This window comes from Mesoplodon bidens (assembly GCF_964165515.1).
Source record: "Mesoplodon bidens genome assembly, contig: HAP1_SCAFFOLD_288, whole genome shotgun sequence".
Lineage (NCBI taxonomy): Eukaryota > Metazoa > Chordata > Mammalia > Artiodactyla > Ziphiidae > Mesoplodon > Mesoplodon bidens.
In genome coordinates this window covers 162864-234952 of record NW_027671873.1, presented here as the reverse complement: position 1 = coordinate 234952, position 72089 = coordinate 162864, and positions in this window count along the sequence as shown.

Here is a 72089-nt window from a genome sequence, read left to right as displayed (position 1 = left end):
ATGCCTTTTTCCATTCCCGTTTTTTTAACCAAAAAAGAAAGAGAGAAAAAGAAGCAGAAAACTAATGTGCATAAAATATGCCTTTTGAAGCGGTCGTTTTGAAATATGGACGTCCTTTGAATTTTTTGGTCGATATGTGACCCCAGGATTTGTTTTCAGGGCAGGTGTCATTTACAGGTCTGCAATGATTTTGAATATCAACTGACCATTAGCGCTGGGATTAAAGCTGCTGTTGTGTGAAACGGCCACAAGGTGGCAGCAGTTCTCCCTTACCAATTCTGGTTACTAGGGCAACAGAGCCTCAATGGAAGTCGTGTTCCAGATTGGAATTTAGAATGGAATGTGCCAGGAGAAAGCCCCTCAAGTTTGTCTCCCTACTTCTTGTTTGTGTTTTTAATTTAATTTTTATTTTTTATGACAGCAAGTTTGATTACAATGTTTGGCTTGTTGGAGGTGTGGAAGATGTGGTTCTTTTACACATATACAGATGTCTGTTTTTCCTGGGATCCTTTTCCCATGTACGTTATGACAGAATGTTGAGTAGTCTTTTGGTATTCCGTAGGTGTTTGGTGATTATATATGTCACCTGTGTTTGTATAAGTCTGTTAACCCCGATATCGTAATGAAACCAATCCTCACACCTTTCCATTGGTGAACCATAAGTTTGTTTAATGAATCTGTGATTGCCCTTCTCCGTGGAAATATCTGCCCTGGTATCCATTTTTAGGTAACACCTATAAGTGATATGATATGATATGTGTCTTTCACTTTCTGACTTACTACATGTCACGTGATTACCTCTAGACTCATCTACGGTGCTGCAAATGGCATTGTGTCCTTTTTTTCCTTGCCTTCTATTCTGACTTAGCGAGGTCCATTTTCAACAATGTGATTCCCTGCGGGTTGTGGATTAGCTGACGTGGGCAGCCTTATCCTGCCGGCCGGCCCTCCCCAGGTGTGCCTGGTTGAGGTCAATATAAACAGCGCTCCAGGCAGCAATAGCCCCTGAACCTGTGCCTGACTCCATATTCTCTGCCCCGTCAGCAGTCTCGGGGCTGTGCTGGTGGGTGGGAGTGAGGGGCCACAGCTTTGTTGGTGGCCCGGTGTGAGTGGGGTTCTGCTGACCTTTCTGCAGGAGTTGCCAAGCTGCCTCCTGTAAAGAAGAGGATGTGTCACCCATACCTTCCGCTGGAATTTCTCTCCGGACAGAGGTGAGGAAGGAAAAAAGCAGTGGGGGCCGGGACAGGTGGGGTATCTCAGGCAGGACAATGGAAAGCTTCCGGAAGAGGGCCCGGGGCCAGGACCACCCTGGCTGGCCTGCAGGCACCAAGTTGGCCTGCGTGCTGTCGCTGGTGTGGCTCCACGGCCCTTCCTCTAGTCTTTCAAGCCCTTGTACATATTCAGGTGTTTTACCTGGGAAGGGTGGGAACAGTTCAGCAGCAGCTGGCCTGGGGCTCAGCTCACCTTTATTCAGAGATGCCTCGGCACGGTCCCCCAGCTTTGCAATGAGGACGCTCCTTGTGTGGGGGGTGGGTGGCTGGCTGTATGGGAGATGATTCCCCACCTCTGACCAATTTCAGAATTGTTTACCGCTGGAGCAAGTGCCCTGATAGCGTTTTCCTCTGTATAACTGGTGGGTTCAGGTTTTTCTTCTTTTATGGTTCAAGTTAGCTTGTATTCCTCTTTTATGTATTTATAGATATAAGCATGGAAATAATTCATTCCTATAAATACATCTGTGTGAAGGGAAGAACATTTTTCTCTTTTATTTTTAAATTTTATTTTTTATAATTTTGAAACTTAATTTTATTTACTTTTTTATACAGCAGGTTATTATTAGTTATGTATTTTATGCATATACATGTATACAGGTCAATCTCAATCTCCCAACTCATCCCACCACCACCACCCCATGGCTTCCCACACTTGGTGTCCATACGTTTGTTCTCTACCTGTGTGTCTCTATTTCTTCCCTGCAAACCAGTTCATCTGTACCATCTTTTAGCTTCCACATATATGCATTAATATACAATATTTGTTTTCCTCTTTCTGACTTACTTCATTCTGTATGACAGTCTCTAGATCCATCGATGTCTCTACAAATGACCCAGTTTCATTCCTTTTTATGGCCGAGTAATATTCCATTTTATATATGTACCCCAATTTTATCCATTCATCTGTCTGTGGGCATTTAGGTTGCTTCCATTACCTGGCTATTGTAAATAGTGCTGCAATGAACATTGTGGTGAATGTGCCTTTTTGATTTATGGTTTTCTCTGGGTATATGCCCAGAAGTGGGATTGCTGGATCAGATGGTAATTCTATTTCTAGTTTTTTTAAGGAAACTCCATAGTGTTCTCCATAGTGACTGTATCAATTTACATTCCCACCAATAGTGGAAGAGGGCTCCTTTTGTCCACACCCTCCCCAGAATTTGTTGTTTGTAGATTTTCTGATGATGCCGATTCTAACAGGTGTGAGGGGATACCTCATTGTAGTTTTGATTTGCATTTCTCTAATAATTAGTGCTGTTGAGCAGCTTCTCATGTGCGTCTTGGCCATCTCTGTGTCTTCTTTAAAGAAACGTCTCTTTAGATCTTCTGCCCATTTTTGTATTGGGTTGTTTGTTTTTTTAATATTAAGCTGCATGAGCTGTTTATATATATTGGAGATTAAACCTCTGTCCATTGATTCGTTTGCAACGATTTTCGCCCCTTCTGAGGGATGCCTTTTTCATTCCCGTTTTTTTAACCAAAAAAGAAAGAGAGAAAAAGAAGCAGAAAACTAATGTGCATAAAATATGCCTTTTGAATCGGTCGTTTTGAAATATGGACGTCCTTTGAATTTTTTGGTCGATATGTGACCCCAGGATTTGTTTTCAGGGCAGGTGTCATTTACAGGTCTGCAATGATTTTGAATATCAACTGACCATTAGCGCTGGGATTAAAGCTGCTGTTGTGTGAAACGGCCACAAGGTGGCAGCAGTTCTCCCTTACCAATTCTGGTTACTAGGGCAACAGAGCCTCAATGGAAGTCATGTTCCAGATTGGAATTTAGAATGGAATGTGCCAGGAGAAAGCCCCTCAAGTTTGTCTCCCTACTTCTTGTTTGTGTTTTTAATTTAATTTTTATTTTTTATGACAGCAAGTTTGATTACAATGTTTGGCTTGTTGGAGGTGTGGAAGATGTGGTTCTTTTACACATATACAGATGTCTGTTTTTCCTGGGATCCTTTTCCCATGTACGTTATGACAGAATGTTGAGTAGTCTTTTGGTATTCCGTAGGTGTTTGGTGATTATATATGTCACCTGTGTTTGTATAAGTCTGTTAACCCCGATATCGTAATGAAACCAATCCTCACACCTTTCCATTGGTGAACCATAAGTTTGTTTAATGAATCTGTGATTGCCCTTCTCCGTGGAAATATCTGCCCTGGTATCCATTTTTAGGTAACACCTATAAGTGATATGATATGATATGTGTCTTTCACTTTCTGACTTACTACATGTCACGTGATTACCTCTAGACTCATCTACGGTGCTGCAAATGGCATTGTGTCCTTTTTTTCCTTGCCTTCTATTCTGACTTAGCGAGGTCCATTTTCAACAATGTGATTCCCTGCGGGTTGTGGATTAGCTGACGTGGGCAGCCTTATCCTGCCGGCCGGCCCTCCCCAGGTGTGCCTGGTTGAGGTCAATATAAACAGCGCTCCAGGCAGCAATAGCCCCTGAACCTGTGCCTGACTCCATATTCTCTGCCCCGTCAGCAGTCTCGGGACTGTGCTGGTGGGTGGGAGTGAGGGGCCACAGCTTTGTTGGTGGCCCGGTGTGAGTGGGGTTCTGCTGACCTTTCTGCAGGAGTTGCCAGGCTGCCTCCTGTAAAGAAGAGGATGTGTCACCCATACCTTCCGCTGGAATTTCTCTCCGGACAGAGGTGAGGAAGGAAAAAAGCAGTGGGGGCCGGGACAGGTGGGGTATCTCAGGCAGGACAATGGAAAGCTTCCGGAAGAGGGCCCGGGGCCAGGACCACCCTGGCTGGCCTGCAGGCACCAAGTTGGCCTGCGTGCTGTCGCTGGTGTGGCTCCACGGCCCTTCCTCTAGTCTTTCAAGCCCTTGTACATATTCAGGTGTTTTACCTGGGAAGGGTGGGAACAGTTCAGCAGCAGCTGGCCTGGGGCTCAGCTCACCTTTATTCAGAGATGCCTCGGCACGGTCCCCCAGCTTTGCAATGAGGACGCTCCTTGTGTGGGGGGTGGGTGGCTGGCTGTATGGGAGATGATTCCCCACCTCTGACCAATTTCAGAATTGTTTACCGCTGGAGCAAGTGCCCTGATAGCGTTTTCCTCTGTATAACTGGTGGGTTCAGGTTTTTCTTCTTTTATGGTTCAAGTTAGCTTTTATTCCTCTTTTATGTATTTATAGATATAAGCATGGAAATAATTCATTCCTATAAATACATCTGTGTGAAGGGAAGAACTTTTTTCTCTTTTATTTTTAAATTTTATTTTTTATAATTTTGAAACTTAATTTTATTTACTTTTTTATACAGCAGGTTATTATTAGTTATGTATTTTATGCATATACATGTATACAGGTCAATCTCAATCTCCCAACTCATCCCACCACCACCACCCCATGGCTTCCCACACTTGGTGTCCATACGTTTGTTCTCTACCTGTGTGTCTCTATTTCTTCCCTGCAAACCAGTTCATCTGTACCATCTTTTAGCTTCCACATATATGCATTAATATACAATATTTGTTTTCCTCTTTCTGACTTACTTCATTCTGTATGACAGTCTCTAGATCCATCGATGTCTCTACAAATGACCCAGTTTCATTCCTTTTTATGGCCGAGTAATATTCCATTTTATATATGTACCCCAATTTTATCCATTCATCTGTCTGTGGGCATTTAGGTTGCTTCCATTACCTGGCTATTGTAAATAGTGCTGCAATGAACATTGTGGTGAATGTGCCTTTTTGATTTATGGTTTTCTCTGGGTATATGCCCAGAAGTGGGATTGCTGGATCAGATGGTAATTCTATTTCTAGTTTTTTTAAGGAAACTCCATAGTGTTCTCCATAGTGACTGTATCAATTTACATTCCCACCAATAGTGGAAGAGGGCTCCTTTTGTCCACACCCTCCCCAGAATTTGTTGTTTGTAGATTTTCTGATGATGCCGATTCTAACAGGTTTGAGGGGATACCTCATTGTAGTTTTGATTTGCATTTCTCTAATAATTAGTGCTGTTGAGCAGCTTTTCATGTGCGTCTTGGCCATCTCTGTGTCTTCTTTAAAGAAACGTCTCTTTAGATCTTCTGCCCATTTTTGTATTGGGTTGTTTGTTTTTTTAATATTAAGCTGCATGAGCTGTTTATATATATTGGAGATTAAACCTCTGTCCATTGATTCGTTTGCAACGATTTTCGCCCCTTCTGAGGGATGCCTTTTTCCATTCCCGTTTTTTTAACCAAAAAAGAAAGAGAGAAAAAGAAGCAGAAAACTAATGTGCATAAAATATGCCTTTTGAAGCGGTCGTTTTGAAATATGGACGTCCTTTGAATTTTTTGGTCGATATGTGACCCCAGGATTTGTTTTCAGGGCAGGTGTCATTTACAGGTCTGCAATGATTTTGAATATCAACTGACCATTAGCGCTGGGATTAAAGCTGCTGTTGTGTGAAACGGCCACAAGGTGGCAGCAGTTCTCCCTTACCAATTCTGGTTACTAGGGCAACAGAGCCTCAATGGAAGTCGTGTTCCAGATTGGAAATTAGAATGGAATGTGCCAGGAGAAAGCCCCTCAAGTTTGTCTCCCTACTTCTTGTTTGTGTTTTTAATTTAATTTTTATTTTTTATGACAGCAAGTTTGATTACAATGTTTGGCTTGTTGGAGGTGTGGAAGATGTGGTTCTTTTACACATATACAGATGTCTGTTTTTCCTGGGATCCTTTTCCCATGTACGTTATGACAGAATGTTGAGTAGTCTTTTGGTATTCCGTAGGTGTTTGGTGATTATATATGTCACCTGTGTTTGTATAAGTCTGTTAACCCCGATATCGTAATGAAACCAATCCTCACACCTTTCCATTGGTGAACCATAAGTTTGTTTAATGAATCTGTGATTGCCCTTCTCCGTGGAAATATCTGCCCTGGTATCCATTTTTAGGTAACACCTATAAGTGATATGATATGATATGTGTCTTTCACTTTCTGACTTACTACATGTCACGTGATTACCTCTAGACTCATCTACGGTGCTGCAAATGGCATTGTGTCCTTTTTTTCCTTGCCTTCTATTCTGACTTAGCGAGGTCCATTTTCAACAATGTGATTCCCTGCGGGTTGTGGATTAGCTGACGTGGGCAGCCTTATCCTGCCGGCCGGCCCTCCCCAGGTGTGCCTGGTTGAGGTCAATATAAACAGCGCTCCAGGCAGCAATAGCCCCTGAACCTGTGCCTGACTCCATATTCTCTGCCCCGTCAGCAGTCTCGGGACTGTGCTGGTGGGTGGGAGTGAGGGGCCACAGCTTTGTTGGTGGCCCGGTGTGAGTGGGGTTCTGCTGACCTTTCTGCAGGAGTTGCCAGGCTGCCTCCTGTAAAGAAGAGGATGTGTCACCCATACCTTCCGCTGGAATTTCTCTCCGGACAGAGGTGAGGAAGGAAAAAAGCAGTGGGGGCCGGGACAGGTGGGGTATCTCAGGCAGGACAATGGAAAGCTTCCGGAAGAGGGCCCGGGGCCAGGACCACCCTGGCTGGCCTGCAGGCACCAAGTTGGCCTGCGTGCTGTCGCTGGTGTGGCTCCACGGCCCTTCCTCTAGTCTTTCAAGCCCTTGTACATATTCAGGTGTTTTACCTGGGAAGGGTGGGAACAGTTCAGCAGCAGCTGGCCTGGGGCTCAGCTCACCTTTATTCAGAGATGCCTCGGCACGGTCCCCCAGCTTTGCAATGAGGACGCTCCTTGTGTGGGGGGTGGGTCGCTGGCTGTATGGGAGATGATTCCCCACCTCTGACCAATTTCAGAATTGTTTACCGCTGGAGCAAGTGCCCTGATAGCGTTTTCCTCTGTATAACTGGTGGGTTCAGGTTTTTCTTCTTTTATGGTTCAAGTTAGCATTTATTCCTCTTTTATGTATTTATAGATAAAAGCATGGAAATAATTCATTCCTATAAATACATCTGTGTGAAGGGAAGAACTTTTTTCTCTTTTATTTTTAAATTTTATTTTTTATAATTTTGAAACTTAATTTTATTTACTTTTTTATACAGCAGGTTATTATTAGTTATGTATTTTATGCATATACATGTATACAGGTCAATCTCAATCTCCCAACTCATCCCACCACCACCACCCCATGGCTTCCCACACTTGGTGTCCATACGTTTGTTCTCTACCTGTGTGTCTCTATTTCTTCCCTGCAAACCAGTTCATCTGTACCATCTTTTAGCTTCCACATATATGCATTAATATACAATATTTGTTTTCCTCTTTCTGACTTACTTCATTCTGTATGACAGTCTCTAGATCCATCGATGTCTCTACAAATGACCCAGTTTCATTCCTTTTTATGGCCGAGTAATATTCCATTTTATATATGTACCCCAATTTTATCCATTCATCTGTCTGTGGGCATTTAGGTTGCTTCCATTACCTGGCTATTGTAAATAGTGCTGCAATGAACATTGTGGTGAATGTGCCTTTTTGATTTATGGTTTTCTCTGGGTATATGCCCAGAAGTGGGATTGCTGGATCAGATGGTAATTCTATTTCTAGTTTTTTTAAGGAAACTCCATAGTGTTCTCCATAGTGACTGTATCAATTTACATTCCCACCAATAGTGGAAGAGGGCTCCTTTTGTCCACACCCTCCCCAGAATTTGTTGTTTGTAGATTTTCTGATGATGCCGATTCTAACAGGTGTGAGGGGATACCTCATTGTAGTTTTGATTTGCATTTCTCTAATAATTAGTGCTGTTGAGCAGCTTTTCATGTGCGTCTTGGCCATCTCTGTGTCTTCTTTAAAGAAACGTCTCTTTAGATCTTCTGCCCATTTTTGTATTGGGTTGTTTGTTTTTTTAATATTAAGCTGCATGAGCTGTTTATATATATTGGAGATTAAACCTCTGTCCATTGATTCGTTTGCAACGATTTTCGCCCCTTCTGAGGGATGCCTTTTTCCATTCCCGTTTTTTTAACCAAAAAAGAAAGAGAGAAAAAGAAGCAGAAAACTAATGTGCATAAAATATGCCTTTTGAAGCGGTCGTTTTGAAATATGGACGTCCTTTGAATTTTTTGGTCGATATGTGACCCCAGGATTTGTTTTCAGGGCAGGTGTCATTTACAGGTCTGCAATGATTTTGAATATCAACTGACCATTAGCGCTGGGATTAAAGCTGCTGTTGTGTGAAACGGCCACAAGGTGGCAGCAGTTCTCCCTTACCAATTCTGGTTACTAGGGCAACAGAGCCTCAATGGAAGTCGTGTTCCAGATTGGAATTTAGAATGGAATGTGCCAGGAGAAAGCCCCTCAAGTTTGTCTCCCTACTTCTTGTTTGTGTTTTTAATTTAATTTTTATTTTTTATGACAGCAAGTTTGATTACAATGTTTGGCTTGTTGGAGGTGTGGAAGATGTGGTTCTTTTACACATATACAGATGTCTGTTTTTCCTGGGATCCTTTTCCCATGTACGTTATGACAGAATGTTGAGTAGTCTTTTGGTATTCCGTAGGTGTTTGGTGATTATATATGTCACCTGTGTTTGTATAAGTCTGTTAACCCCGATATCGTAATGAAACCAATCCTCACACCTTTCCATTGGTGAACCATAAGTTTGTTTAATGAATCTGTGATTGCCCTTCTCCGTGGAAATATCTGCCCTGGTATCCATTTTTAGGTAACACCTATAAGTGATATGATATGATATGTGTCTTTCACTTTCTGACTTACTACATGTCACGTGATTACCTCTAGACTCATCTACGGTGCTGCAAATGGCATTGTGTCCTTTTTTTCCTTGCCTTCTATTCTGACTTAGCGAGGTCCATTTTCAACAATGTGATTCCCTGCGGGTTGTGGATTAGCTGACGTGGGCAGCCTTATCCTGCCGGCCGGCCCTCCCCAGGTGTGCCTGGTTGAGGTCAATATAAACAGCGCTCCAGGCAGCAATAGCCCCTGAACCTGTGCCTGACTCCATATTCTCTGCCCCGTCAGCAGTCTCGGGGCTGTGCTGGTGGGTGGGAGTGAGGGGCCACAGCTTTGTTGGTGGCCCGGTGTGAGTGGGGTTCTGCTGACCTTTCTGCAGGAGTTGCCAAGCTGCCTCCTGTAAAGAAGAGGATGTGTCACCCATACCTTCCGCTGGAATTTCTCTCCGGACAGAGGTGAGGAAGGAAAAAATCAGTGGGGACCGGGACAGGTGGGGTATCTCAGGCAGGACAATGGAAAGCTTCCGGAAGAGGGCCCGGGGCCAGGACCACCCTGGCTGGCCTGCAGGCACCAAGTTGGCCTGCGTGCTGTCGCTGGTGTGGCTCCACGGCCCTTCCTCTAGTCTTTCAAGCCCTTGTACATATTCAGGTGTTTTACCTGGGAAGGGTGGGAACAGTTCAGCAGCAGCTGGCCTGGGGCTCAGCTCACCTTTATTCAGAGATGCCTCGGCACGGTCCCCCAGCTTTGCAATGAGGACGCTCCTTGTGTGGGGGGTGGGTGGCTGGCTGTATGGGAGATGATTCCCCACCTCTGACCAATTTCAGAATTGTTTACCGCTGGAGCAAGTGCCCTGATAGCGTTTTCCTCTGTATAACTGGTGGGTTCAGGTTTTTCTTCTTTTATGGTTCAAGTTAGCTTTTATTCCTCTTTTATGTATTTATAGATATAAGCATGGAAATAATTCATTCCTATAAATACATCTGTGTGAAGGGAAGAACTTTTTTCTCTTTTATTTTTAAATTTTATTTTTTATAATTTTGAAACTTAATTTTATTTACTTTTTTATACAGCAGGTTATTATTAGTTATGTATTTTATGCATATACATGTATACAGGTCAATCTCAATCTCCCAACTCATCCCACCACCACCACCCCATGGCTTCCCACACTTGGTGTCCATACGTTTGTTCTCTACCTGTGTGTCTCTATTTCTTCCCTGCAAACCAGTTCATCTGTACCATCTTTTAGCTTCCACATATATGCATTAATATACAATATTTGTTTTCCTCTTTCTGACTTACTTCATTCTGTATGACAGTCTCTAGATCCATCGATGTCTCTACAAATGACCCAGTTTCATTCCTTTTTATGGCCGAGTAATATTCCATTTTATATATGTACCCCAATTTTATCCATTCATCTGTCTGTGGGCATTTAGGTTGCTTCCATTACCTGGCTATTGTAAATAGTGCTGCAATGAACATTGTGGTGAATGTGCCTTTTTGATTTATGGTTTTCTCTGGGTATATGCCCAGAAGTGGGATTGCTGGATCAGATGGTAATTCTATTTCTAGTTTTTTTAAGGAAACTCCATAGTGTTCTCCATAGTGACTGTATCAATTTACATTCCCACCAATAGTGGAAGAGGGCTCCTTTTGTCCACACCCTCCCCAGAATTTGTTGTTTGTAGATTTTCTGATGATGCCGATTCTAACAGGTGTGAGGGGATACCTCATTGTAGTTTTGATTTGCATTTCTCTAATAATTAGTGCTGTTGAGCAGCTTTTCATGTGCGTCTTGGCCATCTCTGTGTCTTCTTTAAAGAAACGTCTCTTTAGATCTTCTGCCCATTTTTGTATTGGGTTGTTTGTTTTTTTAATATTAAGCTGCATGAGCTGTTTATATATATTGGAGATTAAACCTCTGTCCATTGATTCGTTTGCAACGATTTTCGCCCCTTCTGAGGGATGCCTTTTTCCATTCCCGTTTTTTTAACCAAAAAAGAAAGAGAGAAAAAGAAGCAGAAAACTAATGTGCATAAAATATGCCTTTTGAAGCGGTCGTTTTGAAATATGGACGTCCTTTGAATTTTTTGGTCGATATGTGACCCCAGGATTTGTTTTCAGGGCAGGTGTCATTTACAGGTCTGCAATGATTTTGAATATCAACTGACCATTAGCGCTGGGATTAAAGCTGCTGTTGTGTGAAACGGCCACAAGGTGGCAGCAGTTCTCCCTTACCAATTCTGGTTACTAGGGCAACAGAGCCTCAATGGAAGTCGTGTTCCAGATTGGAATTTAGAATGGAATGTGCCAGGAGAAAGCCCCTCAAGTTTGTCTCCCTACTTCTTGTTTGTGTTTTTAATTTAATTTTTATTTTTTATGACAGCAAGTTTGATTACAATGTTTGGCTTGTTGGAGGTGTGGAAGATGTGGTTCTTTTACACATATACAGATGTCTGTTTTTCCTGGGATCCTTTTCCCATGTACGTTATGACAGAATGTTGAGTAGTCTTTTGGTATTCCGTAGGTGTTTGGTGATTATATATGTCACCTGTGTTTGTATAAGTCTGTTAACCCCGATATCGTAATGAAACCAATCCTCACACCTTTCCATTGGTGAACCATAAGTTTGTTTAATGAATCTGTGATTGCCCTTCTCCGTGGAAATATCTGCCCTGGTATCCATTTTTAGGTAACACCTATAAGTGATATGATATGATATGTGTCTTTCACTTTCTGACTTACTACATGTCACGTGATTACCTCTAGACTCATCTACGGTGCTGCAAATGGCATTGTGTCCTTTTTTTCCTTGCCTTCTATTCTGACTTAGCGAGGTCCATTTTCAACAATGTGATTCCCTGCGGGTTGTGGATTAGCTGACGTGGGCAGCCTTATCCTGCCGGCCGGCCCTCCCCAGGTGTGCCTGGTTGAGGTCAATATAAACAGCGCTCCAGGCAGCAATAGCCCCTGAACCTGTGCCTGACTCCATATTCTCTGCCCCGTCAGCAGTCTCGGGGCTGTGCTGGTGGGTGGGAGTGAGGGGCCACAGCTTTGTTGGTGGCCCGGTGTGAGTGGGGTTCTGATGACCTTTCTGCAGGAGTTGCCAGGCTGCCTCTTGTAAAGAAGAGGATGTGTCACCCATACCTTCCGCTGGAATTTCTCTCCGGACAGAGGTGAGGAAGGAAAAAAGCAGTGGGGGCCGGGACAGGTGGGGTATCTCAGGCAGGACAATGGAAAGCTTCCGGAAGAGGGCCCGGGGCCAGGACCACCCTGGCTGGCCTGCAGGCACCAAGTTGGCCTGCGTGCTGTCGCTGGTGTGGCTCCACGGCCCTTCCTCTAGTCTTTCAAGCCCTTGTACATATTCAGGTGTTTTACCTGGGAAGGGTGGGAACAGTTCAGCAGCAGCTGGCCTGGGGCTCAGCTCACCTTTATTCAGAGATGCCTCGGCACGGTCCCCCAGCTTTGCAATGAGGACGCTCCTTGTGTGGGGGGTGGGTGGCTGGCTGTATGGGAGATGATTCCCCACCTCTGACCAATTTCAGAATTGTTTACCGCTGGAGCAAGTGCCCTGATAGCGTTTTCCTCTGTATAACTGGTGGGTTCAGGTTTTTCTTCTTTTATGGTTCAAGTTAGCTTTTATTCCTCTTTTATGTATTTATAGATATAAGCATGGAAATAATTCATTCCTATAAATACATCTGTGTGAAGGGAAGAACTTTTTTCTCTTTTATTTTTAAATTTTATTTTTTATAATTTTGAAACTTAATTTTATTTACTTTTTTATACAGCAGGTTATTATTAGTTATGTATTTTATGCATATACATGTATACAGGTCAATCTCAATCTCCCAACTCATCCCACCACCACCACCCCATGGCTTCCCACACTTGGTGTCCATACGTTTGTTCTCTACCTGTGTGTCTCTATTTCTTCCCTGCAAACCAGTTCATCTGTACCATCTTTTAGCTTCCACATATATGCATTAATATACAATATTTGTTTTCCTCTTTCTGACTTACTTCATTCTGTATGACAGTCTCTAGATCCATCGATGTCTCTACAAATGACCCAGTTTCATTCCTTTTTATGGCCGAGTAATATTCCATTTTATATATGTACCCCAATTTTATCCATTCATCTGTCTGTGGGCATTTAGGTTGCTTCCATTACCTGGCTATTGTAAATAGTGCTGCAATGAACATTGTGGTGAATGTGCCTTTTTGATTTATGGTTTTCTCTGGGTATATGCCCAGAAGTGGGATTGCTGGATCAGATGGTAATTCTATTTCTAGTTTTTTTAAGGAAACTCCATAGTGTTCTCCATAGTGACTGTATCAATTTACATTCCCACCAATAGTGGAAGAGGGCTCCTTTTGTCCACACCCTCCCCAGAATTTGTTGTTTGTAGATTTTCTGATGATGCCGATTCTAACAGGTGTGAGGTGATACCTCATTGTAGTTTTGATTTGCATTTCTCTAATAATTAGTGCTGTTGAGCAGCTTTTCATGTGCGTCTTGGCCATCTCTGTGTCTTCTTTAAAGAAACGTCTCTTTAGATCTTCTGCCCATTTTTGTATTGGGTTGTTTGTTTTTTTAATATTAAGCTGCATGAGCTGTTTATATATATTGGAGATTAAACCTCTGTCCATTGATTCGTTTGCAACGATTTTCGCCCCTTCTGAGGGATGCCTTTTTCCATTCCCGTTTTTTTAACCAAAAAAGAAAGAGAGAAAAAGAAGCAGAAAACTAATGTGCATAAAATATGCCTTTTGAAACGGTCGTTTTGAAATATGGACGTCCTTTGAATTTTTTGGTCGATATGTGACCCCAGGATTTGTTTTCAGGGCAGGTGTCATTTACAGGTCTGCAATGATTTTGAATATCAACTGACCATTAGCGCTGGGATTAAAGCTGCTGTTGTGTGAAACGGCCACAAGGTGGCAGCAGTTCTCCCTTACCAATTCTGGTTACTAGGGCAACAGAGCCTCAATGGAAGTCGTGTTCCAGATTGGAATTTAGAATGGAATGTGCCAGGAGAAAGCCCCTCAAGTTTGTCTCCCTACTTCTTGTTTGTGTTTTTAATTTAATTTTTATTTTTTATGACAGCAAGTTTGATTACAATGTTTGGCTTGTTGGAGGTGTGGAAGATGTGGTTCTTTTACACATATACAGATGTCTGTTTTTCCTGGGATCCTTTTCCCATGTACGTTATGACAGAATGTTGAGTAGTCTTTTGGTATTCCGTAGGTGTTTGGTGATTATATATGTCACCTGTGTTTGTATAAGTCTGTTAACCCCGATATCGTAATGAAACCAATCCTCACACCTTTCCATTGGTGAACCATAAGTTTGTTTAATGAATCTGTGATTGCCCTTCTCCGTGGAAATATCTGCCCTGGTATCCATTTTTAGGTAACACCTATAAGTGATATGATATGATATGTGTCTTTCACTTTCTGACTTACTACATGTCACGTGATTACCTCTAGACTCATCTACGGTGCTGCAAATGGCATTGTGTCCTTTTTTTCCTTGCCTTCTATTCTGACTTAGCGAGGTCCATTTTCAACAATGTGATTCCCTGCGGGTTGTGGATTAGCTGACGTGGGCAGCCTTATCCTGCCGGCCGGCCCTCCCCAGGTGTGCCTGGTTGAGGTCAATATAAACAGCGCTCCAGGCAGCAATAGCCCCTGAACCTGTGCCTGACTCCATATTCTCTGCCCCGTCAGCAGTCTCGGGGCTGTGCTGGTGGGTGGGAGTGAGGGGCCACAGCTTTGTTGGTGGCCCGGTGTGAGTGGGGTTCTGATGACCTTTCTGCAGGAGTTGCCAGGCTGCCTCCTGTAAAGAAGAGGATGTGTCACCCATACCTTCCGCTGGAATTTCTCTCCGGACAGAGGTGAGGAAGGAAAAAAGCAGTGGGGGCCGGGACAGGTGGGGTATCTCAGGCAGGACAATGGAAAGCTTCCGGAAGAGGGCCCGGGGCCAGGACCACCCTGGCTGGCCTGCAGGCACCAAGTTGGCCTGCGTGCTGTCGCTGGTGTGGCTCCACGGCCCTTCCTCTAGTCTTTCAAGCCCTTGTACATATTCAGGTGTTTTACCTGGGAAGGGTGGGAACAGTTCAGCAGCAGCTGGCCTGGGGCTCAGCTCACCTTTATTCAGAGATGCCTCGGCACGGTCCCCCAGCTTTGCAATGAGGACGCTCCTTGTGTGGGGGGTGGGTGGCTGGCTGTATGGGAGATGATTCCCCACCTCTGACCAATTTCAGAATTGTTTACCGCTGGAGCAAGTGCCCTGATAGCGTTTTCCTCTGTATAACTGGTGGGTTCAGGTTTTTCTTCTTTTATGGTTCAAGTTAGCTTTTATTCCTCTTTTATGTATTTATAGATATAAGCATGGAAATAATTCATTCCTATAAATACATCTGTGTGAAGGGAAGAACTTTTTTCTCTTTTATTTTTAAATTTTATTTTTTATAATTTTGAAACTTAATTTTATTTACTTTTTTATACAGCAGGTTATTATTAGTTATGTATTTTATGCATATACATGTATACAGGTCAATCTCAATCTCCCAACTCATCCCACCACCACCACCCCATGGCTTCCCACACTTGGTGTCCATACGTTTGTTCTCTACCTGTGTGTCTCTATTTCTTCCCTGCAAACCAGTTCATCTGTACCATCTTTTAGCTTCCACATATATGCATTAATATACAATATTTGTTTTCCTCTTTCTGACTTACTTCATTCTGTATGACAGTCTCTAGATCCATCGATGTCTCTACAAATGACCCAGTTTCATTCCTTTTTATGGCCGAGTAATATTCCATTTTATATATGTACCCCAATTTTATCCATTCATCTGTCTGTGGGCATTTAGGTTGCTTCCATTACCTGGCTATTGTAAATAGTGCTGCAATGAACATTGTGGTGAATGTGCCTTTTTGATTTATGGTTTTCTCTGGGTATATGCCCAGAAGTGGGATTGCTGGATCAGATGGTAATTCTATTTCTAGTTTTTTTAAGGAAACTCCATAGTGTTCTCCATAGTGACTGTATCAATTTACATTCCCACCAATAGTGGAAGAGGGCTCCTTTTGTCCACACCCTCCCCAGAATTTGTTGTTTGTAGATTTTCTGATGATGCCGATTCTAACAGGTGTGAGGGGATACCTCATTGTAGTTTTGATTTGCATTTCTCTAATAATTAGTGCTGTTGAGCAGCTTTTCATGTGCGTCTTGGCCATCTCTGTGTCTTCTTTAAAGAAACGTCTCTTTAGATCTTCTGCCCATTTTTGTATTGGGTTGTTTGTTTTTTTAATATTAAGCTGCATGAGCTGTTTATATATATTGGAGATTAAACCTCTGTCCATTGATTCGTTTGCAACGATTTTCGCCCCTTCTGAGGGATGCCTTTTTCCATTCCCGTTTTTTTAACCAAAAAAGAAAGAGAGAAAAAGAAGCAGAAAACTAATGTGCATAAAATATGCCTTTTGAAACGGTCGTTTTGAAATATGGACGTCCTTTGAATTTTTTGGTCGATATGTGACCCCAGGATTTGTTTTCAGGGCAGGTGTCATTTACAGGTCTGCAATGATTTTGAATATCAACTGACCATTAGCGCTGGGGTTAAAGCTGCTGTTGTGTGAAACGGCCACAAGGTGGCAGCAGTTCTCCCTTACCAATTCTGGTTACTAGGGCAACAGAGCCTCAATGGAAGTCGTGTTCCAGATTGGAATTTAGAATGGAATGTGCCAGGAGAAAGCCCCTCAAGTTTGTCTCCCTACTTCTTGTTTGTGTTTTTAATTTAATTTTTATTTTTTATGACAGCAAGTTTGATTACAATGTTTGGCTTGTTGGAGGTGTGGAAGATGTGGTTCTTTTACACATATACAGATGTCTGTTTTTCCTGGGATCCTTTTCCCATGTACGTTATGACAGAATGTTGAGTAGTCTTTTGGTATTCCGTAGGTGTTTGGTGATTATATATGTCACCTGTGTTTGTATAAGTCTGTTAACCCCGATATCGTAATGAAACCAATCCTCACACCTTTCCATTGGTGAACCATAAGTTTGTTTAATGAATCTGTGATTGCCCTTCTCCGTGGAAATATCTGCCCTGGTATCCATTTTTAGGTAACACCTATAAGTGATATGATATGATATGTGTCTTTCACTTTCTGACTTACTACATGTCACGTGATTACCTCTAGACTCATCTACGGTGCTGCAAATGGCATTGTGTCCTTTTTTTCCTTGCCTTCTATTCTGACTTAGCGAGGTCCATTTTCAACAATGTGATTCCCTGCGGGTTGTGGATTAGCTGACGTGGGCAGCCTTATCCTGCCGGCCGGCCCTCCCCAGGTGTGCCTGGTTGAGGTCAATATAAACAGCGCTCCAGGCAGCAATAGCCCCTGAACCTGTGCCTGACTCCATATTCTCTGCCCCGTCAGCAGTCTCGGGGCTGTGCTGGTGGGTGGGAGTGAGGGGCCACAGCTTTGTTGGTGGCCCGGTGTGAGTGGGGTTCTGCTGACCTTTCTGCAGGAGTTGCCAAGCTGCCTCCTGTAAAGAAGAGGATGTGTCACCCATACCTTCCGCTGGAATTTCTCTCCGGACAGAGGTGAGGAAGGAAAAAAGCAGTGGGGGCCGGGACAGGTGGGGTATCTCAGGCAGGACAATGGAAAGCTTCCGGAAGAGGGCCCGGGGCCAGGACCACCCTGGCTGGCCTGCAGGCACCAAGTTGGCCTGCGTGCTGTCGCTGGTGTGGCTCCACGGCCCTTCCTCTAGTCTTTCAAGCCCTTGTACATATTCAGGTGTTTTACCTGGGAAGGGTGGGAACAGTTCAGCAGCAGCTGGCCTGGGGCTCAGCTCACCTTTATTCAGAGATGCCTCGGCACGGTCCCCCAGCTTTGCAATGAGGACGCTCCTTGTGTGGGGGGTGGGTCGCTGGCTGTATGGGAGATGATTCCCCACCTCTGACCAATTTCAGAATTGTTTACCGCTGGAGCAAGTGCCCTGATAGCGTTTTCCTCTGTATAACTGGTGGGTTCAGGTTTTTCTTCTTTTATGGTTCAAGTTAGCTTTTATTCCTCTTTTATGTATTTATAGATATAAGCATGGAAATAATTCATTCCTATAAATACATCTGTGTGAAGGGAAGAACTTTTTTCTCTTTTATTTTTAAATTTTATTTTTTATAATTTTGAAACTTAATTTTATTTACTTTTTTATACAGCAGGTTATTATTAGTTATGTATTTTATGCATATACATGTATACAGGTCAATCTCAATCTCCCAACTCATCCCACCACCACCACCCCATGGCTTCCCACACTTGGTGTCCATACGTTTGTTCTCTACCTGTGTGTCTCTATTTCTTCCCTGCAAACCAGTTCATCTGTACCATCTTTTAGCTTCCACATATATGCATTAATATACAATATTTGTTTTCCTCTTTCTGACTTACTTCATTCTGTATGACAGTCTCTAGATCCATCGATGTCTCTACAAATGACCCAGTTTCATTCCTTTTTATGGCCGAGTAATATTCCATTTTATATATGTACCCCAATTTTATCCATTCATCTGTCTGTGGGCATTTAGGTTGCTTCCATTACCTGGCTATTGTAAATAGTGCTGCAATGAACATTGTGGTGAATGTGCCTTTTTGATTTATGGTTTTCTCTGGGTATATGCCCAGAAGTGGGATTGCTGGATCAGATGGTAATTCTATTTCTAGTTTTTTTAAGGAAACTCCATAGTGTTCTCCATAGTGACTGTATCAATTTACATTCCCACCAATAGTGGAAGAGGGCTCCTTTTGTCCACACCCTCCCCAGAATTTGTTGTTTGTAGATTTTCTGATGATGCCGATTCTAACAGGTGTGAGGGGATACCTCATTGTAGTTTTGATTTGCATTTCTCTAATAATTAGTGCTGTTGAGCAGCTTTTCATGTGCGTCTTGGCCATCTCTGTGTCTTCTTTAAAGAAACGTCTCTTTAGATCTTCTGCCCATTTTTGTATTGGGTTGTTTGTTTTTTTAATATTAAGCTGCATGAGCTGTTTATATATATTGGAGATTAAACCTCTGTCCATTGATTCGTTTGCAACGATTTTCGCCCCTTCTGAGGGATGCCTTTTTCATTCCCGTTTTTTTAACCAAAAAAGAAAGAGAGAAAAAGAAGCAGAAAACAAATGTGCATAAAATATGCCTTTTGAATCGGTCGTTTTGAAATATGGACGTCCTTTGAATTTTTTGGTCGATATGTGACCCCAGGATTTGTTTTCAGGGCAGGTGTCATTTACAGGTCTGCAATGATTTTGAATATCAACTGACCATTAGCGCTGGGATTAAAGCTGCTGTTGTGTGAAACGGCCACAAGGTGGCAGCAGTTCTCCCTTACCAATTCTGGTTACTAGGGCAACAGAGCCTCAATGGAAGTCATGTTCCAGATTGGAATTTAGAATGGAATGTGCCAGGAGAAAGCCCCTCAAGTTTGTCTCCCTACTTCTTGTTTGTGTTTTTAATTTAATTTTTATTTTTTATGACAGCAAGTTTGATTACAATGTTTGGCTTGTTGGAGGTGTGGAAGATGTGGTTCTTTTACACATATACAGATGTCTGTTTTTCCTGGGATCCTTTTCCCATGTACGTTATGACAGAATGTTGAGTAGTCTTTTGGTATTCCGTAGGTGTTTGGTGATTATATATGTCACCTGTGTTTGTATAAGTCTGTTAACCCCGATATCGTAATGAAACCAATCCTCACACCTTTCCATTGGTGAACCATAAGTTTGTTTAATGAATCTGTGATTGCCCTTCTCCGTGGAAATATCTGCCCTGGTATCCATTTTTAGGTAACACCTATAAGTGATATGATATGATATGTGTCTTTCACTTTCTGACTTACTACATGTCACGTGATTACCTCTAGACTCATCTACGGTGCTGCAAATGGCATTGTGTCCTTTTTTTCCTTGCCTTCTATTCTGACTTAGCGAGGTCCATTTTCAACAATGTGATTCCCTGCGGGTTGTGGATTAGCTGACGTGGGCAGCTTTATCCTGCCGGCCGGCCCTCCCCAGGTGTGCCTGGTTGAGGTCAATATAAACAGCGCTCCAGGCAGCAATAGCCCCTGAACCTGTGCCTGACTCCATATTCTCTGCCCCGTCAGCAGTCTCGGGACTGTGCTGGTGGGTGGGAGTGAGGGGCCACAGCTTTGTTGGTGGCCCGGTGTGAGTGGGGTTCTGCTGACCTTTCTGCAGGAGTTGCCAGGCTGCCTCCTGTAAAGAAGAGGATGTGTCACCCATACCTTCCGCTGGAATTTCTCTCCGGACAGAGGTGAGGAAGGAAAAAAGCAGTGGGGGCCGGGACAGGTGGGGTATCTCAGGCAGGACAATGGAAAGCTTCCGGAAGAGGGCCCGGGGCCAGGACCACCCTGGCTGGCCTGCAGGCACCAAGTTGGCCTGCGTGCTGTCGCTGGTGTGGCTCCACGGCCCTTCCTCTAGTCTTTCAAGCCCTTGTACATATTCAGGTGTTTTACCTGGGAAGGGTGGGAACAGTTCAGCAGCAGCTGGCCTGGGGCTCAGCTCACCTTTATTCAGAGATGCCTCGGCACGGTCCCCCAGCTTTGCAATGAGGACGCTCCTTGTGTGGGGGGTGGGTCGCTGGCTGTATGGGAGATGATTCCCCACCTCTGACCAATTTCAGAATTGTTTACCGCTGGAGCAAGTGCCCTGATAGCGTTTTCCTCTGTATAACTGGTGGGTTCAGGTTTTTCTTCTTTTATGGTTCAAGTTAGCTTTTATTCCTCTTTTATGTATTTATAGATATAAGCATGGAAATAATTCATTCCTATAAATACATCTGTGTGAAGGGAAGAACTTTTTTCTCTTTTATTTTTAAATTTTATTTTTTATAATTTTGAAACTTAATTTTATTTACTTTTTTATACAGCAGGTTATTATTAGTTATGTATTTTATGCATATACATGTATACAGGTCAATCTCAATCTCCCAACTCATCCCACCACCACCACCCCATGGCTTCCCACACTTGGTGTCCATACGTTTGTTCTCTACCTGTGTGTCTCTATTTCTTCCCTGCAAACCAGTTCATCTGTACCATCTTTTAGCTTCCACATATATGCATTAATATACAATATTTGTTTTCCTCTTTCTGACTTACTTCATTCTGTATGACAGTCTCTAGATCCATCGATGTCTCTACAAATGACCCAGTTTCATTCCTTTTTATGGCCGAGTAATATTCCATTTTATATATGTACCCCAATTTTATCCATTCATCTGTCTGTGGGCATTTAGGTTGCTTCCATTACCTGGCTATTGTAAATAGTGCTGCAATGAACATTGTGGTGAATGTGCCTTTTTGATTTATGGTTTTCTCTGGGTATATGCCCAGAAGTGGGATTGCTGGATCAGATGGTAATTCTATTTCTAGTTTTTTTAAGGAAACTCCATAGTGTTCTCCATAGTGACTGTATCAATTTACATTCCCACCAATAGTGGAAGAGGGCTCCTTTTGTCCACACCCTCCCCAGAATTTGTTGTTTGTAGATTTTCTGATGATGCCGATTCTAACAGGTTTGAGGGGATACCTCATTGTAGTTTTGATTTGCATTTCTCTAATAATTAGTGCTGTTGAGCAGCTTTTCATGTGCGTCTTGGCCATCTCTGTGTCTTCTTTAAAGAAACGTCTCTTTAGATCTTCTGCCCATTTTTGTATTGGGTTGTTTGTTTTTTTAATATTAAGCTGCATGAGCTGTTTATATATATTGGAGATTAAACCTCTGTCCATTGATTCGTTTGCAACGATTTTCGCCCCTTCTGAGGGATGCCTTTTTCCATTCCCGTTTTTTTAACCAAAAAAGAAAGAGAGAAAAAGAAGCAGAAAACTAATGTGCATAAAATATGCCTTTTGAAGCGGTCGTTTTGAAATATGGACGTCCTTTGAATTTTTTGGTCGATATGTGACCCCAGGATTTGTTTTCAGGGCAGGTGTCATTTACAGGTCTGCAATGATTTTGAATATCAACTGACCATTAGCGCTGGGATTAAAGCTGCTGTTGTGTGAAACGGCCACAAGGTGGCAGCAGTTCTCCCTTACCAATTCTGGTTACTAGGGCAACAGAGCCTCAATGGAAGTCGTGTTCCAGATTGGAATTTAGAATGGAATGTGCCAGGAGAAAGCCCCTCAAGTTTGTCTCCCTACTTCTTGTTTGTGTTTTTAATTTAATTTTTATTTTTTATGACAGCAAGTTTGATTACAATGTTTGGCTTGTTGGAGGTGTGGAAGATGTGGTTCTTTTACACATATACAGATGTCTGTTTTTCCTGGGATCCTTTTCCCATGTACGTTATGACAGAATGTTGAGTAGTCTTTTGGTATTCCGTAGGTGTTTGGTGATTATATATGTCACCTGTGTTTGTATAAGTCTGTTAACCCCGATATCGTAATGAAACCAATCCTCACACCTTTCCATTGGTGAACCATAAGTTTGTTTAATGAATCTGTGATTGCCCTTCTCCGTGGAAATATCTGCCCTGGTATCCATTTTTAGGTAACACCTATAAGTGATATGATATGATATGTGTCTTTCACTTTCTGACTTACTACATGTCACGTGATTACCTCTAGACTCATCTACGGTGCTGCAAATGGCATTGTGTCCTTTTTTTCCTTGCCTTCTATTCTGACTTAGCGAGGTCCATTTTCAACAATGTGATTCCCTGCGGGTTGTGGATTAGCTGACGTGGGCAGCCTTATCCTGCCGGCCGGCCCTCCCCAGGTGTGCCTGGTTGAGGTCAATATAAACAGCGCTCCAGGCAGCAATAGCCCCTGAACCTGTGCCTGACTCCATATTCTCTGCCCCGTCAGCAGTCTCGGGACTGTGCTGGTGGGTGGGAGTGAGGGGCCACAGCTTTGTTGGTGGCCCGGTGTGAGTGGGGTTCTGCTGACCTTTCTGCAGGAGTTGCCAGGCTGCCTCCTGTAAAGAAGAGGATGTGTCACCCATACCTTCCGCTGGAATTTCTCTCCGGACAGAGGTGAGGAAGGAAAAAAGCAGTGGGGGCCGGGACAGGTGGGGTATCTCAGGCAGGACAATGGAAAGCTTCCGGAAGAGGGCCCGGGGCCAGGACCACCCTGGCTGGCCTGCAGGCACCAAGTTGGCCTGCGTGCTGTCGCTGGTGTGGCTCCACGGCCCTTCCTCTAGTCTTTCAAGCCCTTGTACATATTCAGGTGTTTTACCTGGGAAGGGTGGGAACAGTTCAGCAGCAGCTGGCCTGGGGCTCAGCTCACCTTTATTCAGAGATGCCTCGGCACGGTCCCCCAGCTTTGCAATGAGGACGCTCCTTGTGTGGGGGGTGGGTCGCTGGCTGTATGGGAGATGATTCCCCACCTCTGACCAATTTCAGAATTGTTTACCGCTGGAGCAAGTGCCCTGATAGCGTTTTCCTCTGTATAACTGGTGGGTTCAGGTTTTTCTTCTTTTATGGTTCAAGTTAGCATTTATTCCTCTTTTATGTATTTATAGATAAAAGCATGGAAATAATTCATTCCTATAAATACATCTGTGTGAAGGGAAGAACTTTTTTCTCTTTTATTTTTAAATTTTATTTTTTATAATTTTGAAACTTAATTTTATTTATTTTTTTATACAGCAGGTTATTATTAGTTATGTATTTTATGCATATACATGTATACAGGTCAATCTCAATCTCCCAACTCATCCCACCACCACCACCCCATGGCTTCCCACACTTGGTGTCCATACGTTTGTTCTCTACCTGTGTGTCTCTATTTCTTCCCTGCAAACCAGTTCATCTGTACCATCTTTTAGCTTCCACATATATGCATTAATATACAATATTTGTTTTCCTCTTTCTGACTTACTTCATTCTGTATGACAGTCTCTAGATCCATCGATGTCTCTACAAATGACCCAGTTTCATTCCTTTTTATGGCCGAGTAATATTCCATTTTATATATGTACCCCAATTTTATCCATTCATCTGTCTGTGGGCATTTAGGTTGCTTCCATTACCTGGCTATTGTAAATAGTGCTGCAATGAACATTGTGGTGAATGTGCCTTTTTGATTTATGGTTTTCTCTGGGTATATGCCCAGAAGTGGGATTGCTGGATCAGATGGTAATTCTATTTCTAGTTTTTTTAAGGAAACTCCATAGTGTTCTCCATAGTGACTGTATCAATTTACATTCCCACCAATAGTGGAAGAGGGCTCCTTTTGTCCACACCCTCCCCAGAATTTGTTGTTTGTAGATTTTCTGATGATGCCGATTCTAACAGGTGTGAGGGGATACCTCATTGTAGTTTTGATTTGCATTTCTCTAATAATTAGTGCTGTTGAGCAGCTTTTCATGTGCGTCTTGGCCATCTCTGTGTCTTCTTTAAAGAAACGTCTCTTTAGATCTTCTGCCCATTTTTGTATTGGGTTGTTTGTTTTTTTAATATTAAGCTGCATGAGCTGTTTATATATATTGGAGATTAAACCTCTGTCCATTGATTCGTTTGCAACGATTTTCGCCCCTTCTGAGGGATGCCTTTTTCCATTCCCGTTTTTTTAACCAAAAAAGAAAGAGAGAAAAAGAAGCAGAAAACTAATGTGCATAAAATATGCCTTTTGAAGCGGTCGTTTTGAAATATGGACGTCCTTTGAATTTTTTGGTCGATATGTGACCCCAGGATTTGTTTTCAGGGCAGGTGTCATTTACAGGTCTGCAATGATTTTGAATATCAACTGACCATTAGCGCTGGGATTAAAGCTGCTGTTGTGTGAAACGGCCACAAGGTGGCAGCAGTTCTCCCTTACCAATTCTGGTTACTAGGGCAACAGAGCCTCAATGGAAGTCGTGTTCCAGATTGGAATTTAGAATGGAATGTGCCAGGAGAAAGCCCCTCAAGTTTGTCTCCCTACTTCTTGTTTGTGTTTTTAATTTAATTTTTATTTTTTATGACAGCAAGTTTGATTACAATGTTTGGCTTGTTGGAGGTGTGGAAGATGTGGTTCTTTTACACATATACAGATGTCTGTTTTTCCTGGGATCCTTTTCCCATGTACGTTATGACAGAATGTTGAGTAGTCTTTTGGTATTCCGTAGGTGTTTGGTGATTATATATGTCACCTGTGTTTGTATAAGTCTGTTAACCCCGATATCGTAATGAAACCAATCCTCACACCTTTCCATTGGTGAACCATAAGTTTGTTTAATGAATCTGTGATTGCCCTTCTCCGTGGAAATATCTGCCCTGGTATCCATTTTTAGGTAACACCTATAAGTGATATGATATGATATGTGTCTTTCACTTTCTGACTTACTACATGTCACGTGATTACCTCTAGACTCATCTACGGTGCTGCAAATGGCATTGTGTCCTTTTTTTCCTTGCCTTCTATTCTGACTTAGCGAGGTCCATTTTCAACAATGTGATTCCCTGCGGGTTGTGGATTAGCTGACGTGGGCAGCCTTATCCTGCCGGCCGGCCCTCCCCAGGTGTGCCTGGTTGAGGTCAATATAAACAGCGCTCCAGGCAGCAATAGCCCCTGAACCTGTGCCTGACTCCATATTCTCTGCCCCGTCAGCAGTCTCGGGGCTGTGCTGGTGGGTGGGAGTGAGGGGCCACAGCTTTGTTGGTGGCCCGGTGTGAGTGGGGTTCTGCTGACCTTTCTGCAGGAGTTGCCAGGCTGCCTCCTGTAAAGAAGAGGATGTGTCACCCATACCTTCCGCTGGAATTTCTCTCCGGACAGAGGTGAGGAAGGAAAAAAGCAGTGGGGGCCGGGACAGGTGGGGTATCTCAGGCAGGACAATGGAAAGCTTCCAGAAGAGGGCCCGGGGCCAGGACCACCCTGGCTGGCCTGCAGGCACCAAGTTGGCCTGCGTGCTGTCGCTGGTGTGGCTCCACGGCCCTTCCTCTAGTCTTTCAAGCCCTTGTACATATTCAGGTGTTTTACCTGGGAAGGGTGGGAACAGTTCAGCAGCAGCTGGCCTGGGGCTCAGCTCACCTTTATTCAGAGATGCCTCGGCACGGTCCCCCAGCTTTGCAATGAGGACGCTCCTTGTGTGGGGGGTGGGTCGCTGGCTGTATGGGAGATGATTCCCCACCTCTGACCAATTTCAGAATTGTTTACCGCTGGAGCAAGTGCCCTGATAGCGTTTTCCTCTGTATAACTGGTGGGTTCAGGTTTTTCTTCTTTTATGGTTCAAGTTAGCATTTATTCCTCTTTTATGTATTTATAGATAAAAGCATGGAAATAATTCATTCCTATAAATACATCTGTGTGAAGGGAAGAACTTTTTTCTCTTTTATTTTTAAATTTTATTTTTTATAATTTTGAAACTTAATTTTATTTACTTTTTTATACAGCAGGTTATTATTAGTTATGTATTTTATGCATATACATGTATACAGGTCAATCTCAATCTCCCAACTCATCCCACCACCACCACCCCATGGCTTCCCACACTTGGTGTCCATACGTTTGTTCTCTACCTGTGTGTCTCTATTTCTTCCCTGCAAACCAGTTCATCTGTACCATCTTTTAGGTTCCACATATATGCATTAATATACAATATTTGTTTTCCTCTTTCTGACTTACTTCATTCTGTATGACAGTCTCTAGATCCATCGATGTCTCTACAAATGACCCAGTTTCATTCCTTTTTATGGCCGAGTAATATTCCATTTTATATATGTACCCCAATTTTATCCATTCATCTGTCTGTGGGCATTTAGGTTGCTTCCATTACCTGGCTATTGTAAATAGTGCTGCAATGAACATTGTGGTGAATGTGCCTTTTTGATTTATGGTTTTCTCTGGGTATATGCCCAGAAGTGGGATTGCTGGATCAGATGGTAATTCTATTTCTAGTTTTTTTAAGGAAACTCCATAGTGTTCTCCATAGTGACTGTATCAATTTACATTCCCACCAATAGTGGAAGAGGGCTCCTTTTGTCCACACCCTCCCCAGAATTTGTTGTTTGTAGATTTTCTGATGATGCCGATTCTAACAGGTGTGAGGGGATACCTCATTGTAGTTTTGATTTGCATTTCTCTAATAATTAGTGCTGTTGAGCAGCTTTTCATGTGCGTCTTGGCCATCTCTGTGTCTTCTTTAAAGAAACGTCTCTTTAGATCTTCTGCCCATTTTTGTATTGGGTTGTTTGTTTTTTTAATATTAAGCTGCATGAGCTGTTTATATATATTGGAGATTAAACCTCTGTCCATTGATTCGTTTGCAACGATTTTCGCCCCTTCTGAGGGATGCCTTTTTCCATTCCCGTTTTTTTAACCAAAAAAGAAAGAGAGAAAAAGAAGCAGAAAACTAATGTGCATAAAATATGCCTTTTGAAGCGGTCGTTTTGAAATATGGACGTCCTTTGAATTTTTTGGTCGATATGTGACCCCAGGATTTGTTTTCAGGGCAGGTGTCATTTACAGGTCTGCAATGATTTTGAATATCAACTGACCATTAGCGCTGGGATTAAAGCTGCTGTTGTGTGAAACGGCCACAAGGTGGCAGCAGTTCTCCCTTACCAATTCTGGTTACTAGGGCAACAGAGCCTCAATGGAAGTCGTGTTCCAGATTGGAATTTAGAATGGAATGTGCCAGGAGAAAGCCCCTCAAGTTTGTCTCCCTACTTCTTGTTTGTGTTTTTAATTTAATTTTTATTTTTTATGACAGCAAGTTTGATTACAATGTTTGGCTTGTTGGAGGTGTGGAAGATGTGGTTCTTTTACACATATACAGATGTCTGTTTTTCCTGGGATCCTTTTCCCATGTACGTTATGACAGAATGTTGAGTAGTCTTTTGGTATTCCGTAGGTGTTTGGTGATTATATATGTCACCTGTGTTTGTATAAGTCTGTTAACCCCGATATCGTAATGAAACCAATCCTCACACCTTTCCATTGGTGAACCATAAGTTTGTTTAATGAATCTGTGATTGCCCTTCTCCGTGGAAATATCTGCCCTGGTATCCATTTTTAGGTAACACCTATAAGTGATATGATATGATATGTGTCTTTCACTTTCTGACTTACTACATGTCACGTGATTACCTCTAGACTCATCTACGGTGCTGCAAATGGCATTGTGTCCTTTTTTTCCTTGCCTTCTATTCTGACTTAGCGAGGTCCATTTTCAACAATGTGATTCCCTGCGGGTTGTGGATTAGCTGACGTGGGCAGCCTTATCCTGCCGGCCGGCCCTCCCCAGGTGTGCCTGGTTGAGGTCAATATAAACAGCGCTCCAGGCAGCAATAGCCCCTGAACCTGTGCCTGACTCCATATTCTCTGCCCCGTCAGCAGTCTCGGGGCTGTGCTGGTGGGTGGGAGTGAGGGGCCACAGCTTTGTTGGTGGCCCGGTGTGAGTGGGGTTCTGATGACCTTTCTGCAGGAGTTGCCAGGCTGCCTCTTGTAAATAAGAGGATGTGTCACCCATACCTTCCGCTGGAATTTCTCTCCGGACAGAGGTGAGGAAGGAAAAAAGCAGTGGGGGCCGGGACAGGTGGGGTATCTCAGGCAGGACAATGGAAAGCTTCCGGAAGAGGGCCCGGGGCCAGGACCACCCTGGCTGGCCTGCAGGCACCAAGTTGGCCTGCGTGCTGTCGCTGGTGTGGCTCCACGGCCCTTCCTCTAGTCTTTCAAGCCCTTGTACATATTCAGGTGTTTTACCTGGGAAGGGTGGGAACAGTTCAGCAGCAGCTGGCCTGGGGCTCAGCTCACCTTTATTCAGAGATGCCTCGGCACGGTCCCCCAGCTTTGCAATGAGGACGCTCCTTGTGTGGGGGGTGGGTGGCTGGCTGTATGGGAGATGATTCCCCACCTCTGACCAATTTCAGAATTGTTTACCGCTGGAGCAAGTGCCCTGATAGCGTTTTCCTCTGTATAACTGGTGGGTTCAGGTTTTTCTTCTTTTATGGTTCAAGTTAGCTTTTATTCCTCTTTTATGTATTTATAGATATAAGCATGGAAATAATTCATTCCTATAAATACATCTGTGTGAAGGGAAGAACTTTTTTCTCTTTTATTTTTAAATTTTATTTTTTATAATTTTGAAACTTAATTTTATTTACTTTTTTATACAGCAGGTTATTATTAGTTATGTATTTTATGCATATACATGTATACAGGTCAATCTCAATCTCCCAACTCATCCCACCACCACCACCCCATGGCTTCCCACACTTGGTGTCCATACGTTTGTTCTCTACCTGTGTGTCTCTATTTCTTCCCTGCAAACCAGTTCATCTGTACCATCTTTTAGCTTCCACATATATGCATTAATATACAATATTTGTTTTCCTCTTTCTGACTTACTTCATTCTGTATGACAGTCTCTAGATCCATCGATGTCTCTACAAATGACCCAGTTTCATTCCTTTTTATGGCCGAGTAATATTCCATTTTATATATGTACCCCAATTTTATCCATTCATCTGTCTGTGGGCATTTAGGTTGCTTCCATTACCTGGCTATTGTAAATAGTGCTGCAATGAACATTGTGGTGAATGTGCCTTTTTGATTTATGGTTTTCTCTGGGTATATGCCCAGAAGTGGGATTGCTGGATCAGATGGTAATTCTATTTCTAGTTTTTTTAAGGAAACTCCATAGTGTTCTCCATAGTGACTGTATCAATTTACATTCCCACCAATAGTGGAAGAGGGCTCCTTTTGTCCACACCCTCCCCAGAATTTGTTGTTTGTAGATTTTCTGATGATGCCGATTCTAACAGGTGTGAGGGGATACCTCATTGTAGTTTTGATTTGCATTTCTCTAATAATTAGTGCTGTTGAGCAGCTTTTCATGTGCGTCTTGGCCATCTCTGTGTCTTCTTTAAAGAAACGTCTCTTTAGATCTTCTGCCCATTTTTGTATTGGGTTGTTTGTTTTTTTAATATTAAGCTGCATGAGCTGTTTATATATATTGGAGATTAAACCTCTGTCCATTGATTCGTTTGCAACGATTTTCGCCCCTTCTGAGGGATGCCTTTTTCCATTCCCGTTTTTTTAACCAAAAAAGAAAGAGAGAAAAAGAAGCAGAAAACTAATGTGCATAAAATATGCCTTTTGAAACGGTCGTTTTGAAATATGGACGTCCTTTGAATTTTTTGGTCGATATGTGACCCCAGGATTTGTTTTCAGGGCAGGTGTCATTTACAGGTCTGCAATGATTTTGAATATCAACTGACCATTAGCGCTGGGATTAAAGCTGCTGTTGTGTGAAACGGCCACAAGGTGGCAGCAGTTCTCCCTTACCAATTCTGGTTACTAGGGCAACAGAGCCTCAATGGAAGTCGTGTTCCAGATTGGAATTTAGAATGGAATGTGCCAGGAGAAAGCCCCTCAAGTTTGTCTCCCTACTTCTTGTTTGTGTTTTTAATTTAATTTTTATTTTTTATGACAGCAAGTTTGATTACAATGTTTGGCTTGTTGGAGGTGTGGAAGATGTGGTTCTTTTACACATATACAGATGTCTGTTTTTCCTGGGATCCTTTTCCCATGTACGTTATGACAGAATGTTGAGTAGTCTTTTGGTATTCCGTAGGTGTTTGGTGATTATATATGTCACCTGTGTTTGTATAAGTCTGTTAACCCCGATATCGTAATGAAACCAATCCTCACACCTTTCCATTGGTGAACCATAAGTTTGTTTAATGAATCTGTGATTGCCCTTCTCCGTGGAAATATCTGCCCTGGTATCCATTTTTAGGTAACACCTATAAGTGATATGATATGATATGTGTCTTTCACTTTCTGACTTACTACATGTCACGTGATTACCTCTAGACTCATCTACGGTGCTGCAAATGGCATTGTGTCCTTTTTTTCCTTGCCTTCTATTCTGACTTAGCGAGGTCCATTTTCAACAATGTGATTCCCTGCGGGTTGTGGATTAGCTGACGTGGGCAGCCTTATCCTGCCGGCCGGCCCTCCCCAGGTGTGCCTGGTTGAGGTCAATATAAACAGCGCTCCAGGCAGCAATAGCCCCTGAACCTGTGCCTGACTCCATATTCTCTGCCCCGTCAGCAGTCTCGGGGCTGTGCTGGTGGGTGGGAGTGAGGGGCCACAGCTTTGTTGGTGGCCCGGTGTGAGTGGGGTTCTGATGACCTTTCTGCAGGAGTTGCCAGGCTGCCTCTTGTAAAGAAGAGGATGTGTCACCCATACCTTCCGCTGGAATTTCTCTCCGGACAGAGGTGAGGAAGGAAAAAAGCAGTGGGGGCCGGGACAGGTGGGGTATCTCAGGCAGGACAATGGAAAGCTTCCGGAAGAGGGCCCGGGGCCAGGACCACCCTGGCTGGCCTGCAGGCACCAAGTTGGCCTGCGTGCTGTCGCTGGTGTGGCTCCACGGCCCTTCCTCTAGTCTTTCAAGCCCTTGTACATATTCAGGTGTTTTACCTGGGAAGGGTGGGAACAGTTCAGCAGCAGCTGGCCTGGGGCTCAGCTCACCTTTATTCAGAGATGCCTCGGCACGGTCCCCCAGCTTTGCAATGAGGACGCTCCTTGTGTGGGGGGTGGGTGGCTGGCTGTATGGGAGATGATTCCCCACCTCTGACCAATTTCAGAATTGTTTACCGCTGGAGCAAGTGCCCTGATAGCGTTTTCCTCTGTATAACTGGTGGGTTCAGGTTTTTCTTCTTTTATGGTTCAAGTTAGCTTTTATTCCTCTTTTATGTATTTATAGATATAAGCATGGAAATAATTCATTCCTATAAATACATCTGTGTGAAGGGAAGAACTTTTTTCTCTTTTATTTTTAAATTTTATTTTTTATAATTTTGAAACTTAATTTTATTTACTTTTTTATACAGCAGGTTATTATTAGTTATGTATTTTATGCATATACATGTATACAGGTCAATCTCAATCTCCCAACTCATCCCACCACCACCACCCCATGGCTTCCCACACTTGGTGTCCATACGTTTGTTCTCTACCTGTGTGTCTCTATTTCTTCCCTGCAAACCAGTTCATCTGTACCATCTTTTAGCTTCCACATATATGCATTAATATACAATATTTGTTTTCCTCTTTCTGACTTACTTCATTCTGTATGACAGTCTCTAGATCCATCGATGTCTCTACAAATGACCCAGTTTCATTCCTTTTTATGGCCGAGTAATATTCCATTTTATATATGTACCCCAATTTTATCCATTCATCTGTCTGTGGGCATTTAGGTTGCTTCCATTACCTGGCTATTGTAAATAGTGCTGCAATGAACATTGTGGTGAATGTGCCTTTTTGATTTATGGTTTTCTCTGGGTATATGCCCAGAAGTGGGATTGCTGGATCAGATGGTAATTCTATTTCTAGTTTTTTTAAGGAAACTCCATAGTGTTCTCCATAGTGACTGTATCAATTTACATTCCCACCAATAGTGGAAGAGGGCTCCTTTTGTCCACACCCTCCCCAGAATTTGTTGTTTGTAGATTTTCTGATGATGCCGATTCTAACAGGTGTGAGGTGATACCTCATTGTAGTTTTGATTTGCATTTCTCTAATAATTAGTGCTGTTGAGCAGCTTTTCATGTGCGTCTTGGCCATCTCTGTGTCTTCTTTAAAGAAACGTCTCTTTAGATCTTCTGCCCATTTTTGTATTGGGTTGTTTGTTTTTTTAATATTAAGCTGCATGAGCTGTTTATATATATTGGAGATTAAACCTCTGTCCATTGATTCGTTTGCAACGATTTTCGCCCCTTCTGAGGGATGCCTTTTTCCATTCCCGTTTTTTTAACCAAAAAAGAAAGAGAGAAAAAGAAGCAGAAAACTAATGTGCATAAAATATGCCTTTTGAAACGGTCGTTTTGAAATATGGACGTCCTTTGAATTTTTTGGTCGATATGTGACCCCAGGATTTGTTTTCAGGGCAGGTGTCATTTACAGGTCTGCAATGATTTTGAATATCAACTGACCATTAGCGCTGGGGTTAAAGCTGCTGTTGTGTGAAACGGCCACAAGGTGGCAGCAGTTCTCCCTTACCAATTCTGGTTACTAGGGCAACAGAGCCTCAATGGAAGTCGTGTTCCAGATTGGAATTTAGAATGGAATGTGCCAGGAGAAAGCCCCTCAAGTTTGTCTCCCTACTTCTTGTTTGTGTTTTTAATTTAATTTTTATTTTTTATGACAGCAAGTTTGATTACAATGTTTGGCTTGTTGGAGGTGTGGAAGATGTGGTTCTTTTACACATATACAGATGTCTGTTTTTCCTGGGATCCTTTTCCCATGTACGTTATGACAGAATGTTGAGTAGTCTTTTGGTATTCCGTAGGTGTTTGGTGATTATATATGTCACCTGTGTTTGTATAAGTCTGTTAACCCCGATATCGTAATGAAACCAATCCTCACACCTTTCCATTGGTGAACCATAAGTTTGTTTAATGAATCTGTGATTGCCCTTCTCCGTGGAAATATCTGCCCTGGTATCCATTTTTAGGTAACACCTATAAGTGATATGATATGATATGTGTCTTTCACTTTCTGACTTACTACATGTCACGTGATTACCTCTAGACTCATCTACGGTGCTGCAAATGGCATTGTGTCCTTTTTTTCCTTGCCTTCTATTCTGACTTAGCGAGGTCCATTTTCAACAATGTGATTCCCTGCGGGTTGTGGATTAGCTGACGTGGGCAGCCTTATCCTGCCGGCCGGCCCTCCCCAGGTGTGCCTGGTTGAGGTCAATATAAACAGCGCTCCAGGCAGCAATAGCCCCTGAACCTGTGCCTGACTCCATATTCTCTGCCCCGTCAGCAGTCTCGGGGCTGTGCTGGTGGGTGGGAGTGAGGGGCCACAGCTTTGTTGGTGGCCCGGTGTGAGTGGGGTTCTGCTGACCTTTCTGCAGGAGTTGCCAAGCTGCCTCCTGTAAAGAAGAGGATGTGTCACCCATACCTTCCGCTGGAATTTCTCTCCGGACAGAGGTGAGGAAGGAAAAAAGCAGTGGGGGCCGGGACAGGTGGGGTATCTCAGGCAGGACAATGGAAAGCTTCCGGAAGAGGGCCCGGGGCCAGGACCACCCTGGCTGGCCTGCAGGCACCAAGTTGGCCTGCGTGCTGTCGCTGGTGTGGCTCCACGGCCCTTCCTCTAGTCTTTCAAGCCCTTGTACATATTCAGGTGTTTTACCTGGGAAGGGTGGGAACAGTTCAGCAGCAGCTGGCCTGGGGCTCAGCTCACCTTTATTCAGAGATGCCTCGGCACGGTCCCCCAGCTTTGCAATGAGGACGCTCCTTGTGTGGGGGGTGGGTCGCTGGCTGTATGGGAGATGATTCCCCACCTCTGACCAATTTCAGAATTGTTTACCGCTGGAGCAAGTGCCCTGATAGCGTTTTCCTCTGTATAACTGGTGGGTTCAGGTTTTTCTTCTTTTATGGTTCAAGTTAGCTTTTATTCCTCTTTTATGTATTTATAGATATAAGCATGGAAATAATTCATTCCTATAAATACATCTGTGTGAAGGGAAGAACTTTTTTCTCTTTTATTTTTAAATTTTATTTTTTATAATTTTGAAACTTAATTTTATTTACTTTTTTATACAGCAGGTTATTATTAGTTATGTATTTTATGCATATACATGTATACAGGTCAATCTCAATCTCCCAACTCATCCCACCACCACCACCCCATGGCTTCCCACACTTGGTGTCCATACGTTTGTTCTCTACCTGTGTGTCTCTATTTCTTCCCTGCAAACCAGTTCATCTGTACCATCTTTTAGCTTCCACATATATGCATTAATATACAATATTTGTTTTCCTCTTTCTGACTTACTTCATTCTGTATGACAGTCTCTAGATCCATCGATGTCTCTACAAATGACCCAGTTTCATTCCTTTTTATGGCCGAGTAATATTCCATTTTATATATGTACCCCAATTTTATCCATTCATCTGTCTGTGGGCATTTAGGTTGCTTCCATTACCTGGCTATTGTAAATAGTGCTGCAATGAACATTGTGGTGAATGTGCCTTTTTGATTTATGGTTTTCTCTGGGTATATGCCCAGAAGTGGGATTGCTGGATCAGATGGTAATTCTATTTCTAGTTTTTTTAAGGAAACTCCATAGTGTTCTCCATAGTGACTGTATCAATTTACATTCCCACCAATAGTGGAAGAGGGCTCCTTTTGTCCACACCCTCCCCAGAATTTGTTGTTTGTAGATTTTCTGATGATGCCGATTCTAACAGGTGTGAGGGGATACCTCATTGTAGTTTTGATTTGCATTTCTCTAATAATTAGTGCTGTTGAGCAGCTTTTCATGTGCGTCTTGGCCATCTCTGTGTCTTCTTTAAAGAAACGTCTCTTTAGATCTTCTGCCCATTTTTGTATTGGGTTGTTTGTTTTTTTAATATTAAGCTGCATGAGCTGTTTATATATATTGGAGATTAAACCTCTGTCCATTGATTCGTTTGCAACGATTTTCGCCCCTTCTGAGGGATGCCTTTTTCCATTCCCGTTTTTTTAACCAAAAAAGAAAGAGAGAAAAAGAAGCAGAAAACTAATGTGCATAAAATATGCCTTTTGAAGCGGTCGTTTTGAAATATGGACGTCCTTTGAATTTTTTGGTCGATATGTGACCCCAGGATTTGTTTTCAGGGCAGGTGTCATTTACAGGTCTGCAATGATTTTGAATATCAACTGACCATTAGCGCTGGGATTAAAGCTGCTGTTGTGTGAAACGGCCACAAGGTGGCAGCAGTTCTCCCTTACCAATTCTGGTTACTAGGGCAACAGAGCCTCAATGGAAGTCGTGTTCCAGATTGGAATTTAGAATGGAATGTGCCAGGAGAAAGCCCCTCAAGTTTGTCTCCCTACTTCTTGTTTGTGTTTTTAATTTAATTTTTATTTTTTATGACAGCAAGTTTGATTACAATGTTTGGCTTGTTGGAGGTGTGGAAGATGTGGTTCTTTTACACATATACAGATGTCTGTTTTTCCTGGGATCCTTTTCCCATGTACGTTATGACAGAATGTTGAGTAGTCTTTTGGTATTCCGTAGGTGTTTGGTGATTATATATGTCACCTGTGTTTGTATAAGTCTGTTAACCCCGATATCGTAATGAAACCAATCCTCACACCTTTCCATTGGTGAACCATAAGTTTGTTTAATGAATCTGTGATTGCCCTTCTCCGTGGAAATATCTGCCCTGGTATCCATTTTTAGGTAACACCTATAAGTGATATGATATGATATGTGTCTTTCACTTTCTGACTTACTACATGTCACGTGATTACCTCTAGACTCATCTACGGTGCTGCAAATGGCATTGTGTCCTTTTTTTCCTTGCCTTCTATTCTGACTTAGCGAGGTCCATTTTCAACAATGTGATTCCCTGCGGGTTGTGGATTAGCTGACGTGGGCAGCCTTATCCTGCCGGCCGGCCCTCCCCAGGTGTGCCTGGTTGAGGTCAATATAAACAGCGCTCCAGGCAGCAATAGCCCCTGAACCTGTGCCTGACTCCATATTCTCTGCCCCGTCAGCAGTCTCGGGGCTGTGCTGGTGGGTGGGAGTGAGGGGCCACAGCTTTGTTGGTGGCCCGGTGTGAGTGGGGTTCTGCTGACCTTTCTGCAGGAGTTGCCAAGCTGCCTCCTGTAAAGAAGAGGATGTGTCACCCATACCTTCCGCTGGAATTTCTCTCCGGACAGAGGTGAGGAAGGAAAAAAGCAGTGGGGGCCGGGACAGGTGGGGTATCTCAGGCAGGACAATGGAAAGCTTCCGGAAGAGGGCCCGGGGCCAGGACCACCCTGGCTGGCCTGCAGGCACCAAGTTGGCCTGCGTGCTGTCGCTGGTGTGGCTCCACGGCCCTTCCTCTAGTCTTTCAAGCCCTTGTACATATTCAGGTGTTTTACCTGGGAAGGGTGGGAACAGTTCAGCAGCAGCTGGCCTGGGGCTCAGCTCACCTTTATTCAGAGATGCCTCGGCACGGTCCCCCAGCTTTGCAATGAGGACGCTCCTTGTGTGGGGGGTGGGTCGCTGGCTGTATGGGAGATGATTCCCCACCTCTGACCAATTTCAGAATTGTTTACCGCTGGAGCAAGTGCCCTGATAGCGTTTTCCTCTGTATAACTGGTGGGTTCAGGTTTTTCTTCTTTTATGGTTCAAGTTAGCTTTTATTCCTCTTTTATGTATTTATAGATATAAGCATGGAAATAATTCATTCCTATAAATACATCTGTGTGAAGGGAAGAACTTTTTTCTCTTTTATTTTTAAATTTTATTTTTTATAATTTTGAAACTTAATTTTATTTACTTTTTTATACAGCAGGTTATTATTAGTTATGTATTTTATGCATATACATGTATACAGGTCAATCTCAATCTCCCAACTCATCCCACCACCACCACCCCATGGCTTCCCACACTTGGTGTCCATACGTTTGTTCTCTACCTGTGTGTCTCTATTTCTTCCCTGCAAACCAGTTCATCTGTACCATCTTTTAGCTTCCACATATATGCATTAATATACAATATTTGTTTTCCTCTTTCTGACTTACTTCATTCTGTATGACAGTCTCTAGATCCATCGATGTCTCTACAAATGACCCAGTTTCATTCCTTTTTATGGCCGAGTAATATTCCATTTTATATATGTACCCCAATTTTATCCATTCATCTGTCTGTGGGCATTTAGGTTGCTTCCATTACCTGGCTATTGTAAATAGTGCTGCAATGAACATTGTGGTGAATGTGCCTTTTTGATTTATGGTTTTCTCTGGGTATATGCCCAGAAGTGGGATTGCTGGATCAGATGGTAATTCTATTTCTAGTTTTTTTAAGGAAACTCCATAGTGTTCTCCATAGTGACTGTATCAATTTACATTCCCACCAATAGTGGAAGAGGGCTCCTTTTGTCCACACCCTCCCCAGAATTTGTTGTTTGTAGATTTTCTGATGATGCCGATTCTAACAGGTGTGAGGGGATACCTCATTGTAGTTTTGATTTGCATTTCTCTAATAATTAGTGCTGTTGAGCAGCTTTTCATGTGCGTCTTGGCCATCTCTGTGTCTTCTTTAAAGAAACGTCTCTTTAGATCTTCTGCCCATTTTTGTATTGGGTTGTTTGTTTTTTTAATATTAAGCTGCATGAGCTGTTTATATATATTGGAGATTAAACCTCTGTCCATTGATTCGTTTGCAACGATTTTCGCCCCTTCTGAGGGATGCCTTTTTCCATTCCCGTTTTTTTAACCAAAAAAGAAAGAGAGAAAAAGAAGCAGAAAACTAATGTGCATAAAATATGCCTTTTGAAGCGGTCGTTTTGAAATATGGACGTCCTTTGAATTTTTTGGTCGATATGTGACCCCAGGATTTGTTTTCAGGGCAGGTGTCATTTACAGGTCTGCAATGATTTTGAATATCAACTGACCATTAGCGCTGGGATTAAAGCTGCTGTTGTGTGAAACGGCCACAAGGTGGCAGCAGTTCTCCCTTACCAATTCTGGTTACTAGGGCAACAGAGCCTCAATGGAAGTCGTGTTCCAGATTGGAATTTAGAATGGAATGTGCCAGGAGAAAGCCCCTCAAGTTTGTCTCCCTACTTCTTGTTTGTGTTTTTAATTTAATTTTTATTTTTTATGACAGCAAGTTTGATTACAATGTTTGGCTTGTTGGAGGTGTGGAAGATGTGGTTCTTTTACACATATACAGATGTCTGTTTTTCCTGGGATCCTTTTCCCATGTACGTTATGACAGAATGTTGAGTAGTCTTTTGGTATTCCGTAGGTGTTTGGTGATTATATATGTCACCTGTGTTTGTATAAGTCTGTTAACCCCGATATCGTAATGAAACCAATCCTCACACCTTTCCATTGGTGAACCATAAGTTTGTTTAATGAATCTGTGATTGCCCTTCTCCGTGGAAATATCTGCCCTGGTATCCATTTTTAGGTAACACCTATAAGTGATATGATATGATATGTGTCTTTCACTTTCTGACTTACTACATGTCACGTGATTACCTCTAGACTCATCTACGGTGCTGCAAATGGCATTGTGTCCTTTTTTTCCTTGCCTTCTATTCTGACTTAGCGAGGTCCATTTTCAACAATGTGATTCCCTGCGGGTTGTGGATTAGCTGACGTGGGCAGCCTTATCCTGCCGGCCGGCCCTCCCCAGGTGTGCCTGGTTGAGGTCAATATAAACAGCGCTCCAGGCAGCAATAGCCCCTGAACCTGTGCCTGACTCCATATTCTCTGCCCCGTCAGCATTCTCGGGGCTGTGCTGGTGGGTGGGAGTGAGGGGCCACAGCTTTGTTGGTGGCCCGCTGTGAGTGGGGTTCTGATGACCTTTCTGCAGGAGTTGCCAAGCTGCCTCCTGTAAAGAAGAGGATGTGTCACCCATACCTTCCGCTGGAATTTCTCTCCGGACAGAGGTGAGGAAGGAAAAAATCAGTGGGGACCGGGACAGGTGGGGTATCTCAGGCAGGACAATGGAAAGCTTCCGGAAGAGGGCCCGGGGCCAGGACCACCCTGGCTGGCCTGCAGTCACCAACTTGGCCTGCGTGCTTTCGCTAGTGTGCTCCATGGCCCTTCCTCTAGGCTTTCAAGCCCTTGTACATATTCAGGTGTTTTACCTGGGAAGGGTGGGAACAGTTCAGCAGCAGCTGGCCTGGGGCTCAGCTCACCTTTATTCAGAGATGCCTCGGCACGGTCTCCCAGCTTTGCAATGAGGACGCTTCTTGCGTGGGGGGTGGGTTCCTGGCTGGATGGGAGATGATTCCCCACCTCTGACCAACTTCAGAATTGTTTACCGCTGGAGAAAGTGCCCTGATAGGGTTTTCCTCTGTATAACTGGTGGGTTCAGGTTTTTTTTCGTTTATGGTTCAAGTTAGATTTTACTCCTCTTTTATGTATTTATAGATATAAGCATGGAAATAATTCATTCCTATAAATACATCTGTGTGAAGGGAATAAATTTTTTCTGTTTTATTTTTAAATTTTATTTTTTAAAATTTTGAAATTTAATTTTATTTACTTTTTTTATACAGCAGGTTATTATTAGTTATGTATTTTATGCATATACATGTATACAGGTCAACCCGAATCTCCCAACTCATCCCACCACCACCACCCCATGGCTTCCCACACTTGGTGTCCATACGTTTGTTCTCGACCTCTGGGTCTCTATTTCTTCCCTGCAAACCAGTTCATCTGTACCATTTTTTAGGTTCCACATATATGCATTAATATACAATATTTGATTTCCTCTTTCTGACTTACTTCATTCTGTATGACAGTCTCTAGATCCATCGATGTCTCTACAAATGACCCAGTTTCATTTCTTTTTGTGGCCGAGTAATATTCCATTTTATATATGTACCCCATCTGTATCCATTCATCTGTCTGTGGGCATTTAGGTTGCTTCCATTACCTGGCTATTGTAAATAGTGCTGCTATGAACATTGTGGTGAATGTGCCTTTTTGATTTCTGGTTTTCTCTGGGTATATGCCCAGAAGTGGGATTGCTGGATCAGATGGTAATTCTATTTCTAGTTTTTTAAAGGAAACTCCATAGTGTTCTCCATAGTGACTGTATCAATTTACATTCCCACCAGTAGTGGAAGAGTGCTCCGTTTGTCCACACCCTCCCCAGAATTTGTTGTTTGTAGATTTTCTGATGATGCCGATCCTAACAGGTGTGAGGTGATACCTCATTGTAGTTTTGATTTGCATTTCTCTAATAATTAGTGCTGTTGAGCAGCTTTTCATGTGCATCTTGGCCATCTCTGTGTCTTCTTTGAAGAAACGTCTCTTTAGATCTTCTGCCCATTTTTGTATTGGGTTGTTTGTTTTTTTAATATTAAGCTGCATGAGCTGTTTATATATATTGGAGATTAAACTTTTGTCCATTGATACGTTTGCAACGATTTTCGCCCAGTCTGAGGGATGCCTTTTTCCATTCCCGTCTTTTTAACCAAAAAAGAAAGAAAGACAAAGAAGCAGAACACTAATGTACATAAAATATGCCTTTTGAAACGGTCGTTTTGAAATATGGACGTCCTTTGAATTTTTGGGTCGATATGTGACCCCAGGATTTGTTTTCAGGGCAGGTGTCATTTACAGGCCTGCAATGATTTTGAATATCAACTGACCATTAGCGCTGGGATTAAAGCTGCTGTTGTGTGAAACGGCCACAAGGTGGCAGCAGTTCTCCCTTACCAAATCTGGTTACTAGGGCAGCAGAGCCTCAATGGAAGTCGTGTTCTAGATTGGAATTTAGAATGGAATGTGCCAGGAGAAAGCCCCTCAAGTTTCTCTCCCTACTTCTTGTTCGTATTTTTAATTTAAATTTTTATTTTTTATTACAGCAAGTTTGATTACAATGTTTGGCTTATTGTAGGTGTCGAAGATGTGGTTCTTTTACACATATACAGATGTCTGTACTCCCTGGGATCCTTCTCCCAGGTACCTTATGACAGAATGTTGAGTAGTCTTCTCTTGGTATTCCGTAGGTCTTTGGTGATTATATATGTCACCTGTGTTTGTATATGTCTGTTAACACCGATATCGTAATGAAACCAATCCACACACCTTTCCATTGGTGAACCATAAGTGTGTTTAATGAATCTGTGATTGCCCTTCTCCGTGGAAATATCTGCCCTGGTATCCATTTTTAGGTAACACCTATAAGTGATATGATATGATATGTGTCTTTCACTTTCTGACTTACTACAAGTCACGTGATTACCTCTAGACTCATCTACGGTGCTGCAAATGGCATTGTGTCCTTATTTTCCTTGGCTTCTATTCTGCCTTAGCGAGGTCCATTTTCAACAATGTGATTCCCTGAGGGTTGCGGATTAGCTGACCTGGGCAGCCTTACCCTGCCGGCCGGCCCTCCCCAGGTGTGCCTGGTTGAGGTCAATATAAACAGCGCTCCAGTCAGCAATAGCCCCTGAAGCTGTGCCTGACTCCATATTCTCTGCCCCGTCAGCAGTCTCGGGGCTGAGCTGGTGGGAGGGAATGAGGGGGCCACAGCTTTGTTGGTGGCCCGGTGTGAGTCGGGCACTGCTGGCCTTTCTGCAGGAGTTGCCAGGCTGCCACCTGTAAAGAAGAGGATGTGTCACCCATACCTTCCACTGGAATTTCTCTCCTGACAGAGGTGAGGAAGGAAAAACGCAGTGGGGGCCGGGACAGGAGGGGTATCTCAGGCAGGACAATGGAAAGCTTCCGGAAGAGCGCACGGGGCCAGGACCACCCTGGCTGGCCTGCAGTCACCAACTTGGCCTGCGTGCTTTCGCTAGTGTGCTCCATGGCCCTTCCTCTAGGCTTTCAAGCCCTTGTACATATTCAGGTGTTTTACCTGGGAAGGGTGGGAACAGTTCAGCAGCAGCTGGCCTGGGGCTCAGCTCACCTTTATTCAGAGATGCCTCGGCACGGTCTCCCAGCTTTGCAATGAGGACGCTTCTTGCGTGGGGGGTGGGTTCCTGGCTGGATGGGAGATGATTCCCCACCTCTGACCAACTTCAGAATTGTTTACCGCTGGAGAAAGTGCCCTGATAGGGTTTTCCTCTGTATAACTGGTGGGTTCAGGTTTTTTTTCGTTTATGGTTCAAGTTAGATTTTATTCCTCTTTTATGTATTTATAGATATAAGCATGGAAATAATTCATTCCTATAAATACATCTGTGTGAAGGGAATAAATTTTTTCTGTTTTATTTTTAAATTTTATTTTTTAAAATTTTGAAATTTAATTTTATTTACTTTTTTTATACAGCAGGTTATTATTAGTTATGTATTTTATGCATATACATGTATACAGGTCAACCCGAATCTCCCAACTCATCCCACCACCACCACCCCATGGCTTCCCACACTTGGTGTCCATACGTTTGTTCTCGACCTCTGCGTCTCTATTTCTTCCCTGCAAACCAGTTCATCTGTACCATTTTTTAGGTTCCACATATATGCATTAATATACAATATTTGATTTCCTCTTTCTGACTTACTTCATTCTGTATGACAGTCTCTAGATCCATCGATGTCTCTACAAATGACCCAGTTTCATTCCTTTTTGTGGCCGAGTAATATTCCATTTTATATATGTACCCCATCTGTATCCATTCATCTGTCTGTGGGCATTTAGGTTGCTTCCATTACCTGGCTATTGTAAATAGTGCTGCAATGAACATTGTGGTGAATGTGCCTTTTTGATTTCTGGTTTTCTCTGGGTATATGCCCAGAAGTGGGATTGCTGGATCAGATGGTAATTCTATTTCTAGTTTTTTAAAGGAAACTCCATAGTGTTCTCCATAGTGACTGTATCAATTTACATTCCCACCAGTAGTGGAAGAGGGCTCCGTTTGTCCACACCCTCCCCAGAATTTGTTGTTTGTAGATTTTCTGATGATGCCGATCCTAACAGGTGTGAGGTGATACCTCATTGTAGTTTTGATTTGCATTTCTCTAATAATTAGTGCTGTTGAGCAGCTTTTCATGTGCATCTTGGCCATCTCTGTGTCTTCTTTGAAGAAACGTCTCTTTAGATCTTCTGCCCATTTTTGTATTGGGTTGTTTGTTTTTTTAATATTAAGCTGCATGAGCTGTTTATATATATTGGAGATTAAACTTTTGTCCATTGATTCGTTTGCAACGATTTTCGCCCAGTCTGAGGGATGCCTTTTTCCATTCCCGTCTTTTTAACCAAAAAAGAAAGAAAGACAAAGAAGCAGAACACTAATGTACATAAAATATGCCTTTTGAAACGGTCGTTTTGAAATATGGACGTCCTTTGAATTTTTGGGTCGATATGTGACCCCAGGATTTGTTTTCAGGGCAGGTGTCATTTACAGGCCTGCAATGATTTTGAATATCAACTGACCATTAGCGCTGGGATTAAAGCTGCTGTTGTGTGAAACGGCCACAAGGTGGCAGCAGTTCTCCCTTACCAAATCTGGTTACTAGGGCAGCAGAGCCTCAATGGAAGTCGTGTTCTAGATTGGAATTTAGAATGGAATGTGCCAGGAGAAAGCCCCTCAAGTTTCTCTCCCTACTTCTTGTTCGTATTTTTAATTTAAATTTTTATTTTTTATTACAGCAAGTTTGATTACAATGTTTGGCTTATTGTAGGTGTCGAAGATGTGGTTCTTTTACACATATACAGATGTCTGTTCTCCCTGGGATCCTTCTCCCAGATACCTTATGAAAGAATGTTGAGTAGTCTTCTCTTGGTATTCCGTAGGTCTTTGGTGATTATATATGTCACCTGTGTTTGTATATGTCTGTTAACACCGATATCGTAATGAAACCAATCCACACACCTTTCCATTGGTGAACCATAAGTGTGTTTAATGAATCTGTGATTGCCCTTCTCCGTGGAAATATCTGCCCTGGTATCCATTTTTAGGTAACACCTATAAGTGATATGATATGATATGTGTCTTTCACTTTCTGACTTACTACATGTCACGTGATTACCTCTAGACTCATCTACGGTGCTGCAAATGGCATTGTGTCCTTATTTTCCTTGGCTTCTATTCTGCCTTAGCGAGGTCCATTTTCAACAATGTGATTCCCTGAGGGTTGCGGATTAGCTGACCTGGGCAGCCTTACCCTGCCGGCCGGCCCTCCCCAGGTGTGCCTGGTTGAGGTCAATATAAACAGCGCTCCAGTCAGCAATAGCCCCTGAAGCTGTGCCTGACTCCATATTCTCTGCCCCGTCAGCAGTCTCGGGGCTGAGCTGGTGGGAGGGAATGAGGGGGCCACAGCTTTGTTGGTGGCCCGGTGTGAGTGGGGCACTGCTGGCCTTTCTGCAGGAGTTGCCAGGCTGCCACCTGTAAAGAAGAGGATGTGTCACCCATACCTTCCACTGGAATTTCTCTCCTGACAGAGGTGAGGAAGGAAAAACGCAGTGGGGGCCGGGACAGGAGGGGTATCTCAGGCAGGACAATGGAAAGCTTCCGGAAGAGTGCACGGGGCCAGGACCACCCTGGCTGGCCTGCAGTCACCAACTTGGCCTGCGTGCTTTCGCTAGTGTGCTCCATGGCCCTTCCTCTAGGCTTTCAAGCCCTTGTACATATTCAGGTGTTTTACCTGGGAAGGGTGGGAACAGTTCAGCAGCAGCTGGCCTGGGGCTCAGCTCACCTTTATTCAGAGATGCCTCGGCACGGTCTCCCAGCTTTGCAATGAGGACGCTTCTTGCGTGGGGGGTGGGTTCCTGGCTGGATGGGAGATGATTCCCCACCTCTGACCAACTTCAGAATTGTTTACCGCTGGAGAAAGTGCCCTGATAGGGTTTTCCTCTGTATAACTGGTGGGTTCAGGTTTTTTTTCGTTTATGGTTCAAGTTAGATTTTACTCCTCTTTTATGTATTTATAGATATAAGCATGGAAATAATTCATTCCTATAAATACATCTGTGTGAAGGGAATAAATATTTTCTGTTTTATTTTTAAATTTTATTTTTTAAAATTTTGAAATTTAATTTTATTTACTTTTTTTATACAGCAGGTTATTATTAGTTATGTATTTTATGCATATACATGTATACAGGTCAACCCGAATCTCCCAACTCATCCCACCACCACCACCCCATGGCTTCCCACACTTGGTGTCCATACGTTTGTTCTCGACCTCTGGGTCTCTATTTCTTCCCTGCAAACCAGTTCATCTGTACCATTTTTTAGGTTCCACATATATGCATTAATATACAATATTTGATTTCCTCTTTCTGACTTACTTCATTCTGTATGACAGTCTCTAGATCCATCGATGTCTCTACAAATGACCCAGTTTCATTCCTTTTTGTGGCCGAGTAATATTCCATTTTATATATGTACCCCATCTGTATCCATTCATCTGTCTGTGGGCATTTAGGTTGCTTCCATTACCTGGCTATTGTAAATAGTGCTGCTATGAACATTGTGGTGCCTTTTTGATTTCTGGTTTTCTCTGGGTATATGCCCAGAAGTGGGATTGCTGGATCAGATGGTAATTCTATTTCTAGTTTTTTAAAGGAAACTCCATAGTGTTCTCCATAGTGACTGTATCAATTTACATTCCCACCAGTAGTGGAAGAGGGCTCCGTTTGTCCACACCCTCCCCAGAATTTGTTGTTTGTAGATTTTCTGATGATGCCGATCCTAACAGGTGTGAGGTGATACCTCATTGTAGTTTTGATTTGCATTTCTCTAATAATTAGTGCTGTTGAGCAGCTTTTCATGTGCATCTTGGCCATCTCTGTGTCTTCTTTGAAGAAACGTCTCTTTAGATCTTCTGCCCATTTTTGTATTGGATTGTTTGTTTTTTTAATATTAAGCTGCATGAGCTGTTTATATATATTGGAGATTAAACTTTTGTCCATTGATTCGTTTGCAACGATTTTCGCCCAGTCTGAGGGATGCCTTTTTCCATTCCCGTCTTTTTAACCAAAAAAGAAAGAAAGACAAAGAAGCAGAGCACTAATGTACATAAAATATGCCTTTTGAAACGGTCGTTTTGAAATATGGACGTCCTTTGAATTTTTGGGTCGATATGTGACCCCAGGATTTGTTTTCAGGGCAGGTGTCATTTACAGGCCTGCAATGATTTTGAATATCAACTGACCATTAGCGCTGGGATTAAAGCTGCTGTTGTGTGAAACGGCCACAAGGTGGCAGCAGTTCTCCCTTACCAAATCTGGTTACTAGGGCAGCAGAGCCTCAATGGAAGTCGTGTTCTAGATTGGAATTTAGAATGGAATGTGCCAGGAGAAAGCCCCTCAAGTTTCTCTCCCTACTTCTTGTTCGTATTTTTAATTTAAATTTTTATTTTTTATTACAGCAAGTTTGATTACAATGTTTGGCTTATTGTAGGTGTCGAAGATGTGGTTCTTTTACACATATACAGATGTCTGTTCTCCCTGGGATCCTTCTCCCAGGTACCTTATGACAGAATGTTGAGTAGTCTTCTCTTGGTATTCCGTAGGTCTTTGGTGATTATATATGTCACCTGTGTTTGTATATGTCTGTTAACACCGATATCGTAATGAAACCAATCCACACACCTTTCCATTGGTGAACCATAAGTGTGTTTAATGAATCTGTGATTGCCCTTCTCCGTGGAAATATCTGCCCTGGTATCCATTTTTAGGTAACACCTATAAGTGATATGATATGATATGTGTCTTTCACTTTCTGACTTACTACAAGTCACGTGATTACCTCTAGACTCATCTACGGTGCTGCAAATGGCATTGTGTCCTTATTTTCCTTGGCTTCTATTCTGCCTTAGCGAGGTCCATTTTCAACAATGTGATTCCCTGAGGGTTGCGGATTAGCTGACCTGGGCAGCCTTACCCTGCCGGCCGGCCCTCCCCAGGTGTGCCTGTTTGAGGTCAATATAAACAGCGCTCCAGTCAGCAATAGCCCCTGAAGCTGTGCCTGACTCCATATTCTCTGCCCCGTCAGCAGTCTCGGGGCTGAGCTGGTGGGAGGGAATGAGGGGGCCACAGCTTTGTTGGTGGCCCGGTGTGAGTGGGGCACTGCTGGCCTTTCTGCAGGAGTTGCCAGGCTGCCACCTGTAAAGAAGAGGATGTGTCACCCATACCTTCCACTGGAATTTCTCTCCTGACAGAGGTGAGGAAGGAAAAACGCAGTGGGGGCCGGGACAGGAGGGGTATCTCAGGCAGGACAATGGAAAGCTTCCGGAAGAGCGCACGGGGCCAGGACCACCCTGGCTGGCCTGCAGTCACCAACTTGGCCTGCGTGCTTTCGCTAGTGTGCTCCATGGCCCTTCCTCTAGGCTTTCAAGCCCTTGTACATATTCAGGTGTTTTACCTGGGAAGGGTGGGAACAGTTCAGCAGCAGCTGGCCTGGGGCTCAGCTCACCTTTATTCAGAGATGCCTCGGCACGGTCTCCCAGCTTTGCAATGAGGACGCTTCTTGCGTGGGGGGTGGGTTCCTGGCTGGATGGGAGATGATTCCCCACCTCTGACCAACTTCAGAATTGTTTACCGCTGGAGAAAGTGCCCTGATAGGGTTTTCCTCTGTATAACTGGTGGGTTCAGGTTTTTTTTCGTTTATGGTTCAAGTTAGATTTTATTCCTCTTTTATGTATTTATAGATATAAGCATGGAAATAATTCATTCCTATAAATACATCTGTGTGAAGGGAATAAATTTTTTCTGTTTTATTTTTAAATTTTATTTTTTAAAATTTTGAAATTTAATTTTATTTACTTTTTTTATACAGCAGGTTATTATTAGTCATGTATTTTATGCATATACATGTATACAGGTCAACCCGAATCTCCCAACTCATCCCACCACCACCACCCCATGGCTTCCCACACTTGGTGTCCATACGTTTGTTCTCGACCTCTGGGTCTCTATTTCTTCCCTGCAAACCAGTTCATCTGTACCATTTTTTAGGTTCCACATATATGCATTAATATACAATATTTGATTTCCTCTTTCTGACTTACTTCATTCTGTATGACAGTCTCTAGATCCATCGATGTCTCTACAAACGACCCAGTTTCATTACTTTTTGTGGCCGAGTAATATTCCATTTTATATATGTACCCCATCTGTATCCATTCATCTGTCTGTGGGCATTTAGGTTGCTTCCATTACCTGGCTATTGTAAATAGTGCTGCTATGAACATTGTGGTGAATGTGCCTTTTTGATTTCTGGTTTTCTCTGGGTATATGCCCAGAAGTGGGATTGCTGGATCAGATGGTAATTCTATTTCTAGTTTTTTAAAGGAAACTCCATAGTGTTCTCCATAGTGACTGTATCAATTTACATTCCCACCAGTAGTGGAAGAGGGCTCCGTTTGTCCACACCCTCCCCAGAATTTGTTGTTTGTAGATTTTCTGATGATGCCGATCCTAACAGGTGTGAGGTGATACCTCATTGTAGTTTTGATTTGCATTTCTCTAATAATTAGTGCTGTTGAGCAGCTTTTCATGTGCATCTTGGCCATCTCTGTGTCTTCTTTGAAGAAACGTCTCTTTAGATCTTCTGCCCATTTTTGTATTGGGTTGTTTGTTTTTTTAATATTAAGCTGCATGAGCTGTTTATATATATATTGGAGATTAAACTTTTGTCCATTGATTCGTTTGCAACGATTTTCGCCCAGTCTGAGGGATGCCTTTTTCCATTCCCGTCGTTTTAACCAAAAAAGAAAGAAAGACAAAGAAGCAGAACACTAATGTACATAAAATATGCCTTTTGAAACGGTCGTTTTGAAATATGGACGTCCTTTGAATTTTTGGGTCGATATGTGACCCCAGGATTTGTTTTCAGGGCAGGTGTCATTTACAGGCCTGCAATGATTTTGAATATCAACTGACCATTAGCGCTGGGATTAAAGCTGCTGTTGTGTGAAACGGCCACAAGGTGGCAGCAGTTCTCCCTTACCAAATCTGGTTACTAGGGCAGCAGAGCCTCAATGGAAGTCGTGTTCTAGATTGGAATTTAGAATGGAATGTGCCAGGAGAAAGCCCCTCAAGTTTGTCTCCCTACTTCTTGTTCGTATTTTTAATTTAAATTTTTATTTTTTATTACAGCAAGTTTGATTACAATGTTTGGCTTATTGTAGGTGTCGAAGATGTGGTTCTTTTACACATATACAGATGTCTGTTCTCCCTGGGATCCTTTTCCCAGGTACCTTATGACAGAATGTTGAGTAGTCTTCTCTTGGTATTCCGTAGGTCTTTGGTGATTATATATGTCACCTGTGTTTGTATATGTCTGTTAACACCGATATCGTAATGAAACCAATCCACACACCTTTCCATTGGTGAACCATAAGTGTGTTTAATGAATCTGTGATTGCCCTTCTCCGTGGAAATATCTGCCCTGGTATCCATTTTTAGGTAACACCTATAAGTGATATGATATGATATGTGTCTTTCACTTTCTGACTTACTACAAGTCACGTGATTACCTCTAGACTCATCTACGGTGCTGCAAATGGCATTGTGTCCTTTTTTTCCTTGGCTTCTATTCTGCCTTAGCGAGGTCCATTTTCAACAATGTGATTCCCTGAGGGTTGCGGATTAGCTGACCTGGGCAGCCTTACCCTGCCGGCCGGCCCTCCCCAGGTGTGCCTGGTTGAGGTCAATATAAACAGCGCTCCAGGCAGCAATTGCCCCTGAAGCTGTGCCTGACTCCATATTCTCTGCCCCGTCAGCAGTCTCGGGGCTGAGCTGGTGGGAGGGAATGAGGGGGCCACAGCTTTGTTGGTGGCCCGGTGTGAGTGGGGCACTGCTGGCCTTTCTGCAGGAGTTGCCAGGCTGCCACCTGTAAAGAAGAGGATGTGTCACCCATACCTTCCACTGGAATTTCTCTCCTGACAGAGGTGAGGAAGGAAAAACGCAGTGGGGGCCGGGACAGGAGGGGTATCTCAGGCAGGACAATGGAAAGCTTCCGGAAGAGCGCACGGGGCCAGGACCACCCTGGCTGGCCTGCAGTCACCAACTTGGCCTGCGTGCTTTCGCTAGTGTGCTCCATGGCCCTTCCTCTAGGCTTTCAAGCCCTTGTACATATTCAGGTGTTTTACCTGGGAAGGGTGGGAACAGTTCAGCAGCAGTTGGCCTGGGGCTCAGCTCACCTTTATTCAGAGATGCCTCGGCACGGTCTCCCAGCTTTGCAATGAGGACGCTTCTTGCGTGGGGGGTGGGTTCCTGGCTGGATGGGAGATGATTCCCCACCTCTGACCAACTTCAGAATTGTTTACCGCTGGAGAAAGTGCCCTGATAGGGTTTTCCTCTGTATAACTGGTGGGTTCAGGTTATTTTTCGTTTATGGTTCAAGTTAGATTTTATTCCTCTTTTATGTATTTATAGATATAAGCATGGAAATAATTCATTCCTATAAATACATCTGTGTGAAGGGAATAAATTTTTTCTGTTTTATTTTTAAATTTTATTTTTTAAAATTTTGAAATTTAATTTTATTTACTTTTTTTATACAGCAGGTTATTATTAGTCATGTATTTTATGCATATACATGTATACAGGTCAACCCGAATCTCCCAACTCATCCCACCACCACCACCCCATGGCTTCCCACACTTGGTGTCCATACGTTTGTTCTCGACCTCTGCGTCTCTATTTCTTCCCTGCAAACCAGTTCATCTGTACCATTTTTTAGGTTCCACATATATGCATTAATATACAATATTTGATTTCCTCTTTCTGACTTACTTCATTCTGTATGACAGTCTCTAGATCCATCGATGTCTCTACAAATGACCCAGTTTCATTCCTTTTTGTGGCCGAGTAATATTCCATTTTATATATGTACCCCATCTGTATCCATTCATCTGTCTGTGGGCATTTAGGTTGCTTCCATTACCTGGCTATTGTAAATAGTGCTGCTATGAACATTGTGGTGAATGTGCCTTTTTGATTTCTGGTTTTCTCTGGGTATATGCCCAGAAGTGGGATTGCTGGATCAGATGGTAATTCTATTTCTAGTTTTTTAAAGGAAACTCCATAGTGTTCTCCATAGTGACTGTATCAATTTACATTCCCACCAGTAGTGGAAGAGGGCTCCGTTTGTCCACACCCTCCCCAGAATTTGTTGTTTGTAGATTTTCTGATGATGCCGATCCTAACAGGTGTGAGGTGATACCTCATTGTAGTTTTGATTTGCATTTCTCTAATAATTAGTGCTGTTGAGCAGCTTTTCATGTGCATCTTGGCCACCTCTGTGTCTTCTTTGAAGAAACGTCTCTTTAGATCTTCTGCCCATTTTTGTATTGGGTTGTTTGTTTTTTTAATATTAAGCTGCATGAGCTGTTTATATATATATTGGAGATTAAACTTTTGTCCATTGATTCGTTTGCAACGATTTTCGCCCAGTCTGAGGGATGCCTTTTTCCATTCCCGTCTTTTTAACCAAAAAAGAAAGAAAGACAAAGAAGCAGAACACTAATGTACATAAAATATGCCTTTTCAAACGGTCGCTTTGAAATATGGACGTCCTTTGAATTTTTGGGTCGATATGTGACCCCAGGATTTGTTTTCAGGGCAGGTGTCATTTACAGGCCTGCAATGATTTTGAATATCAACTGACCATTAGCGCTGGGATTAAAGCTGCTGTTGTGTGAAACGGCCACAAGGTGGCAGCAGTTCTCCCTTACCAAATCTGGTTACTAGGGCAGCAGAGCCTCAATGGAAGTCGTGTTCTAGATTGGAATTTAGAATGGAATGTGCCAGGAGAAAGCCCCTCAAGTTTGTCTCCCTACTTCTTGTTCGTATTTTTAATTTAAATTTTTATTTTTTATTACAGCAAGTTTGATTACAATGTTTGGCTTATTGTAGGTGTCGAAGATGTGGTTCTTTTACACATATACAGATGTCTGTTCTCCCTGGGATCCTTCTCCCAGGTACCTTATGACAGAATGTTGAGTAGTCTTCTCTTGGTATTCCGTAGGTCTTTGGTGATTATATATGTCACCTGTGTTTGTATATGTCTGTTAACACCGATATCGTAATGAAACCAATCCACACACCTTTCCATTGGTGAACCATAAGTGTGTTTAATGAATCTGTGATTGCCCTTCTCCGTGGAAATATCTGCCCTGGTATCCATTTTTAGGTAACACCTATAAGTGATATGATATGATATGTGTCTTTCACTTTCTGACTTACTACAAGTCACGTGATTACCTCTAGACTCATCTACGGTGCTGCAAATGGCATTGTGTCCTTTTTTTCCTTGGCTTCTATTCTGCCTTAGCGAGGTCCATTTTCAACAATGTGATTCCATGAGGGTTGCGGATTAGCTGACCTGGGCAGCCTTACCCTGCCGGCCGGCCCTCCCCAGGTGTGCCTGGTTGAGGTCAATATAAACAGCGCTCCAGGCAGCAATAGCCCCTGAGGCTGTGCCTGACTCCATATTCTCTGCCCCGTCAGCAGTCTCGGGGCTGAGCTGGTGGGAGGGAATGAGGGGGCCACAGCTTTGTTGGTGGCCCGGTGTGAGTGTGGCACTGCTGGCCTTTCTGCAGGAGTTGCCAGGCTGCCACCTGTAAAGAAGAGGATGTGTCACCCATACCTTCCACTGGAATTTCTCTCCTGACAGAGGTGAGGAAGGAAAAACGCAGTGGGGGCCGGGACAGGAGTGGTATCTCAGGCAGGACAATGGAAAGCTTCCGGAAGAGCGCACGGGGCCAGGACCACCCTGGCTGGCCTGCAGTCACCAACTTGGCCTGCGTGCTTTCGCTAGTGTGCTCCATGGCCCTTCCTCTAGGCTTTCAAGCCCTTGTACATATTCAGGTGTTTTACCTGGGAAGGGTGGGAACAGTTCAGCAGCAGTTGGCCTGGGGCTCAGCTCACCTTTATTCAGAGATGCCTCGGCACGGGCTCCCAGCTTTGCAATGAGGACGCTTCTTGCGTGGGGGGTGGGTTCCTGGCTGGATGGGAGATGATTCCCCACCTCTGACCAACTTCAGAATTGTTTACCGCTGGAGAAAGTGCCCTGATAGGGTTTTCCTCTGTATAACTGGTGGGTTCAGGTTTTTTTTCGTTTATGGTTCAAGTTAGATTTTATTCCTCTTTTATGTATTTATAGATATAAGCATGGAAATAATTCATTCCTATAAATACATCTGTGTGAAGGGAATAAATTTTTTCTGTTTTATTTTTAAATTTTATTTTTTAAAATTTTGAAATTTAATTTTATTTACTTTTTTTATACAGCAGGTTATTATTAGTCATGTATTTTATGCATATACATGTATACAGGTCAACCCGAATCTCCCAACTCATCCCACCACCACCACCCCATGGCTTCCCACACTTGGTGTCCATACGTTTGTTCTCGACCTCTGGGTCTCTATTTCTTCCCTGCAAACCAGTTCATCTGTACCATTTTTTAGGTTCCACATATATGCATTAATATACAATATTTGATTTCCTCTTTCTGACTTACTTCATTCTGTATGACAGTCTCTAGATCCATCGATGTCTCTACAAATGACCCAGTTTCATTCCTTTTTGTGGCCGAGTAATATTCCATTTTATATATGTACCCCATCTGTATCCATTCATCTGTCTGTGGGCATTTAGGTTGCTTCCATTACCTGGCTATTGTAAATAGTGCTGCTATGAACATTGTGGTGAATGTGCCTTTTTGATTTCTGGTTTTCTCTGGGTATATGCCCAGAAGTGGGATTGCTGGATCAGATGGTAATTCTATTTCTAGTTTTTTAAAGGAAACTCCATAGTGTTCTCCATAGTGACTGTATCAATTTACATTCCCACCAGTAGTGGAAGAGGGCTCCGTTTGTCCACACCCTCCCCAGAATTTGTTGTTTGTAGATTTTCTGATGATGCCGATCCTAACAGGTGTGAGGTGATACCTCATTGTAGTTTTGATTTGCATTTCTCTAATAATTAGTGCTGTTGAGCAGCTTTTCATGTGCATCTTGGCCATCTCTGTGTCTTCTTTGAAGAAACGTCCCTTTAGATCTTCTGCCCATTTTTGTATTGGGTTGTTTGTTTTTTTAATATTAAGCTGCATGAGCTGTTTATATATATTGGAGATTAAACTTTTGTCCATTGATTCGTTTGCAACGATTTTCGCCCAGTCTGAGGGATGCCTTTCTCCATTCCCGTCTTTTTAACCAAAAAAGAAAGAAAGACAAAGAAGCAGAACACTAATGTACATAAAATATGCCTTTTGAAACGGTCGTTTTGAAATATGGACGTCCTTTGAATTTTTGGGTCGATATGTGACCCCAGGATTTGTTTTCAGGGCAGGTGTCATTTACAGGCCTGCAATGATTTTGAATATCAACTGACCATTAGCGCTGGGATTAAAGCTGCTGTTGTGTGAAACGGCCACAAGGTGGCAGCAGTTCTCCCTTACCAAATCTGGTTACTAGGGCAGCAGAGCCTCAATGGAAGTCGTGTTCTAGATTGGAATTTAGAATGGAATGTGCCAGGAGAAAGCCCCTCAAGTTTGTCTCCCTACTTCTTGTTCGTATTTTTAATTTAAATTTTTATTTTTTATTACTGCAAGTTTGATTACAATGTTTGGCTTATTGTAGGTGTCGAAGATGTGGTTCTTTTACACATATACAGATGTCTGTTCTCCCTGGGATCCTTCTCCCAGGTACCTTATGACAGAATGTTGAGTAGTCTTCTCTTGGTATTCCGTAGGTCTTTGGTGATTATATATGTCACCTGTGTTTGTATATGTCTGTTAACACCGATATCGTAATGAAACCAATCCACACACCTTTCCATTGGTGAACCATAAGTGTGTTTAATGAATCTGTGATTGCCCTTCTCCGTGGAAATATCTGCCCTGGTATCCATTTTTAGGTAACACCTATAAGTGATATGATATGATATGTGTCTTTCACTTTCTGACTTACTACAAGTCACGTGATTACCTCTAGACTCATCTACGGTGCTGCAAATGGCATTGTGTCCTTATTTTCCTTGGCTTCTATTCTGCCTTAGCGAGGTCCATTTTCAACAATGTGATTCCCTGAGGGTTGCGGATTAGCTGACCTGGGCAGCCTTACCCTGCCGGCCGGCCCTCCCCAGGTGTGCCTGGTTGAGGTCAATATAAACAGCGCTCCAGTCAGCAATAGCCCCTGAAGCTGTGCCTGACTCCATATTCTCTGCCCCGTCAGCAGTCTCGGGGCTGAGCTGGTGGGAGGGAATGAGGGGGCCACAGCTTTGTTGGTGGCCCGGTGTGAGTGGGGCACTGCTGGCCTTTCTGCAGGAGTTGCCAGGCTGCCACCTGTAAAGAAGAGGATGTGTCACCCATACCTTCCACTGGAATTTCTCTCCTGACAGAGGTGAGGAAGGAAAAACGCAGTGGGGGCCGGGACAGGAGGGGTATCTCAGGCAGGACAATGGAAAGCTTCCGGAAGAGCGCACGGGGCCAGGACCACCCTGGCTGGCCTGCAGTCACCAACTTGGCCTGCGTGCTTTCGCTAGTGTGCTCCATGGCCCTTCCTCTAGGCTTTCAAGCCCTTGTACATATTCAGGTGATTTACCTGGGAAGGGTGGGAACAGTTCAGCAGCAGCTGGCCTGGGGCTCAGCTCACCTTTATTCAGAGATGCCTCGGCACGGTCTGCCAGCTTTGCAATGAGGACGCTTCTTGCGTGGGGGGTGGGTTCCTGGCTGGATGGGAGATGATTCCCCACCTCTGACCAACTTCAGAATTGTTTACTGCTGGAGAAAGTGCCCTGATAGGGTTTTCCTCTGTATAACTGGTGGGTTCAGGTTTTTTTTCGTTTATGGTTCAAGTTAGATTTTATTCCTCTTTTATGTATTTATAGATATAAGCATGGAAATAATTCATTCCTATAAATACATCTGTGTGAAGGGAATAAATTTTTTCTGTTTTATTTTTAAATTTTATTTTTTAAAATTTTGAAATTTAATTTTAATTACTTTTTTTATACAGCAGGTTATTACTAGTTATGTATTTTATGCATATACATGTATACAGGTCAACCCGAATCTCCCAACTCATCCCACCACCACCACCCCATGGCTTCCCACACTTGGTGTCCATACGTTTGTTCTCGACCTCTGCGTCTCTATTTCTTCCCTGCAAACCAGTTCATCTGTACCATTTTTTAGGTTCCACATATATGCATTAATATACAATATTTGATTTCCTCTTTCTGACTTACTTCATTCTGTATGACAGTCTCTAGATCCATCGATGTCTCTACAAATGACCCAGTTTCATTCCTTTTTGTGGCCGAGTAATATTCCATTTTATATATGTACCCCATCTGTATCCATTCATCTGTCTGTGGGCATTTAGGTTGCTTCCATTAGCTGGCTATTGTAAATAGTGCTGCTATGAACATTGTGGTGAATGTGCCTTTTTGATTTCTGGTTTTCTCTGGGTATATGCCCAGAAGTGGGATTGCTGGATCAGATGGTAATTCTATTTCTAGTTTTTTAAAGGAAACTCCATAGTGTTCTCCATAGTGACTGTATCAATTTACATTCCCACCAGTAGTGGAAGAGGGCTCCGTTTGTCCACACCCTCCCCAGAATTTGTTGTTTGTAGATTTTCTGATGATGCCGATCCTAACAGGTGTGAGGTGATACCTCATTGTAGTTTTGATTTGCATTTCTCTAATAATTAGTGCTGTTGAGCAGCTTTTCATGTGCATCTTGGCCACCTCTGTGTCTTCTTTGAAGAAACGTCTCTTTAGATCTTCTGCCCATTTTTGTATTGGGTTGTTTGTTTTTTTAATATTAAGCTGCATGAGCTGTTTATATATATTGGAGATTAAACTTTTGTCCATTGATTCGTTTGCAACGATTTTCGCCCAGTCTGAGGGATGCCTTTCTCCATTCCCGTCTTTTTAACCAAAAAAGAAAGAAAGACAAAGAAGCAGAACACTAATGTACATAAAATATGCCTTTTGAAACGGTCGTTTTGAAATATGGACGTCCTTTGAATTTTTGGGTCGATATGTGACCCCAGGATTTGTTTTCAGGGCAGGTGTCATTTACAGGCCTGCAATGATTTTGAATATCAACTGACCATTAGCGCTGGGATTAAAGCTGCTGTTGTGTGAAACGGCCACAAGGTGGCAGCAGTTCTCCCTTACCAAATCTGGTTACTAGGGCAGCAGAGCCTCAATGGAAGTCGTGTTCTAGATTGGAATTTAGAATGGAATGTGCCAGGAGAAAGCCCCTCAAGTTTCTCTCCCTACTTCTTGTTCGTATTTTTAATTTAAATTTTTATTTTTTATTACAGCAAGTTTGATTACAATGTTTGGCTTATTGTAGGTGTCGAAGATGTGGTTCTTTTACACATATACAGATGTCTGTTCTCCCTGGGATCCTTTTCCCAGGTACCTTATGACAGAATGTTGAGTAGTCTTCTCTTGGTATTCCGTAGGTCTTTGGTGATTATATATGTCACCTGTGTTTGTATATGTCTGTTAACACCGATATCGTAATGAAACCAATCCACACACCTTTCCATTGGTGAACCATAAGTGTGTTTAATGAATCTGTGATTGCCCTTCTCCGTGGAAATATCTGCCCTGGTATCCATTTTTAGGTAACACCTATAAGTGATATGATATGATATGTGTCTTTCACTTTCTGACTTACTACAAGTCACGTGATTACCTCTAGACTCATCTACGGTGCTGCAAATGGCATTGTGTCCTTTTTTTCCTTGGCTTCTATTCTGCCTTAGCGAGGTCCATTTTCAACAATGTGATTCCCTGAGGGTTGCGGATTAGCTGACCTGGGCAGCCTTACCCTGCCGGCCGGCCCTCCCCAGGTGTGCCTGGTTGAGGTCAATATAAACAGCGCTCCAGGCAGCAATAGCCCCTGAAGCTGTGCCTGACTCCATATTCTCTGCCCCGTCAGCAGTCTCGGGGCTGAGCTGGTGGGAGGGAATGAGGGGGCCACAGCTTTGTTGGTGGCCCGGTGTGAGTGGGGCACTGCTGGCCTTTCTGCTGGAGTTGCCAGGCTGCCACCTGTAAAGAAGAGGATGTGTCACCCATACCTTCCACTGGAATTTCTCTCCTGACAGAGGTGAGGAAGGAAAAACGCAGTGGGGGCCGGGACAGGAGGGGTATCTCAGGCAGGACAATGGAAAGCTTCCGGAAGAGCGCACGGGGCCAGGACCACCCTGGCTGGCCTGCAGTCACCAACTTGGCCTGCGTGCTTTCGCTAGTGTGCTCCATGGCCCTTCCTCTAGGCTTTCAAGCCCTTGTACATATTCAGGTGTTTTACCTGGGAAGGGTGGGAACAGTTCAGCAGCAGCTGGCCTGGGGCTCAGCTCACCTTTATTCAGAGATGCCTCGGCACGGTCTCCCAGCTTTGCAATGAGGACGCTTCTTGCGTGGGGGGTGGGTTCCTGGCTGGATGGGAGATGATTCCCCACCTCTGACCAACTTCAGAATTGTTTACCGCTGGAGAAAGTGCCCTGATAGGGTTTTCCTCTGTATAACTGGTGGGTTCAGGTTTTTTTTCGTTTATGGTTCAAGTTAGATTTTATTCCTCTTTTATGTATTTATAGATATAAGCATGGAAATAATTCATTCCTATAAATACATCTGTGTGAAGGGAATAAATTTTTTCTGTTTTATTTTTAAATTTTATTTTTTAAAATTTTGAAATTTAATTTTATTTACTTTTTTTATACAGCAGGTTATTATTAGTTATGTATTTTATGCATATACATGTATACAGGTCAACCCGAATCTCCCAACTCATCCCACCACCACCACCCCATGGCTTCCCACACTTGGTGTCCATACGTTTGTTCTCGACCTCTGCGTCTCTATTTCTTCCCTGCAAACCAGTTCATCTGTACCATTTTTTAGGTTCCACATATATGCATTAATATACAATATTTGATTTCCTCTTTCTGACTTACTTCATTCTGTATGACAGTCTCTAGATCCATCGATGTCTCTACAAATGACCCAGTTTCATTCCTTTTTGTGGCCGAGTAATATTCCATTTTATATATGTACCCCATCTGTATCCATTCATCTGTCTGTGGGCATTTAGGTTGCTTCCATTACCTGGCTATTGTAAATAGTGCTGCTATGAACATTGTGGTGAATGTGCCTTTTTGATTTCTGGTTTTCTCTGGGTATATGCCCAGAAGTGGGATTGCTGGATCAGATGGTAATTCTATTTCTAGTTTTTTAAAGGAAACTCCATAGTGTTCTCCATAGTGACTGTATCAATTTACATTCCCACCAGTAGTGGAAGAGGGCTCCGTTTGTCCACACCCTCCCCAGAATTTGTTGTTTGTAGATTTTCTGATGATGCCGATCCTAACAGGTGTGAGGTGATACCTCATTGTAGTTTTGATTTGCATTTCTCTAATAATTAGTGCTGTTGAGCAGCTTTTCATGTGCATCTTGGCCACCTCTGTGTCTTCTTTGAAGAAACGTCTCTTTAGATCTTCTGCCCATTTTTGTATTGGGTTGTTTGTTTTTTTAATATTAAGCTGCATGAGCTGTTTATATATATTGGAGATTAAACTTTTGTCCATTGATTCGTTTGCAACGATTTTCGCCCAGTCTGAGGGATGCCTTTCTCCATTCCCGTCTTTTTAACCAAAAAAGAAAGAAAGACAAAGAAGCAGAACACTAATGTACATAAAATATGCCTTTTGAAACGGTCGTTTTGAAATATGGACGTCCTTTGAATTTTTGGGTCGATATGTGACCCCAGGATTTGTTTTCAGGGCAGGTGTCATTTACAGGCCTGCAATGATTTTGAATATCAACTGACCATTAGCGCTGGGATTAAAGCTGCTGTTGTGTGAAACGGCCACAAGGTGGCAGCAGTTCTCCCTTACCAAATCTGGTTACTAGGGCAGCAGAGCCTCAATGGAAGTCGTGTTCTAGATTGGAATTTAGAATGGAATGTGCCAGGAGAAAGCCCCTCAAGTTTCTCTCCCTACTTCTTGTTCGTATTTTTAATTTAAATTTTTATTTTTTATTACAGCAAGTTTGATTACAATGTTTGGCTTATTGTAGGTGTCGAAGATGTGGTTCTTTTACACATATACAGATGTCTGTTCTCCCTGGGATCCTTTTCCCAGGTACCTTATGACAGAATGTTGAGTAGTCTTCTCTTGGTATTCCGTAGGTCTTTGGTGATTATATATGTCACCTGTGTTTGTATATGTCTGTTAACACCGATATCGTAATGAAACCAATCCACACACCTTTCCATTGGTGAACCATAAGTGTGTTTAATGAATCTGTGATTGCCCTTCTCCGTGGAAATATCTGCCCTGGTATCCATTTTTAGGTAACACCTATAAGTGATATGATATGATATGTGTCTTTCACTTTCTGACTTACTACAAGTCACGTGATTACCTCTAGACTCATCTACGGTGCTGCAAATGGCATTGTGTCCTTTTTTTCCTTGGCTTCTATTCTGCCTTAGCGAGGTCCATTTTCAACAATGTGATTCCCTGAGGGTTGCGGATTAGCTGACCTGGGCAGCCTTACCCTGCCGGCCGGCCCTCCCCAGGTGTGCCTGGTTGAGGTCAATATAAACAGCGCTCCAGGCAGCAATAGCCCCTGAAGCTGTGCCTGACTCCATATTCTCTGCCCCGTCAGCAGTCTCGGGGCTGAGCTGGTGGGAGGGAATGAGGGGGCCACAGCTTTGTTGGTGGCCCGGTGTGAGTGGGGCACTGCTGGCCTTTCTGCAGGAGTTGCCAGGCTGCCACCTGTAAAGAAGAGGATGTGTCACCCATACCTTCCACTGGAATTTCTCTCCTGACAGAGGTGAGGAAGGAAAAACGCAGTGGGGGCCGGGACAGGAGGGGTATCTCAGGCAGGACAATGGAAAGCTTCCGGAAGAGCGCACGGGGCCAGGACCACCCTGGCTGGCCTGCAGTCACCAACTTGGCCTGCGTGCTTTCGCTAGTGTGCTCCATGGCCCTTCCTCTAGGCTTTCAAGCCCTTGTACATATTCAGGTGTTTTACCTGGGAAGGGTGGGAACAGTTCAGCAGCAGCTGGCCTGGGGCTCAGCTCACCTTTATTCAGAGATGCCTCGGCACGGTCTGCCAGCTTTGCAATGAGGACGCTTCTTGCGTGGGGGGTGGGTTCCTGGCTGGATGGGAGATGATTCCCCACCTCTGACCAACTTCAGAATTGTTTACCGCTGGAGAAAGTGCCCTGATAGGGTTTTCCTCTGTATAACTGGTGGGTTCAGGTTTTTTTTCGTTTATGGTTCAAGTTAGATTTTATTCCTCTTTTATGTATTTATAGATATAAGCATGGAAATAATTCATTCCTATAAATACATCTGTGTGAAGGGAATAAATTTTTTCTGTTTTATTTTTAAATTTTATTTTTTAAAATTTTGAAATTTAATTTTATTTACTTTTTTTATACAGCAGGTTATTATTAGTTATGTATTTTATGCATATACATGTATACAGGTCAACCCGAATCTCCCAACTCATCCCACCACCACCACCCCATGGCTTCCCACACTTGGTGTCCATACGTTTGTTCTCGACCTCTGCGTCTCTATTTCTTCCCTGCAAACCAGTTCATCTGTACCATTTTTTAGGTTCCACATATATGCATTAATATACAATATTTGATTTCCTCTTTCTGACTTACTTCATTCTGTATGACAGTCTCTAGATCCATCGATGTCTCTACAAATGACCCAGTTTCATTCCTTTTTGTGGCCGAGTAATATTCCATTTTATATATGTACCCCATCTGTATCCATTCATCTGTCTGTGGGCATTTAGGTTGCTTCCATTACCTGGCTATTGTAAATAGTGCTGCTATGAACATTGTGGTGAATGTGCCTTTTTGATTTCTGGTTTTCTCTGGGTATATGCCCAGAAGTGGGATTGCTGGATCAGATGGTAATTCTATTTCTAGTTTTTTAAAGGAAACTCCATAGTGTTCTCCATAGTGACTGTATCAATTTACATTCCCACCAGTAGTGGAAGAGGGCTCCGTTTGTCCACACCCTCCCCAGAATTTGTTGTTTGTAGATTTTCTGATGATGCCGATCCTAACAGGTGTGAGGTGATACCTCATTGTAGTTTTGATTTGCATTTCTCTAATAATTAGTGCTGTTGAGCAGCTTTTCATGTGCATCTTGGCCATCTCTGTGTCTTCTTTGAAGAAACGTCTCTTTAGATCTTCTGCCCATTTTTGTATTGGGTTGTTTGTTTTTTTAATATTAAGCTGCATGAGCTGTTTATATATATTGGAGATTAAACTTTTGTCCATTGATTCGTTTGCAACGATTTTCGCCCCTTCTGAGGGATGCCTTTCTCCATTCCCGTCTTTTTAACCAAAAAAGAAAGAAAGACAAAGAAGCAGAACACTAATGTACATAAAATATGCCTTTTGAAACGGTCGTTTTGAAATATGGACGTCCTTTGAATTTTTGGGTCGATATGTGACCCCAGGATTTGTTTTCAGGGCAGGTGTCATTTACAGGCCTGCAATGATTTTGAATATCAACTGACCATTAGCGCTGGGATTAAAGCTGCTGTTGTGTGAAACGGCCACAAGGTGGCAGCAGTTCTCCCTTACCAAATCTGGTTACTAGGGCAGCAGAGCCTCAATGGAAGTCCTGTTCTAGATTGGAATTTAGAATGGAATGTGCCAGGAGAAAGCCCCTCAAGTTTGTCTCCCTACTTCTTGTTCGTATTTTTAATTTAAATTTTTATTTTTTATTACAGCAAGTTTGATTACAATGTTTGGCTTACTGTAGGTGTCGAAGATGTGGTTCTTTTACACATATACAGATGTCTGTTCTCCCTGGGATCCTTTTCCCAGGTACCTTATGACAGAATGTTGAGTAGTCTTCTCTTGGTATTCCGTAGGTCTTTGGTGATTATATATGTCACCTGTGTTTGTATATGTCTGTTAACACCGATATCGTAATGAAACCAATCCACACACCTTTCCATTGGTGAACCATAAGTGTGTTTAATGAATCTGTGATTGCCCTTCTCCGTGGAAATATCTGCCCTGGTATCCATTTTTAGGTAACACCTATAAGTGATATGATATGATATGTGTCTTTCACTTTCTGACTTACTACAAGTCACGTGATTACCTCTAGACTCATCTACGGTGCTGCAAATGGCATTGTGTCCTTTTTTTCCTTGGCTTCTATTCTGCCTTAGCGAGGTCCATTTTCAACAATGTGATTCCCTGAGGGTTGCGGATTAGCTGACCTGGGCAGCCTTACCCTGCCGGCCGGCCCTCCCCAGGTGTGCCTGGTTGAGGTCAATATAAACAGCGCTCCAGGCAGCAATAGCCCCTTAATCTGTGCCTGACTCCATATTCTCTGCCCCGTCAGCAGTCTCGGGGCTGAGCTGGTGGGAGGGAATGAGGGGGCCACAGCTTTGTTGGTGGCCCGGTGTGAGTGGGGCACTGCTGGCCTTTCTGCAGGAGTTGCCAGGCTGCCACCTGTAAAGAAGAGGATGTGTCACCCATACCTTCCACTGGAATTTCTCTCCTGACAGAGGTGAGGAAGGAAAAACGCAGTGGGGGCCGGGACAGGAGGGGTATCTCAGGCAGGACAATGGAAAGCTTCCGGAAGAGCGCACGGGGCCAGGACCACCCTGGCTGGCCTGCAGTCACCAACTTGGCCTGCGTGCTTTCGCTAGTGTGCTCCATGGCCCTTCCTCTAGGCTTTCAAGCCCTTGTACATATTCAGGTGTTTTACCTGGGAAGGGTGGGAACAGTTCAGCAGCAGCTGGCCTGGGGCTCAGCTCACCTTTATTCAGAGATGCCTCGGCACGGTCTGCCAGCTTTGCAATGAGGACGCTTCTTGCGTGGGGGGTGGGTTCCTGGCTGGATGGGAGATGATTCCCCACCTCTGACCAACTTCAGAATTGTTTACCGCTGGAGAAAGTGCCCTGATAGGGTTTTCCTCTGTATAACTGGTGGGTTCAGGTTTTTTTTCGTTTATGGTTCAAGTTAGATTTTATTCCTCTTTTATGTATTTATAGATATAAGCATGGAAATAATTCATTCCTATAAATACATCTGTGTGAAGGGAATAAATTTTTTCTGTTTTATTTTTAAATTTTATTTTTTAAAATTTTGAAATTTAATTTTATTTACTTTTTTTATACAGCAGGTTATTATTAGTTATGTATTTTATGCATATACATGTATACAGGTCAACCCGAATCTCCCAACTCATCCCACCACCACCACCCCATGGCTTCCCACACTTGGTGTCCATACGTTTGTTCTCGACCTCTGCGTCTCTATTTCTTCCCTGCAAACCAGTTCATCTGTACCATTTTTTAGGTTCCACATATATGCATTAATATACAATATTTGATTTCCTCTTTCTGACTTACTTCATTCTGTATGACAGTCTCTAGATCCATCGATGTCTCTACAAATGACCCAGTTTCATTCCTTTTTGTGGCCGAGTAATATTCCATTTTATATATGTACCCCATCTGTATCCATTCATCTGTCTGTGGGCATTTAGGTTGCTTCCATTACCTGGCTATTGTAAATAGTGCTGCTATGAACATTGTGGTGAATGTGCCTTTTTGATTTCTGGTTTTCTCTGGGTATATGCCCAGAAGTGGGATTGCTGGATCAGATGGTAATTCTATTTCTAGTTTTTTAAAGGAAACTCCATAGTGTTCTCCATAGTGACTGTATCAATTTACATTCCCACCAGTAGTGGAAGAGGGCTCCGTTTGTCCACACCCTCCCCAGAATTTGTTGTTTGTAGATTTTCTGATGATGCCGATCCTAACAGGTGTGAGGTGATACCTCATTGTAGTTTTGATTTGCATTTCTCTAATAATTAGTGCTGTTGAGCAGCTTTTCATGTGCATCTTGGCCATCTCTGTGTCTTCTTTGAAGAAACGTCTCTTTAGATCTTCTGCCCATTTTTGTATTGGGTTGTTTGTTTTTTTAATATTAAGCTGCATGAGCTGTTTATATATATATTGGAGATTAAACTTTTGTCCATTGATTCGTTTGCAACGATTTTCGCCCAGTCTGAGGGATGCCTTTTTCCATTCCCGTCTTTTTAACCAAAAAAGAAAGAAAGACAAAGAAGCAGAACACTAATGTACATAAAATATGCCTTTTGAAACGGTCGTTTTGAAATATGGACGTCCTTTGAATTTTTGGGTCGATATGTGACCCCAGGATTTGTTTTCAGGGCAGGTGTCATTTACAGGCCTGCAATGATTTTGAATATCCACTGACCATTAGCGCTGGGATTAAAGCTGCTGTTGTGTGAAACGGCCACAAGGTGGCAGCAGTTCTCCCTTACCAAATCTGGTTACTAGGGCAGCAGAGCCTCAATGGAAGTCGTGTTCTAGATTGGAATTTAGAATGGAATGTGCCAGGAGAAAGCCCCTCAAGTTTGTCTCCCTACTTCTTGTTCGTATTTTTAATTTAAATTTTTATTTTTTATTACAGCAAGTTTGATTACAATGTTTGGCTTATTGTAGGTGTCGAAGATGTGGTTCTTTTACACATATACAGATGTCTGTTCTCCCTGGGATCCTTTTCCCAGGTACCTTATGACAGAATGTTGAGTAGTCTTCTCTTGGTATTCCGTAGGTCTTTGGTGATTATATATGTCACCTGTGTTTGTATATGTCTGTTAACACCGATATCGTAATGAAACCAATCCACACACCTTTCCATTGGTGAACCATAAGTGTGTTTAATGAATCTGTGATTGCCCTTCTCCGTGGAAATATCTGCCCTGGTATCCATTTTTAGGTAACACCTATAAGTGATATGATATGATATGTGTCTTTCACTTTCTGACTTACTACAAGTCACGTGATTACCTCTAGACTCATCTACGGTGCTGCAAATGGCATTGTGTCCTTTTTTTCCTTGGCTTCTATTCTGCCTTAGCGAGGTCCATTTTCAACAATGTGATTCCCTGAGGGTTGCGGATTAGCTGACCTGGGCAGCCTTACCCTGCCGGCCGGCCCTCCCCAGGTGTGCCTGGTTGAGGTCAATATAAACAGCGCTCCAGGCAGCAATAGCCCCTGAAGCTGTGCCTGACTCCATATTCTCTGCCCCGTCAGCAGTCTCGGGGCTGAGCTGGTGGGAGGGAATGAGGGGGCCACAGCTTTGTTGGTGGCCCGGTGTGAGTGGGGCACTGCTGGCCTTTCTGCAGGAGTTGCCAGGCTGCCACCTGTAAAGAAGAGGATGTGTCACCCATACCTTCCACTGGAATTTCTCTCCTGACAGAGGTGAGGAAGGAAAAACGCAGTGGGGGCCGGGACAGGAGGGGTATCTCAGGCAGGACAATGGAAAGCTTCCGGAAGAGCGCACGGGGCCAGGACCACCCTGGCTGGCCTGCAGTCACCAACTTGGCCTGCGTGCTTTCGCTAGTGTGCTCCATGGCCCTTCCTCTAGGCTTTCAAGCCCTTGTACATATTCAGGTGTTTTACCTGGGAAGGGTGGGAACAGTTCAGCAGCAGCTGGCCTGGGGCTCAGCTCACCTTTATTCAGAGATGCCTCGGCACGGTCTGCCAGCTTTGCAATGAGGACGCTTCTTGCGTGGGGGGTGGGTTCCTGGCTGGATGGGAGATGATTCCCCACCTCTGACCAACTTCAGAATTGTTTACCGCTGGAGAAAGTGCCCTGATAGGGTTTTCCTCTGTATAACTGGTGGGTTCAGGTTTTTTTTCGTTTATGGTTCAAGTTAGATTTTATTCCTCTTTTATGTATTTATAGATATAAGCATGGAAATAATTCATTCCTATAAATACATCTGTGTGAAGGGAATAAATTTTTTCTGTTTTATTTTTAAATTTTATTTTTTAAAATTTTGAAATTTAATTTTATTTACTTTTTTTATACAGCAGGTTATTATTAGTTATGTATTTTATGCATATACATGTATACAGGTCAACCCGAATCTCCCAACTCATCCCACCACCACCACCCCATGGCTTCCCACACTTGGTGTCCATACGTTTGTTCTCGACCTCTGCGTCTCTATTTCTTCCCTGCAAACCAGTTCATCTGTACCATTTTTTAGGTTCCACATATATGCATTAATATACAATATTTGATTTCCTCTTTCTGACTTACTTCATTCTGTATGACAGTCTCTAGATCCATCGATGTCTCTACAAATGACCCAGTTTCATTCCTTTTTGTGGCCGAGTAATATTCCATTTTATATATGTACCCCATCTGTATCCATTCATCTGTCTGTGGGCATTTAGGTTGCTTCCATTACCTGGCTATTGTAAATAGTGCTGCTATGAACATTGTGGTGAATGTTCCTTTTTGATTTCTGGTTTTCTCTGGGTATATGCCCAGAAGTGGGATTGCTGGATCAGATGGTAATTCTATTTCTAGTTTTTTAAAGGAAACTCCATAGTGTTCTCCATAGTGACTGTATCAATTTACATTCCCACCAGTAGTGGAAGAGGGCTCCGTTTGTCCACACCCTCCCCAGAATTTGTTGTTTGTAGATTTTCTGATGATGCCGATCCTAACAGGTGTGAGGTGATACCTCATTGTAGTTTTGATTTGCATTTCTCTAATAATTAGTGCTGTTGAGCAGCTTTTCATGTGCATCTTGGCCATCTCTGTGTCTTCTTTGAAGAAACGTCTCTTTAGATCTTCTGCCCATTTTTGTATTGGGTTGTTTGTTTTTTTAATATTAAGCTGCATGAGCTGTTTATATATATTGGAGATTAAACTTTTGTCCATTGATTCGTTTGCAACGATTTTCGCCCAGTCTGAGGGATGCCTTTCTCCATTCCCGTCTTTTTAACCAAAAAAGAAAGAAAGACAAAGAGGCAGAACACTAATGTACATAAAATATGCCTTTTGAAACGGTCGTTTTGAAATATGGACGTCCTTTGAATTTTTGGGTCGATATGTGACCCCAGGATTTGTTTTCAGGGCAGGTGTCATTTACAGGCCTGCAATGATTTTGAATATCAACTGACCATTAGCGCTGGGATTAAAGCTGCTGTTGTGTGAAACGGCCACAAGGTGGCAGCAGTTCTCCCTTACCAAATCTGGTTACTAGGGCAGCAGAGCCTCAATGGAAGTCGTGTTCTAGATTGGAATTTAGAATGGAATGTGCCAGGAGAAAGCCCCTCAAGTTTGTCTCCCTACTTCTTGTTCGTATTTTTAATTTAAATTTTTATTTTTTATTACAGCAAGTTTGATTACAATGTTTGGCTTATTGTAGGTGTCGAAGATGTGGTTCTTTTACACATATACAGATGTCTGTTCTCCCTGGGATCCTTTTCCCAGGTACGTTATGACAGAATGTTGAGTAGTCTTCTCTTGGTATTCCGTAGGTCTTTGGTGATTATATATGTCACCTGTGTTTGTATATGTCTGTTAACCCCGATATCGTAATGAAACCAATCCTCACACCTTTCCATTGGTGAACCATAAGTTTGTTTAATGAATCTGTGATTGCCCTTCTCCGTGGAAATATCTGCCCTGGTATCCATTTTTAGGTAACACCTATAAGTGATATGATATGATATGTGTCTTTCACTTTCTGACTTACTACAAGTCACGTGATTACCTCTAGACTCATCTATGGTGCTGCAAATGACATTGTGTCCTTATTTTCCTTGGCTTCTATTCTGCCTTAGCGAGGTCCATTTTCAACAATGTGATTCCCTGAGGGTTGTGGATTAGCTGACCTGGGCAGCCTTACCCTGCCGGCCGGCCCTCCCCAGGTGTGCCTGGTTGAGGTCAATATAAACAGCGCTCCAGTCAGAAATAGCCCCTGAAGCTGTGCCTGACTCCATACTCTCTGCCCCGTCAGCAGTCTCGGGGCTGAGATGGTGGGAGGGAATGAGGGGCCACAGCTTTGTTGGCGGCCCGGTGTGAGTGGGGTACTGCTGGCCTTTCTGCAGGAGTTGCCAGGCTGCCACCTGTAAAGAAGAGGATGTGTCACCCATACCTTCCGCTGGAATTTCTCTCCGGACAGAGGTGAGGAAGGAAAAAAGCAGTGGGGGCCGGGACAGGTGGGGTATCTCAGGCAGGACAATGGAAAGCTTCCGGAAGAGGGCCCGGGGCCAGGACCACCCTGGCTGGCCTGCAGGCACCAAGTTGGCCTGCATGCTGTCGCTGGTGTGGCTCCACGGCCCTTCCTCTAGTCTTTCAAGCCCTTGTACATATTCAGGTGTTTTACCTGGGAAGGGTGGGAACAGTTCAGCAGCAGCTGGCCTGGGGCTCAGCTCACCTTTATTCAGAGATGCCTCGGCACGGTCCCCCAGCTTTGCAATGAGGTCGCTCCTTGTGTGGGGGGTGGGTTGCTGGCTGTATGGGAGATGATTCCCCACCTCTGACCAATTTCAGAATTGTTTACCGCTAGAGCAAGTGCCCTGATAGCGTTTTCCTCTGTATAACTGGTGGGTTCAGGTTTTTCTTCTTTTATGGTTCAAGTTAGCTTTTATTCCTCTTTTATGTATTTATAGATATAAGCATGGAAATACTTCATTCCTATAAATACATCTGTGTGAAGGGAAGAACTTTTTTCTCTTTTATTTTTAAATTTTATTTTTTATAATTTTGAAATTTAATTTTATTTACTTTATTATACAGCAGGTTATTATTAGTTATGTATTTTATGCATATACATGTATACAGGTCAATCTCAATCTCCCAACTCATCCCACCACCACCACCCCATGGCTTCCCACACTTGGTGTCCATACGTTTGTTCTCTACCTGTGTGTCTCTCTTTCTTCCCTGCAAACCAGTTCATCTGTACCATTTTTTAGGTTCCACATATATGCATTAATATACAATATTTGTTTTCCTCTTTCTGACTTACTTTATTCTCTATGACAGTCTCTATATCCATCGATGTCTCTACAAATGACCCAGTTTCATTCCTTTTTATGGCCGAGTAATATTCCATTTTATATATGTACCCCAATTTTTTCCATTCATCTGTCTGTGGGCATTTAGGTTGCTTCCATTACCTGGCTATTGTAAATAGTGCTGCAATGAACATTGTGGTGAATGTGCCTTTTTGATTTATGGTTTTCTCTGGGTATATGCCCAGAAGTGGGATTGCTGGATCAGATGGTAATTCTATTTCTAGTTTTTTAAAGTAAACTCCATAGTGTTCTCCATAGTGACTGTATCAATTTACATTCCCACCAATAGTGGAAGAGGGCTCCTTTTGTCCACACCCTCCCCAGAATTTGTTGTTTGTAGATTTTCTGATGATGCCGATTCTAACAGGTGTGAGTTGATACCTCACTGTAGTTTTGATTTGCATTTCTCTAATAATTAGTGCTGTTGAGCAGCTTTTCATGTGCGTCTTGGCCATCTCTGTGTCTTCTTTAAAGAAACGTCTCTTTAGATCTTCTGCCCATTTTTGTATTGGGTTGTTTGTTTTTTTAATATTAAGCTGCATGAGCTGTTTATATATATTGGAGATTAAACCTTTGTCCATTGATTCGTTTGCAACGATTTTCGCCCCTTCTGAAGGATGCCTTTTTCCATTCCCGTTTTTTTAACCAAAAAAGAAAGAAAGAAAAAGAAGCAGAAAACTAATGTGCATAAAATATGCCTTTTAAAGCGGTCGTTTTGAAATATGGACGTCCTTTGAATTTTTTGGTCGATATGTGACCCCAGGATTTGTTTTCAGGGCAGGTGTCATTTACAGGTCTGCAATGATTTTGAATATCAACTGACCATTAGCGCTGGGATTAAAGCTGCTGATGTGTGAAACGGCCACAAGGTGGCAGCAGTTCTCCCTTACCAATTCTGGTTACTAGGGCAACAGAGCCTCAATGGAAGTCCTGTTCTAGATTGGAATTTAGAATGGAATGTGCCAGGAGAAAGCCCCTCAAGTTTGTCTCCCTACTTCTTGTTTGTGTTTTTAATTTAATTTTTATTTTTTATGACAGCAAGTTTGATTACAATGTTTGGCTTGTTGGAGGTGTGGAAGATGTGGTTCTTTTACACATATACAGATATCTGTTTTTCCTGGGATCCTTTTCCCATGTACGTTATGACAGAATGTTGAGTAGTCTTTTGGTATTCCGTAGGTGTTTGGTGATTATATATGTCACCTGTGTTTGTATAAGTCTGTTAACCCCGATATCGTAATGAAACCAATCCTCACACCTTTCCATTGGTGAACCATAAGTTTGTTTAATGAATCTGTGATTGCCCTTCTCCGTGGAAATATCTGCCCTGGTATCCATTTTTAGGTAACACCTATAAGTGATATGATATGATATGTGTCTTTCACTTTCTGACTTACTACATGTCACGTGATTACCTCTAGACTCATCTACGGTGCTGCAAATGGCATTGTGTCCTTTTTTTCCTTGCCTTCTATTCTGACTTAGCGAGGTCCATTTTCAACAATGTGATTCCCTGCGGGTTGTGGATTAGCTGACGTGGGCAGCCTTATCCTGCCGGCCGGCCCTCCCCAGGTGTGCCTGGTTGAGGTCAATATAAACAGCGCTCCAGGCAGCAATAGCCCCTGAACCTGTGCCTGACTCCATATTCTCTGCCCCGTCAGCAGTCTCGGGGCTGAGCTGGTGGGAGGGAATGAGGGGCCACAGGTTTGTTGGCGGCCCAGTGTGAGTGGGGCACTGCTGGCCTTTCTGCAGGAGTTGCCAGGCTGCCACCTGTAAAGAAGAGGATGTGTCACCCATACCTTCCGCTGGAATTTCTCTCCGGACAGAGGT